The 68311-nt window shown below is 59.1% G+C and overlaps 2 protein-coding genes and 1 long non-coding RNA gene across 6 annotated transcripts in view; 2 read left to right on the forward strand and 1 right to left on the reverse strand.

Moving 5' to 3' along the window:
- The first annotated feature begins 23652 nt into the window (after positions 1–23652).
- FAM20C (FAM20C golgi associated secretory pathway kinase) lies at positions 23653–56617 on the forward strand. The gene is made up of 10 exons (XM_006078689.3): positions 23653–24266; positions 26003–26178; positions 30495–30573; positions 48375–48467; positions 48827–48942; positions 53681–53861; positions 54418–54527; positions 54684–54765; positions 55304–55363; positions 55799–56617. The coding sequence occupies exons 1-10, from the start codon at positions 23653–23655 to the stop codon at positions 56046–56048; spliced, it is 1761 nt and encodes a 586-aa protein (XP_006078751.2). The 3' UTR covers positions 56049–56617.
- A 3400-nt stretch (positions 56618–60017) lies between these two features.
- Positions 60018–67672, forward strand: FOXL3 (forkhead box L3). 4 transcript variants are annotated; one of them, XM_044936273.2, is made up of 5 exons: positions 60911–65118; positions 65206–65359; positions 65907–66104; positions 66462–66630; positions 66893–67672. In XM_044936273.2, exons 3-5 carry the CDS (start codon positions 65998–66000, stop codon positions 67271–67273), a joined length of 657 nt encoding a protein of 218 aa, XP_044792208.1. In that variant the 5' UTR covers positions 60911–65118; positions 65206–65359; positions 65907–65997; the 3' UTR covers positions 67274–67672. The 4 variants fall into 4 exon arrangements, with proteins under 4 accessions (XP_044792209.1, XP_044792208.1, XP_025131353.1 ...); XM_025275568.3 differs by having other exon boundaries at positions 60911–62564; positions 62941–65118; positions 65206–66104; XM_044936274.2 differs by lacking the exon at positions 60911–65118 and adding an exon at positions 60018–60069 and having other exon boundaries at positions 65206–66104.
- The window catches only part of LOC123331634, a 3139-nt gene continuing 2103 nt past the window's right edge, over positions 67276–68311 (reverse strand). The window contains exons 2-3 of the long non-coding RNA XR_006548378.1: positions 67520–67643; positions 67276–67416 (exon numbers count right to left, since the gene is read on the reverse strand). This is a non-coding gene — a long non-coding RNA (uncharacterized LOC123331634). The remainder of the gene's footprint in view (positions 67417–67519; positions 67644–68311) is intronic.

Raw genomic sequence — 68311 nt, forward strand, 5'->3', positions numbered from 1 at the left:
ACCTTAGTGGGACCCTGTGAGGGTCACCACACATTCCCAGGTACTCGTGGAAAACCAAGAGCCACTAGACAGCCTCCTTCTCCTCAGCAGCCTCTAAGAGACTGGTGGCCAGTGACCCATCCCTCCTCGCTCAGCAGCCGAGCTCTCCAGGGTGCTGTGGCGGCCACTGTGGCTGAGCCCTCTGCCCCGGCCTTGGACCTGCTCTGCTCCACACCCAGCCTCGCTCGGGAGCTGAGCAGGCCCTGCAGCTGCCCTCAGGGGTCTGGCGCTTCCACAGACATTTGGGGCTGTCTGGGCTGGGGGACCATGGGCTCGTGGGCACTCCTGAGGGCGCAGAAGGCTGACCCTGGGGACAGGTGATTCGTGTCTGCCCGGACACAGTGTGGGTGGGTGGCTAGTCTTGGCTGGGCTGGCCACCTCCCCGGAGCAGGGCTGGAGAACCTGAAGGATTTTTCCTGGGACTGTTCGCCCAAGCTGCTTCTGAATAGAACCCCCTCACACAGGACACAATGGGTGTGTCTGTGACAATGGGTCTAAGTGACATCCCAGAGACGTCAAACAGGGGTGGCAGTGTGGTGGGAACACCGTGCAGCCACGTGCTGCAGTCCTGTGGCCAGCGTTCTCTCGGCATCGGCCTGCTGCGTGCGTGCAGGCCACATGGAAGAAGAGCGCAGCTTTCAGATCATGTTTGGATCTTCCTTGGAATAAAGAGGCCACCAATGTGGCCTCCCATCAGTTCCCCTCACAAGCCCTCCCTAACTGTCCACCATCCAAACAGAGTGCTGCTCTCCAGACATAATTAAATAAAAATAAACACTGATGGGAACATTACAGGACATACACTTGCTGCCCTCTTTCTGAGGCTGGAACCACGACAGATGACCCATTGTTGGATTATTACAAAAGGTGGATCAGCTTATGAATTTCACTGGAATCTAAAATACCATCAGTGAGCACAGTCAGCTTAATGGTTCATAAAACCACAGCTTCATTGCTGACACGAAAGGTCTAGAAGTAGGGCCTGGCCTTTCCCAGCAACCTTGGCCTGAGAACATGAATTTTCTCAGGAGCCTTTGTTTCTTCCTGTCCCATCCCTGGAGTTCTGGTGCCTCCGGAATCTGCATTCTCTACAGGACCTGTGTGTCTCGGACAGCAATGTGGCTGCATTTTGGGAACAGTTGCAGATGACCACGCTGGCTCAGCTGCTCCTACATGGGACTCAGGCCTCCTGGGCAGGTGACGCACTCCCTCAGCAGTGCAGACGTTCCAGGTGTGGGGGAACTGACACCCGGACACGGGCTGCACATGGTTTACATCACAGCCTGTTCACACAGAGCAGATGTCAAGACAACACGTTGGTTTTGGACGGACCTTTAGCACATCCGCTGTGTGAACTTGGGTGGTCACCTGCCTTCCATCCCCAGAGCTGGGGTGTCACCTTGTACTGCAGAGAGCATACAACATAAGGAGGTGACAAGCCTCCTCGAGCCAGCCCCCGGGCAGGTGGTTACTGCAAGTGTCCCTCCCAGGCCCCTCTGGAGACCTCTGCCTCCCTGGTGTGTTTCTGCTCGTGTCTCAGCCCAGAAGCTGTGACCGAGGGTGTGGTCTGCAGGGCAGAAGACCTGGGTCCAGGAGATCTTACCTGGTGACGAGATCAGAAAGGTGAGACTTTACATTAACTGGTCAGGGGAGGGTCTGTGGTGCGAGGTGGACATTGAGGCAGAACTGGAGATGGTGCAGTGGGCTTCCTGGAACATGCAAAAGCTGCCTCCTGAGGAGGGTCGAAGTGGTCAGCTCTTCTTAGCATCCCGGGGACTGAGCCGTGGCAGCAATGCTGATGGAGGCCCTGCGTGTTCCGGTAGCAGCAGCTGCCTCGGAGTAGTCACAGATGTGGCCAGTGTTGTTTGCTATTCCCGTGATTAGTTTCAGCTGTGTAAACAGAAACCCAAAATAACAGTGGCTAAAATAAGTCAGAAGTGTATTTTATTTCATGTACAGGAAGCATGGAGGTTGGCGTTCCCAGGTCACATGAATTCATACCAGGATCACTAATGACCAAGAATGCCTCTACCTTGCTCTCAAGACTTCCCGTCTCTCTCCCAAAGTGGCTGCTGGAGCTCCAGCCTTCACATCTGACCACGCCCCAACTTCAAGATTTCCAAAAGCTCTCAGACACTACTCCTGCTTACACATCTTCATCTCCAACTTACCTGCTGACCTTCAGCAGAGTCTGGAAAATTCAGCTATGGTTCAGGTGACTGGGACTTCCCCGGCAGTCCAGTGGCTAAGATTCTACTCCCAATGCAGGGAGCCCAGGTTTGATCCCTGGTCAAGGAACTAAATCCCACATGCTGAGACTAAAGATCCTGCATGCCACAACTAAGACCTGGTGTAGCCAAATAAAATAAATATATTTTCAAAAACTTAAAAAAAGAAATAAGTCAGGTGGCCATCTGCCCACCTAAAAGTCAGGCAGTCATATCTAGGTCACACCATTTACTATAATAAACGTAAGGAGTGTTTTCCTTTACTATAATAAAGTCTTTACTATAATAAAGAAGTAAACATAAAGTGTTTGTCACTTTAGCAGATCACTGAACACCTCTATGACAAACCTAGACAGTGTATTAAAAAGTAGAGACATTACTTTGCTGACAAAGTTACATCTAATCAAAGCTATGGCTTTTCCAGTAGTCATGTATGTATGTGAGATTTGGACCATAAAGCTGAGCACCAAAGAATTGATTCTTTTGAACTGTGGTGTTGGAGAAGACTCTTGAGAGTCCCTTGGACTGCAAGATCACATCTGTCAATCCTAAAGGAAATCAACCCTGAATATTCATTGGAAGGACTGATGCTGAAGCTCCAATACTTTCGCTACCTGAGGCAAAGAGCTGACTCACTAGAAAATACCCTGATGCTGGGAAAGATTGAAGGCAGGAGGAACAGGGGACGACAGAGGATGAGATGGTTGGATGGCATCACTGACTTGATGGACATGAGTTTCAGCAAGCTCCAAGAGAAGGTGAAAGACAGGGAAGCCTAGAGTGCTGCAGTCCATGGGGTCGCAAAGAGTCGAACACGACTAAGACTGAACAACAAAGCTGTGGTCTGCGCCAGAATCACCTGGGACTTTATGAAAGTGCAGATTCCTGGGGCCTGCGGAACAAGACTGTGGTAGAGACCCTGCCTTCTGCATGTAACAAGCTTCCTCAGTGAATCCCATGTTCATGGGAGCTTGAGAAGTAAAGGCATTTGTTGGTGACGGGAGCCACGGGAGCTGAGAGAGGCTCCCCCTGTTCCCAGCCAGATGACCCTGGGCACCTCCCTGCCCATCTGTTCAGGGCTTCTGGCTGCCAAACCAAAGATGCCACAGACTGGTCTTTACTGGTCACAGTTCTGGGTCCAAGACCAGGGCACCAGCAGGGTCAGGGCAGGGCCCCCTCCCTGGTTCAGAGACGGCCATCTCCTGGCCTTGTCCTCACTCAGCGGAAGCACACGGGGGACCCAGTCTCTTCTTACAAGGGCACTCGCCCCATTTGTGAGGGCTCCGCCCCCATGACTTGGTCGCCTCCCAAAGGCCAGCGCAGACACCATGCCACAGGTGTTAGGATTTCACCATATGAATCTGGGGGCTTGAACATTCAGCCCACTGTATCATGTGAGTCTCACTTCTCTATTACAGAAGGAAGTAGCATCTCTCTAAGATTCTTCTGGTTTGAAATAAGACAAGTCAAAGCCAAACTAAATCAGACAAAATACAAAGTAAACATGATTTTATTAGCTCACATCATTGAAAATTTCCAGGAGCTGGACTCTGGCAGACAGATTGGCCTGGACACCGCAGAGCCTCTGGGCCCTCCGTCCCTCATCTTCAGGACTGCTCCCTGAGTGCAGCCTCGCCCTCCAGAAGCTCCTCCACAAATGTCAGCAAGACCTGTTCTGGACTTACCTCTCTCGAGCTGGTGATCTTGAGAAACAGACCTTTCCTCTCTGTTCCAAACTTGAGTTCACATCAGCCTGCAAGGCAGTCTCTGAGGCCTTGGGGCTATGCTCAGCCTGGGCCCATCACACACTGGAAGGACCAGGGGCTCAGACTGGCCAGCCTCAGCCAGGTACATACCCACCAGGTCCCACCAGATCCACAAGATCCCACCAGGCCCCACCAGGCCCCTCCAGGCCCCTCCAGGCCCCACCAGGCCCCTCCAGGCCCCTCCAAGCCCCACCAGGCCCCTCCAGGCGCCTCCAGGCCCCACCAGGCCCCACCAGGCTCCTCCAGGCCCCACCAGGCCCCACCAGGCCCCACCAGGCCCCTCCAGGCGCCTCCAGGCCCCACCAGGCCCCTCCAGGCCCCACCAGGCCCCACCAGGCCCCTCCAAGCCCCACCAGGCCCCTCCAGGCGCCTCCAGGCCCCACCAGGCCCCTCCAGGCCCCACCAGGCCCCACCAGGCCCCTCCAGGCCCCACCAGGCCCCTCCAGGCGCCTCCAGGCTCCACCAGGCCCCTCCAGGCCCCACCAGGCCCCTCCAGGCGCCTCCAGGCCCCACCAGGCCCCTCCAGGCCCCTCCAGGCCCCACCAGGCCCCACCAGGCCCCTCCAGGTCCTGCCAGATGCCACCAGATCCAGGAAGAGACCAGGCTGCTCTCCACAGCAGAGCTCATCCGAGGCTTCGGACAAAGCCCACCCCTGGCCTCACACAGGGAGGAGCTGGCGAGCTTGTGCCTGTGAAGGACACAGCCTGCATCTGTCAGGGCGAGGGCTCTCTCAGTCCAGCTCGGTGTGGTCATGTCGTGTGTCACATTCACGGGTCTGTGTGGCCCTGGCTGCTTGTAGGACCCAGAACCTGAGCAGATGGTACCAGAGCAAAAGCAGGACAGTCCTCTTAGCCTCACACCCATGTCTCATACCAGTTCTCCCAGGTCCACAGGTGGACATCCAGGCCCTGCTGGACCAGGGGGTGGGCATCACCCCACACGCACCAGGAGACCATGCTGGGTGTGCTGGGCAGACCTCCCCAAGTAGCCTTCTGTTCTGTAAAGTAGAAACAACAGCTCCTGGTCACTGTTTGCCAGAAGACAAATAAATTGTTACCAAAATCTCGGCTCCCAGCCCACTGATGCTGAACAGAAATAGGGAGACAGAGTTTGGAAGAAACAGAGTGGCCTTATTCCTTTTGCCGGAGGAAGAACACGGCAGGCTAGCACCTCAAGAACTGTGCCCCCTCCCAGGGGATCATAAGGAGCCTTACAGGTGGAACTCACAGTCCAGGCTAAGTGGTTAGGATCAAAGAGGTGAAGTGGGTTTGCACCCTTCTTCTCCTTGCATTGTTTTAAAAGTCACCACTGAGGTCAGGCAGCCGGGTGGCTGGGTCCTTTCGTCTCTGGGTTATCGGCCTGGGACCTTCTTTCTGCAAATGCAAACAGCTCTGAGGGGTGATTTGCTCTAAGATAGTGCAGGTGGAGCAAATACCAGCTGCAGGACGTGGTGTACACAGTGTCAGGGGGTGACGGGCTAGCTTCATGAAGGACAAGCCTAGTTATGGACACTACAGATTAGTAAAGTTAAAATGAAACTAAGGCTGAGGAACTCTTCATAACCACCCAGGAGTGTGGGTGGGTCTCGGGGCTTAGGCGAACATCTGGGGCCACAGCAGCTCCAGAGGACCAGCCAGGGCTCCTCAGATCGCGCACGGAGCAGACGCACATCACAGGGCTTTGTCTTTAGCATTTCTACCCCGGCTGGGTCAGGCCTGCAGGTCCCCCCTCACACCCGGCCGGCACACTGGCCTGCTCTGCCTCAGAAACGTGCGCAGGGAAGTCAGGCAGCCCGCGAACGCGCAGCCGCAGCGACGGCACCGGCGTGCCCAGCGTTCTTAAAAGCAGAGGCGCTCGTGTCCCCCGGAGGGCACGGGCGTGGAGCGGGGTGCACAGCGTCTCCGTGGAGGCGGCCGTCTGGCCCCGCTGCGCTGCTGACGTCGGCGGGCTGATCACTCCTGCCGAGTGGTCAGAGCCAGGGAGGTCAGTTCGCAGGATCCCGTGCGCCTTTCTCCTGGCCTGCAGGGCAGGCAGAGGAGGCTCGGCCTCCGATGGGGGAGCAGAGCCAGCACCAGCAGGAGAAACAGGGCCTGCAGGGCCTCTCCATGGCGGTGGCAGCCGCCCACCCACTCCGTGCGAGGGTCGCTCGTCCACCACCCAGCTGTCTGGCAGTTACGTGGTGTCCGTGGGTCAGTGGTCTCTCAGGCAGCACAGTCCTCTTGGTCACGGAGACCATGCTTCTGTCCAGACCAACCAGCCTCCCAAACTGGAGTCTGCTTGCGGGGAGCCCCCGCTTTGGGGACCCCTGTGTGGTCTGGCTGGCTGCTCCCAGTCTAAAGGGCCCAGGGTCTCCCCAGAGCCCCTCAGACCCTGCAGCGCTGTAGGGATGTCCCTGGGCCCGCCAAAATCAGGGTCGAGAGATTCCAGGCTCCCCATCCCTTGCAGTTCCTTCAGCAGCTCCATTTTGATGTTTTATCCACTTTTATTTACATATATTTTTGGTATCTATTCATCCAATCAATCTGTCAGGGTTGAACTTTAACTTTTTTTAATTTTTACTTTATACTGGAGAGTGGTAAAAGAACCCACCTGCCGATGCAGGAGACGTAAGAGACGCTGGTTCAATCCCTGGGCTGGGAAGAACCCTGGAGGAGGGCATGGCAATCCCCGTGGACAGAGGTCCTGGCGGACTGCAGTCCATAGGGTCACAAAGAGCCGGACACGGCTGAAGCGACTTGGAACAGCACATAATTGATTAACAGCGCTGTATTAGCTTCAGGTATACAGCAAAGTGATTCCCTCTCGCATGTACATGTATCTATTCTTTTTCAAATTCTTCTCCCATTTAGGTTATTAGAAAATATTGAGCAGCATTCCATGTAGAGCCTTGTTCGTCATCTGTGTTGAATATAGCAGTGTGTGCGTGTCAGTCCCAAACTCCCTAACTATCCCCCTGCCTCAGCTTTCCCCACCAGTAACTGTAAATCCATTCCCTAAGTCTGTGAGTCTGCTTCTGTTTTGTAAATAAGTTCATTTGTATCCTTTTTCTTTTTTGATTCTACACATAAATAATATCATATGATATTTGTCTTCCTCTGGTTCCTATTAAATCTTTGAATGTGACATGGGTTGAAAAAGGCTCATGAAGTCAGGGCTGCTCCTGTCCTGATGCCCGGGACGGGGGTGTGTCTGTCCCTCGGAGGCTCCAGCCGCCCCCACCCCTGTGCATGAGGCTGCCCTGCAGTTTCCTTGCTGTGTGGGCTCCAGCCTGGCTCTAGTCGCACCCACAGGATTGCAGGAGGAGGAAATGGGGCCCTGACTCTGTGTGGATAAGGATTCCCTGAATGTTCCCGCTGACCTTGGCTAAGTCCAGCCTCCTTAGCAGTGCATAAGTTCAAGCTTTCCTCAAGGTCAAAGCAGGACTGGGTATCCGCTGTGCCTGCTTAACGAGCCATGAAACGAGCCAGGTGGGCAGTTGCTTCTCACGTCCCAGCCTCAGCTTGAATGAGGGCCTGGACGTTGGGGGAGGGAAGCTTCTTGTCACACCAGCTCCAGGCACTGCCTTGTGTGACCACCTCTGACTGAAGGATGAACATATATGCACACACCCCATTTCCCATTATCTTGAATTTTTCCTGTAATTAGTTCCTCCATTATCATTTTGGGAGAATGTTAGCATCATTGATCTTCGTTTTTTTGTTATGAGGAGCCTGGATGGGAGGCCCCCAGAGTTGGGGCTCCCTCACTCAGACGCTCTCCCGACCTCCCCCCACAGACCCCCCTGCTCCACTCCATAAGCCCCTGCGCCCTCAGCCCCCAGGCCCTTCTGGCTCAGTGAGGACCCCCAGCCCTGAGCTCTTGTCTCCTGTTAGCAAAGCCTGGGTCTCTCTGTTGGAGAGAAATCTGAGGAAACACCACCCGTAATCTTGTGACTTTAACAAATCCTTTTCCACATTTTCAGCACTAATGTGGACATTGCACGTGACCTCTGTCTCAGAGCACATACCATTGTTCTAGAACATACTTGACACTGTTTCTCAAGACCCAAGTCACGCTGGAGCCTGGTGTGACTACATCATATTCAATAGCTTCCTCCGCTGCGATTCACCTCCCGCCCTCCAGCGCTGAAAGGTCCTCTTCCTCCCTGTGTGCGTTTTACACATTTTGTTTGTTTGTTCGTTTGTTTAGTTGTGAAGTTGTGTCTGACTCTTTTTGACCCCGTGGACTATAGCCCACCAGGCTCCTCTGTCCCTGGACTTCTCTAGGCAGGAGTCCTGGAGCGGGAGCCATTGCCTCCTCCAGGGGATCTTCCCAAACCAGCGATCCATCTCCTGTCTCCTGCACTGCAGGCGAGTTTTTTACCGCTGAGCCACTGGGGAAGCCATTTTACACGATGTACCACAAATATCTTTAGGGATGGAGGCCTTTTTGTTGTTGCTATTATGTTTTTGTTTTTCAACTGAGTAGTTTCCTTCTGAGGTCGATGGGATGAATACTTTTAAGAGTCCTGACTTTCGAAAAGGCTGACTGACAGACCGCAGGGCTGTGAGACTTGCCTCTGGGGGGCCCGGGTGGGTCCTCGGGATGGAGCTGAGGCAGGCACTTGGGACAGAGGACAGGCCCGGCCCTGGGGTCCCCCGCGAGAGTCACGTCTCGGCGTCATCATCCCCGACAGGAGGCACCCTCCTTCAGCCCCTCACCGAGTGCGTGGCCAGGACCCTGGTCTAGGTTCTGCGGGACAGTGCAGGGCGGAGGCCTCCTCAGAGCTCAGTGATCCGGTTCTGACACCCCCACCTCCCTCCGTCTCCCTCTTCCTCTCCCTCTCTCTCTCTCGATTCTGCTGTGAGCAGAAGGAGGCAGAGAGGCCTGTGTGGCTTAGACCAGGGGCATCCCTACCCCACCCCATGACAGCCCTCAAGGCTGGAGACTCACCAGGCCACCAGACTCCCTGACCACGGAAAACATGAGAGGCCACACTCTGTCGTATTACGATGCTGAGCCTTGGGTGATGTGGGAAGCAGCGCCCACTTTGGACCAGTTCACAGTTCCATGCCTTTCCCCCTGTCAGGGGTCCACACCATCTGCCCTGGCCAGCCAGCTTTGCAGCTGCCCCCCACAGGGCAAGGCCGTGCTAGCCCAGGGCTGTCTGCGGGACGGGGCCCTGCTGTAGGAAGCGGCCTCCGTCCTGAGAGGCTGTCGTGGAGCCTCTGAGAATGTGATTCTGGGGCCCCTGCCCACCCTGGAGAAGGAGCGAGGCGCCGCTTGCCTGGCCGTGAGCGGAGCCCCAGGCAGCCGTCCGGGGGTCCCGGGCCTCTCAGTCCTGGACGCAGCCACGCTAAGAGCTGAGTGCGCCCGGCTCCCTGTGGGCGCGGTGCCACGTATGCTCAGCCAACAAACAGGTGAGTAGTCCAGAGGCTTAATCAAGATGTGTGAAAGTGCAGGCCCCCTCAACCCCAGGGGGCCCTTTCCAGGGAGCCATGGCCAGCCAGCACGGGTGGAGGTGGGCGGGCTGGGGCCGCCGAGGACCCGCAGGAGGACGAGGCAGACGGCCGTCCTGCTGCCTCTGCTTGTGCCCAGGGCTCCTGAACGGCTCCAGGCTGGAGCAGGTGCCGCCTCCCAGGTGGCGATAAGAGCGGAGAGGGGGCTGTGGCCCTGGGGCATCAGTGGAAAGTGACCCTTCCAGACCAGCAGGGTCCGAGGGACTTGGACCCTCTCGGGTGATTCTAGCACTCGGTACAGCAGGGCCCGTGCCCCGGGGGTCACTCACCTCCAGGCAGCTGCTCTAGGATACAGCCAACACCCGGCCTCCTGGATGGGGAGGAGCAGGGGCTTCCTGACCTCTGGGCCTGGGACAGGGCCCTGCACATGCTTGGTAGCTCAGCTGGTAAAGAATCCGCCTGCCTAAAGACCACTACAACATTGTAAAGTAATTAGCCTCCAATTAAAATAAATTAATCAGTTGGAAAAAAAAAAGAATCCGCCTGCAATGTTCAATCCCCTGGTGAAGGGATAGGCTGCCCGCTCCAGTTTTCTTGCCTGGAGAATCCCATGGACAGAGGTGTCTGGCGGGCTACAGTCCATGGAGTTGCAAAGAGTCAGACGCGACTGACCGACTGAGCACAGCACATGTGTACACTTAGTAACACCCACATGTGTGCACACGTATGTCAATGCACCAGCCCACATGTACATGCGTCAATACACGTGTGCACACACTCCACACAGGAATGCGTGTACACACGTGCACACCCACCCACATCTGTGTGTGCACACGCATGTCCCTTGTCCTGCAGCTCCTCCCAAAGGGGCACGTCGTGATTTCCCTGTGATGGGCCTGAGTGCCCAGCGTCTGAGCCCTCAGGCACTGCTTGGGAAGGCCCTCCCCACTGTCAGAGCCCTGTGGGTGGCAGCCCTGCCCGCACGGCTCCCCTGCCATTAGGACCAAGACCTGGGCCTTCTGGCCACCGGGGCCTGTGTTTCAGAGGGACCAGTACCCACGGCTCCAGGGCCTCCCTCTCAGGCCAACCCTGGTGTGCCCACCTCAGTTTACCCACTTGTGCAGCGAGCTGAGGGCCCACCAACCCTGGCAGGGGATGACACAGTGCCACTTGCCCAGATCCTGGCCGGTTTTTCCTGCATCCCTGCGGTTTCCTGACAAAGGGGAGCATGTTAGCATTTGAAGTGTTCTCACCTCTTGCTATTTTTGCAAGAGGCCTGAGCACAATTGTTAAAAATAGAAATAATGAGGGAAAGCAGAAGCTCTGACCTTGAGTCCTGAGGCCGGGACAGGGTTCCCAGTCCCCTCTCTGGCTTGAGATGATAAATGATCATTGTGCTGTGTTTGCCCTTAGCTAATTTATCCTTGGCTTAAAGAGAAAGGTTCTGCCTTTTTTTCTTTGTGGGGGCAGGAGCTGGAATGGTGCTCAGGCCTCACCGCTGAATCTGGTCTTCTGAGGGATCCTCTGCCTGGACCTGCTGTGGGGCCCCCAGGAGCCTCACGCCCCCTATGCTGGCTGAAAACCTGTATGTCCCTTCCAGACATCTGAGGACACGCAGGAAACCACCCTCCACTCCCGCCGCCAAGCTGCACGTAAACCCTGCTAAGGGATCAAGAAGTTGGGGACCCTCCTGCACCCACATCAGCGGGACCAGGGCGTCATGCCTGCTGTTTGCCTCCTGGGCTTGTTTGGAGCAAGTTGGAGATCTGGTATGTGGGGCGCACTGCCCCTTCCGAGCTCTCCGGGGGCCCCAGCGGGCTCCTGAGGCCCCAGTGGGCTCCTGAGTCAGGAGGACCTGTGGGAGGACCCGGGTAGAGGCCTGGGACTCTTTTCCAGTTCCCACACCTGCGTACGGCTGTGTGCCAGCCCCCAGTCCAGGACCCGAGTCTCTGAAGTGTACGCACAGCTCTGTACAAGCTCCAGAGCAAACAGAGCAAGCTCCCCGCTGCTGCTGACCCAGAGAACTGATGCCTCTGACCCTCACATGGAGCCTGGGCCACCACTCACCTCCCTCAGCTGGTGGCCACCCCTTAGCACGCGGGGTCCTTCGGCAGAAGGAGCTGCAGAGGGTGGGTGGGGTGGCCGGCCCATGTGGTCTGATACGTGTGAGCTGGGGGCTGCGTGGTCTCAGGAGCTGCCCCCACCAAGGTTCTGGGATGGGTGGCCTGAGGCCCAGAAGTCTAGGAGGGAATCTTCAAATTCTGCAGCAAGCGTGGTCCTAGAGTAACACAGCCGTCTTTAAAAAGAATGTGCATAAACAGAAACTTTATACAATATTCCGGTATACAAAGTTATGCAAACCAAAGTGTCTCTTTAAGAAGAGCCATCTGAGGCCAGGGCAGAATACTGCAGTTCTGGAATCCTGTTCTGCTTCCGTCTTCACTTAGCAGCAAACTGAAATGATTTTTGTATATACAGGTGGTAGCGAACAGATGTAAAGAAGACTCTTTCTTGATGTGCAGATCACATGAAACTGAAGTTTAGGTGTCCGTGGTGGAGTTTTGCTGGGCCCCAGCCTCCCACCAGTGACACCGGCGGAGGCTAAATCACCCCAGAGCCCTGACCTCCTGCGTTGGGCTTGATGAAGGGCTGGGGCAGAGCCGAGGAGGCTGGTGGCCCAGGCATCCCGGCGGCCCAGCTCTTCTAGGCAGAGGAGAAATGATGCATCTCAGGAACTGGGAATAACTTGCCCAGAGGCTAAGGGATCGTGGCTGAAGCAGCCACTGCTTTGAGCACCGACGTCTGGAGGCCAGCCAGGCCCGCCTGCCTGCACCCACGTAGACACAGAAATGGCAGGTCTGCAGGTGGTGTGGGGCAGAGGGTGATCAGGCCCCAGGGGAGCAGCGGCTGGGTTGGCAGCTGGGCCAGCAGGGGCCCCAAGGAAGCCCCTCAGGGCCTCTCTGCTGGAAGAGGAGCTCTCTGGCCTCCCCTTCCCCTTCCAGCTCTCTTCCCGGGCCGTGTGCCATCCACCGGGTGGTGGTCTGAGTTCTGAGCACTTCCCACACTGTTCCGCTGTTCATGCTTCCCAGGTGGCTCAAGGGTAAAGAATCTACCTGCCAATGCAGGAGACACCTGGGTCAGGAAGATCCCCTGCAGGAGGGCATGGCAACCCACACCAGTATTCTTGTCTGGGTAGCTCCATGGACAGAGGAGCCTGGTGGTCTCCCGTCCACGGGGTCAAAAGAGTCGCACATGACTGAGCACACGATACTCACTCCCTACTCACTCTGCTGTTGACAAGGTGGGCGGGCGGGATGGTGGCTGGTCCAAGCAGGGGTCCATCTCCTTCTGTCTCACCAATGGGGCTCTGGGGTGAGACGCGACCCAGGCGTCTCTGCACCATTTCTACTGCAGACTGAGCATTTGGGTCCCCGACACATTTGGGTATTGAGACCTAACACCCGACGTGACTGTATCAGGAGGTGGCTTTGGCGGGGGCGGGTGAGGTCCGGGGGTGCAGGCCTCGTGAACGGGATCGGTGCCCTTGTGAGAGGAGACCCCAGGAAGCTCTTCTCCCCTTCAGCCAGGAGGACTCAGTGAGAAGGCAGCCAGCTGGTGACCAGGAAGGGAGACCTCACCAGACACCTAGACCTAGACATCCAGCCTCCAGCGGAGAAATCAGCATTTCTGTTAAAGTCCCCTGACTGCCCTGAGAGACCCACTGGGACCACAGGAGCTGAAGGGTCGTGGACGCGGGCACCCTGCACCCCGCCGCTGCTGAAGGGACGCGGACGCGGGCGCCCTGCACCCCGCTGCTGCAGACACAGGACGGAGGCGGGACTGGAACAGGGGGCGGGGGGCGCGGGGGAGCCAAATATTTTGCTGCTTTCAAGCTCAGTGGTTTCAGAGAATGGCTTTGTTTTTCGACTGGCCTCATAGGTATTTAAAACAACATCAGCCACACCCCAAATACTTTGTTCTTGGTCCAAAGACACTGAATTGGGGTCACAGCTGAGGCTCCAGACCCTGGGGGTCTCCTCAGCCTTGTGGGAGCCTGGCGACTTTGTCCAAGGGGCCCTTCCCAGGTATTCAAGATGGAGCAATGCCCCCCAGTCGCGCCTGGGCCCCTGCTGCCCGTCGCTGCTGGCTGTGTGCCCAGAATCCGAGGGAGCTACTCCAGGTTCCTGTGAATTACGCAGGCCACACCCCTGCGGGCAACGCAGGGCCTTGGGAGCCTCTGAGGGAAACCAAACCCTGGGGTCTTCCCTCGCCCATCCTGCAGCACAAAGGGTATGTGTCCAGCAGGGGACGCCAGCCCGGGGGCAGGAAGCCCCGTGACTATAGGACAGAGTTTCTGGAGAGTTCCCATTCCTCTGTGTCGTGGTGGGCACCAGTGTTTGTCCAGCCTTCCACTCCTGCCTCTTCACTTCTCATTAACCCTAGTTTTACTCCAAAGTGCTGAGGCCTCTGAAAACATCATTCAGATCTTTGCACCTGCCTTCTGAAGTGAGAGGGCAGGCTGAACGTCAGATGTGAAGGGGGGAGAAGAGACCTTTGCCAAGGCTGTGTCCCAGGAAGGGTCCTCTCCCCTGCAGGCCCCCAAGGCCTGGGGCAGGGCACTTTCCAAAGAGAACTTGCTGCCCCCGCAGCCTCTCAGAGGCCTCCCCTGGCTCCTCAGAGAAAATCAAGATGGCTCTGGGCGGCCCCAGTGTGGACCATAGTCAGACCCTGTCTGCGGGGCACACCCCAGGGAGGGCTCTGTTCAGAGGGACAGGTGGGGACGGTGGTCCGGGAGGTTCGGGGAGCCTGCTGTGTTGACTCAGGTCACAGAAGAGCTTGAGAGAAGTGAGTCCGCTTGGCACCTGGCTTTCCTCCCGCCTGGAGCTGGTGACATGGGCTTGGGCCATTGGGACAGCCTCCTGTCTTGGCCGGCCTCAGTCCCTCTGCCCCGACCTGGGATCAGTCCCCACAGAGGGCCCCGCGTGCTGCTCCTGCCCTGGGTGCCACGCCCAGCCTTTCTCCAACCACTCCTCCTGTGGCTCAGCTGGTTCCCAGGAGCCGGCCCAGCTCTGGCGGGCCCACGTTCATCTTTGGAGAGAGTGCAGACGAGGAGCCGAAGCTTTGGGAGGAGGCCGAAGCCGCAGGCTCTTTTGGCCAAACGCAGTGATTTCCCTGGAGCGCACTCAGCCCTGTCCTGATTCTGCTGCAGCACGGGCGAGGCTGGGGCAGGTCGGGCCTCAGTCACAGGAGCCCCGGGCCGGGGGGGGTGTCTGTCGACCTTGCGTCCGACAGAGCAAGCGGAGGAGGGGGGGCCTTTGGCCTTCACCCCTCGATGAGGGCCTGGGCTGGAGAGGCTCAAAGAGGAGGAGCTGCTTTCCTTGTCTTCTCATAAAGAGAACAGGGTTTGGCCAAGGAGGTTCCTGCAGGTGTCTGCAGAACAAAGGGGGAGGAGGGAGGCCAGAGGCCTCCATGGGGACAGAGTGAATGCTGTCCCTGTGAGACTGGTCTGGGCCAGGCTGTGCCCAGAGGCGGGGCGGGAGGGCGTGGGCGCTGTCCTTGCTGCAACTGCTCGACCGGCAGGGAAGCTGGAGCGGGGAGCACACCTGGTCAGGCGTCACCTGGGCCGCCGCTCAAGGCTCCGTCTGCAGGCTCTGCCCACGTGTCCCAGGCAGCGCACCGCCTGTCACCACAGCGATGGCACAGAGGTGTGATGAAAGCCATCTGCCTTCGTAAAGCACGACATCGCTTTTCTGCAAAGCCAAGCCTAGGGCTCAGCCAAGAAACGGCCTATAAAATCCCAAATAATGACCTCACGGCATACTTTCCAATGTAAAGACCATTCTGGGCAGCTGTTTCCAGATTCTTTAGGTTAAGCCACTTTACACCCTGGCTTTTACCCTGTTTGCCATCTGACCCTACCAAACGCTGCCCTGCAAGCCGTCTCAGGACGCAGGCCCCGTCCTTCTGGCTGACATGTGGCAGGGCTGTGCTCCTGAGCCATTTGCCCACAGATGCCCCGACAGGCTAGGCCAGAAACACCCGTGGCCTCCACGGTCTCCAGAGTGCCAGGAAGGAGGTGCCGGGCTCTGTCCTGTATCTGTTTCCATGGTAACAAAGAGAACACAGGTTTTGTCTGGTCTGGACATAAGGCCCTAATTCAGGGGGTTGCCCCTGGAGAGAGCTGTGGGAGGCCCCTCTGGCCAGGTCGCCCCGACTCTAGAGGAGTCATGGGATCTTCACAAGCTGGGTGGGGTCCTCAAACGTGGCTCGTCACTGGAAGCATGGCTGCGGCAGCCGGCAGCGTGTTGGACGGTGCCGTCAGGGTGGACCTGAAGCTGGAGGGGCGTCAGGGGGCCCCACAGTAGGCTGCTCCCCCGGGAGGACTGGCACCCACGTGTCAGCAGGAGGTGTCTGCTCTAGAGCCGGATAGTTGACAGCTCTGATTAAGAAGTTTTGCTGTAATTCATTCTCTCACTTGAATCTTGCATTTGCCTTTAAATGTCAAATCTTATTTGTCTGATATTTGCATTTTCATTCTAATCAGTAAGCCTGTAAATTACATTCATGCATAAAATAATGATGTTTGTTGAACACCTTTTTACAAAATGCCTGCTTCTAAAATTATTCCCCTACGCCCAGGAAAACACAGAACAGTGTCACTGGTAACTTGGAGACAAAATTATTTAGTCAGTCTTCTCAGTTTTGGCTTTTGACATTCAGATTAGCAGTGGACAACCAGTAAAGTCCCTCGGTCATCGCAGGGAAAGGGATGACTGAGTGAATAATGTCTTTAGTCACCGGGTCCTCCTCCTGCCCGGACCTCCCAAACTGGGGGCCACGGCCTGGATGACCCAGGTGGCCCCAAAGCAGTGCCCCAATACTCAAGTGTGCCTTTCTGTTTGGGTTGAAGGCGCCTCCACTGTGGGGCCTGGTTGTTCACAGGACGGAGCACCTTGCTGCTGCCGGTGCCGCAGCCAGCCGACCCGGCAAGCAGCGTCCAGCCCCAGACCCACAAACCAGCCCTGGAGCTCCTGGGGGAGCGTCTCTGCCCTGGCACCCAGACGCTCTGCCAGACCCGAGTCCTCCTCCTCCACCTGCAGGTCTCCACCCCCAGGCCGCGCCCCAGGCCACGGAGATCTCACACAGTTCTGAGCACCCCGCCCTCCCCCACCCCCCGCTATCCCAGAGCCCGGCTTTCTCCTCTCTTCCACCAGATTCCACAATGTTTTCCCTCTCCCACTGGCGTTTTCAGAGAAATACCTCTTGTCTTACAACATCCGCCGTCCCCATGGTTGTTTGCTTTCTACAGCGTTTGGTCTTGGTTTGTTCTGCCGGAATCATCCCTTCTTTATTTGGGCTTGTTTTATTGTTCTTTTCCTAGTTTCTTTAGCTGAAAGTTTAGTTCACGCAGTCATCACCGTTTCCCAGCAAACGCAGTTTTCACTCCAGGTTTCCTCTGAGGCCCCTTTGGCAGCCATGCATAGGTTTTCATAGGGACTATTCTCATTTGTGTTCACTTTCAAATAGTCTAATTTGCCTTTTCGTTTCCTTCATAAACCCCAAATTATTTATAGCAGTGTTTTCTTTCGTGGTATTAATTTCCAGGTAGAAATATTTTTAAAGCTTACCTTTTTTTTAAGATGAAACTGCGTTGTGTTCAGTGAACAGACTGTAGATGATACATGCCAAATGTATCTGTATGCATGTATGTGGGTATATGTAAATGCAGACTCCATGAACCAACCGTAGATTATATACGCTTATGTACGTGTACATGTGCACACACACACACTCAGTGAATAGACTATAAATTTCCTTCCTTTAAAATTTCTTGACAATCTTTTTGATAGTCAGATGGTCAGTTTTTGGTGTCTATACTATATGTGATGGAAAATAATATAAATTATGTATTTGAGTGATATCAAATGTACAAAATAAAGCCAAGCTTTTTTATTTATTTGATTCCCTCTTTTTCTTTTTCTTTTTTTTTGCTTTTGATGTGTTGTGTTTTAGTTAGCACAAAGGGGCTCTGTTTCCCAGGGGCCCTCAGCCTGTGGCTGCAGCAGGAGAGCGAATGGGCCAGAGTTCCCGCAGGAGGTGCCTGATGGGCCGCCAGCCGGGTCAGGGGGCCGGATTCATCCACAGGACGCTTCCCCCGACCCAGACGGCTCTGGTCTTCTTGTCCCCCTCCTGCTAGTGGTCAGAGTAAACCCCCTGCGGACGCCCATCACTCCCACCAGCCCCAGGTCCAGGCAGGCGGGGAGGGCAGGGGTCTCCCCATGCTCTTTCGTCCCCCAGACGAGGGTTAAAGCCCCGAAGTCTGGGACGCCTGGGCAGGCACAAACGGATGCCCTGTGCAGACCAGGACCCCGCCCACCACCCAGAGGCCAGCGTTCCCACCAGGCCAGCTGCCCCCACCCCCAGCTCCCGGAATAGCCTGTGGCCAGGGCAGGCCTGTGGTAAACAGCCCAGGAGCCTCCCTGGTGGGTCTCAGATGAGTCATCCTCTGAAAACACAGGGCTGTGGGTGCCGGTCCAAGGCGGAGGGCAGGGCCCTGCAGGCCTCCTTCCTGCTCGGCAGGCTGGACACAGGCTGGGCCGGGGGCGGGCAGGCTGAGCGAGCCACAGAGAGGGGCAAGCCAACGGGCAGGCTCCGCTGCTCTCCTCTGCACCTTGGGAAGGATGGTCCTGGCCCCCCGGAATGTCCCCCAGGCACTGAGGCAGGACCACGTTCACCCTGCACGCGGCAGCCCTGCCCACCCCACACGCACATGCCCACTTCAGGGCACAGGCTCCTCCCAGCCTGGCCCAGCCGCCTGGGCACCCCTTCCCAGGTGACACTGGATTAGGTTCCAGGGCTGGTCCCACCGCCTCACACGTCATCCACGAGGTGCTCACAACACCTCTTCGGCACAAAGGCCGCTGCTTCCCTGCCCTTCCCTGTCCGGGCACCAGCTTTCTTGCTTGAAAAGACTAACTGTGTCCCCTGCCAGGCCCGCTGGCCTCTCCCTGCACCCCCGGGAGGTTGGCACACCGAAACGCTCACTTCCCTGAGGATGACGGTCTCACCGAGGCAGGACTCAAGGAGCACCTGGCAAGTGGGGAACGAGGGGTCCTAAACGGGTACGAGGTAGGGGCCTCATCCCTGGATCAATCCCCGGGACCTCGCCTCTCTCCGCCTGAAGCACTCCCCCTCGTTGGGACTCCCCTTGTCCTCTGCCCAGCCCCTGCTTCCCGGGGCCCATCCAGCCCTGCAGCCAGCACCTCCTCCAGTCCTCACAGGGCAGCCACGGGCCCAGGGCAGATTGCCTTCAAGAAGCCTAGGGAGAGGTGGTCCAATGGAGAAAGGGGCTCCAGACCAGGATCCTCAACAGACACAGGACCAGGCTGGGCCTGCCCGGGATGCCAGCCCCCCAGGCCTCCAAGCTGCTGTTCTCTCCAGGCCAGGTTTCTACGCAAATGTCATTTTCTCAGGGGCTGTACCTGCTGAACAGCCATCTCCACATCCAGAATGTGCATTATTCCCTCTCTGTGGCACCAGCTTGATCTTTCCACGTACTTCCTGGGGCCGCGTGACTCAGTTAACGCTGATGCACTGGAGCGCCAGTCTTGGGAAGAAAGCAGTCCCCACAACTGCCCCCTGGTCTCGGAGTAAGACATTTGACCTCCCTGTGCCCTTCGTGAAGCAGCTCGCCTGGCCCAGTCTCTGCCCGGGGCAGCACAGCGGAGGCCTGTGGGAGCTTCAGCCCCGAGCGTCTGTGTGCACGGGTGCTTCACCGACTGCGCTACAGCCTTTGACCGTGTGGATCACAACACGCTGCAGAACATTCTTAAAGAGAAGGGAATATCAGACCACCTGACCTGCCTCCTGATAAATCTGTCTGCAGGTAAAGAAGCAACAGTTAGAACTGGACATGGAACAACAGACCGGTTCCAAATTGGGAAAGGAGTACGTCAAGGCTGTATATTGTCACCCTGCTTATTTAACTTCTATGCAGAGGACATCATGGGAAATGCCAGGCTAGATGAAGCACAAGCTGGAATCAAGATTGCTGGGAGAAGTATCAATAACCTCAGATATGCAGATGACACTACCTTAATAGTAGAAAGCAGAGAGGAACTAAAGAGTCTCTTGAGGAAGGTGAAAAGGAAAGTGAAAAAGCTGGCTTAAAACTCAACATTCAAAAAACTAAGACCATTGGCATCTGGTCCCATCACTTCATGGCAAATAGATGGGGAAACAATGGAAACAGTGACAGACTTTATTTAATCACTGTGGATGGTGACTGCAGCCATGAAATTAAAAGATACTTGCTCCTTGGAGAAGGAAATGGCAACCCACTCCAGTCTTCTTGCCTGGAGAATCCCAGGGACGGGGAAGCCTGGTGGGCTGCCGTCTATGGGGTCGCACAGAGTTGGACACGACTGAAGCAACTTAGCAGCAGCAGCAGCAGCGGCAGCTCCTTGGAAGGAAAGCTATGAACAATCTAGACAGCATATTAAAAATCAGAGACATCATTTTACCAATAAAAGTCCATATAGTCAAAGTTATAGCTTTCCAATAGTCATGTGCAGATGTGAGAGTTGGACCATAAAGAAGGCTGAGCACTGAAGAGCTTATGTTTTCGAATTGTGGTGTTGGAGAAGACTCTTGAGAGTCCCTTGGACTGCAAGGAGATCATACCAGTCAATCCTAAAGGAAATCAACCCTAAATATTCATTGGAAGGATTGATGCTGAAGCTGAAGCTCCAATACTTTGGCCACCTGATGAGAAGAGTCAACTCATTGAAAGACCTCGATGCTCAGCAAAGTTGAGGGCAGGAGAAGCGGGTGACAGAGGGTGAGATGGTTCGATGACATCACTAACTCAATGGACATGAGTTTGAACAAATTCAGGGAGACAGTGACGGACACGGAGGCCTGGTGTGCCGCGTCCATGGGGTTGCAAAGAGTCAGACACGACTGAGTGACTGAATAACAGTGCATACCCATCTGTGTGTCTGCATGTGTGTGCGTCTGTGCCTGTGCCTCTCTGTGTGTGGGTGTGTATGTGTGTGTCTGTGCATGTCTGTGTATGTATATGTTTCCTTTTTGTGATTTCCGAGGATGAGACCATTAAACCAAACCAAATTACTTCTCAGAGCAAAATATGAAGGAACCAGGCAGAAAGATTTGGCCAGGAGTTTCCATTCTCTGACCTCCTGTGGTGGTGGTGGTGGTGGTGGTTTAGTCGCTAAGTCATGTCCAACTCTTGCAACCCCATGGACTGTAGCCCACCAGGCTCTTCTGTCCATGGGATTCTCCAGGCAAGAGTACTGGAGTGGGTGGCCAGGGATCGAAACCGGGTCTCCTGCATTGCAGGCCGACTCTTTACAACTGAGCAACAAAGGAAGTCCCCTGACCTCCTGCGGTGAACACTCTGTTTTGAAAGGCTTCTGTCCTCTTTGCCTGTTGACACTGGACCCCAAGTTGGATAGTGGCTCTTGGTTCCTTCCTTGACACATGCCCTGCACCTGACCAGGGCAAGGGTGTGAAGAAGGCGCTGATCTCAGTGGAGCATGTGCGTTTTGAGGGACAGAAACCATAAAAGAGAACAGAAGGTGGTTTGGTATCATGATGGCGTCAGTGGGAAAATAATTTGAGTGGCAGGTCGAGAAGAAGGTGGGTGGGGCTAGTGAGACAAGGCTTTTGCCAGATGATAGTTGAAATAGAGCGAGAGCTGTGTGTGGGAGCCGTCGTACCTCCCAAGAGCATGGCGACTGTGCGGAGAGGTCACCAAAGTCACAGAGAGCCCCAGAGAGGCCCCAGCCCTGACGTCCACGCTTTCTGGGGTCTGCCCACCCCATGGCCACTTAAGGACATTGAGTGTGCGAGGCCTGGGCAGTGGGGCTGGAGCCTACAGAACCCCAGGGCCAAGGGAGACACTCTGATGATCTCAGACCTAAGCACCTTCCTGCCTGGTTCCCCTCCCCAGATGGGGGGCTGCTTCTCAACCTCCGACCCAGTTTGCGTTACCTCCTTGGTCTCTGAGTAACCCTGTGCAGAACCTCATCTGCGCACAAACGGCACTGTCAGTGTGAGAGTGGGGAAGGGATTCCACATCTGGGGGGTGAATGCCCCCAAATCCCCATCTCCGGTCAAGCCCACCTCAGCCTTTTTTCCCCACCCACCCTCAGCCCTGGCCGCAACACATCACCCACACCAGCTCCAGGAGGGCCCAGCCTTCACATGGCCTCAGAAACATCTCTTTTACTGACTTGCTGGGCTGGGACTCCCTTTCTTCACCTCAAGTATCTAATGGGCACCTTCTGACTGTCAGGCACTGAGATTCAGTGCTGAGTCTCAGGGAAAGTGGACCCTGAATTCACACTCGAGGAAACATCGGTCCTGAGAGAGCAATACAGTGAGTTGGTGGGAGAGTAGGGGTCCCACCCAGGGCCCCCACCAGAGACCGGCCTCCCCTCAGTCCTGCCAGAGAGGCGTCATCTATTTGCTCTGGAAACTTGCAGGGCCTAAGGACAGGGGGCAGGGAGACTGGTGGTGGGTGTGTTTGTGACGTCTCCCTTGGCAAAGTTCACCTCCCGTCCCAACTATGATTTCAGGCGGAAATGCACATTAATATTTCCTACTGGGGGTCCAGAAGCTGCGTGGGCCGAGGGGTACCGCCCCTCTAGCTGTAGGTGGCCGATTCTGCTAATGTGGGGAGGTCAATGCACACACACACACACACACACTGTCCACACAAACACACAGTGTTCACACAAACACACACACTGTCCCGCCCAAAGCGAGGGAGGTTCGGCACACCCAGGCCCCTCTCTCCGTGCCAGGCGGATTCTAACCGGGGCGCCGGCGGGGCCAGAGTTAAGGAGCAGGCTGGTCCCCTGGAGGTGGAGTGGCCTCGCGCGCAGTAGCCCCGAAGCTGCACAGGCCTCCCCTCCGGGTTTGGGCCAAACATCCCGCCCCCCTCATCTTCTCCAGGGGCGGCGGCCACAACACCCCCGCCTCCCCGTCCGCGTGGCCAGGGGCGCGGGACCCGCCCGAGGCGGGGGCGTGGGGCACAAGGTCGCCGCCCGGGGGGAGCTCCTTCGGCGGCGCAGACGCCCAGCGGCCTCAGGGAGGGACTTGGCCCGGGTTTCGGCCCTTGGCTCTTCCGGGAGAGCCGGGAGGCTGAAGCGGGCCGAGGTCGGGGCGCGGGGCCCCTCTCGGCGGAGCCTGTTCAGCGCGGTCCCCGAGCCCTCCGCCTGGCTCTCCGCACTCCCTCGGCACACCGCGGGGAGGAGGCGCCCTCTCCGTAGCGGGCCCGGCGCTGCAGAGCATCGCGGGGCGCGGCCGAGGGGAGGAGAAAGGAGACAGCGGAGTAGGCCCGGGCTCCCGGGACGCCAGCTCCGCCAATCTGCGGGCGCTGACGCGGGGGGCGGCTCCGCGGCGCTCGGATATCTGCCCGCCCGCCGGGGCGCCGGGCGCCGAGAGGTTGGGCCGCGAGGGCGCCGCGCTCGGGGACGGCCGCTGCACCTGCCCGGGACCTCGCCGGCCGCTCCGCGCGCCCTGCCCCCGCCGGCCCTGCTCCCGCCCTCTCAGTCCCAGCGGCCCCGCGCCCTGGTTCCCCACCACGTCCCCACCTGCGGACCGCGGCGCGCGCGCGCGAGAGAGCGCCGACCCCTGCCCAGGGAGCCACCCCTTCGCCTGGCCGGCCAGGCACCCAGCGCGGCCCACGAAGCCGTGGAGACTGCTCCGAGCCTCGGATCGGATTGCGCCGCACGGTTGCCGCCGCCACCTCCGGGCCGCCGCGCCTGGGCCGGGATGGGCCTAAGTGTCCGGCCCCTGAGCGCCTGATGAGCGCGGCCGCGGCCCCGGAGACCCAAGCGGGCCGCTACGTGTGCGGGGCCTCACCAGGCTGCGCCCCTAGCTCCGCGGACCAGGACCGCTGGGCCGGGCCGGCCGAGGGCGCCGCCGCTCCGGAGAGGAGAGAGGGAACTGCCCGGACATGGCCGGGCGAGCGGGCGCTTTGGCGTCGGGCGCCCTCCGCATGGGACAGCCCCAGGGCTGGTAGCTGGCCGACGCCAGATGGACCTTGACCCGCTCGGCGGCACCGCGTTCGTGCCGAGTCAAGGCTAGAGGGGCACGGGCGGGCGGCGCTCCGGGGGCGCCCGGAGGTCCAGGCCGCTCTCGTCCGGGACCATGAAAATGATTCTGGTGCGCAGATTCCGCGTGCTCATCCTGATGGCCTTCCTGGCGGCTTGCGCGCTGCACCTCGTGCTGGATCTGCTGCCTAAGCTGGAGCGGAGCGCGGCGCGGCCCTCGGGGGAGCCCGGCTGCTCGTGCGCGCAGCCCGCGGCGGAGGCGGCGGCCCCCGGCTGGGCCCAGGCGCGCGGACACCCCGGAGGGGAGCTGGCGGCCGCAGCCTCTGCCGCCGGCGAAGCGGGCTGGCCCAACAAGCACACGCTGCGCATCCTGCAGGACTTCAGCTCCGACCCTTCCTCCAATCTCACGTCCCACTCGCTTGAGAAACTGCCCCCCGCAGCCGAAGCGGCCGAGGGCGCCCCGCCGGGGCAGGATCCTGGAGTCCGGCGCCTCCCAAATCCGGCTCACCGGCCGCTTCCCCGCGACCCCGGCCCGCGTGGACCTGTGCTGCCCCCTGGCCTGAGCGGGGACGGCTCCCTCCTAACCAGGCTGTTCCAGCACCCACTGTACCAGGTCCCCATTCCACCTCTAACGGAGGGCGATGTCCTCTTCAACGTGAACAGTGACATCAGGTTCAACCCCAAGGCAGCGGCGGCGGAGAACCCAGACTGGTGAGTGGGGCGGTGGTCATTGAGGTGGGTGCTGGAAGGCTGGACTCCTGAGGCAGCCAGGAGCCATTTGAGAATAAAGACCCACCCAGGGCTGCTTCCTGGGAGGTGCCCTTGCACATCCAAGGTGCTGTGTAAAGGGCGTCAGGGTCAGGGACTCCCCGGGGCGTGGACCCTGCAGTAGGAGCCCCAGGAAGGGGAGTTTGGGGGCACGCAGTAGGCAGGCTGCAGGCACTGCCTTTGTCTCCAGAATGACCGCCTCCCTGAGGAGGACTGCTGGGCGGCTGGGAGCTCTTCCCTGTGGCCACTGGCCTGGAAGGCAGGCGGGGCAGGCGGGAGCCGGGAAGAGTGGGTTCTGCACTTCCCGGAAAGCAGTGCTGGCCTGCAGGGCCTGATCTCTGGCTCACAAAGGGACTCGGGCAGGGAGCGAAAGCGCTTCCTTGGGAAGCGACTGGCTGCCGGCTTCCAGGGACTTGGCAACGCTGCTCTGGTGGACATGTCAGGAAAGTCTGGAGCAGCCTAAGGAGCTTTGTAAACCAGTCCCTGAAAACAAAATTAGTGAGGGGCATGCTGACCCCCCTGAGGCATTACTGAGGGATTCTCCAAGCCAGGGTGCCAACCGTGCCAGCTGCAGACAGCAGCAGCTCCCTAAAAGGCAAGTGGCGTCCCCCAGGGGCATCCCTTTAACCGCTTTAAACCCCTGCCCCCAAGGCCCTCAGCCACACAGACCAAAGTAAGCAGATGCTGCAGCCCAGGTGATGAAATATTAACCAGCAGCAAGGCCAACATAAATAACTACCTGCGAAAGGTTACCCAAGCAGCTGAGGGGAAAGGCCAGTTTTCCAAAACATCTCATAAAAGCCTTTCTCCTTTGCATTTGGATCAGGCCCAGGGTTTTCAGTCTAAACACACCAAGGTGTTTGGTAGCCTCTGAGCTTTGTCTGCTGGCCAGGTTCACCGAAATGCTCAGCAATTTGAGAGGCGGAGCCGTGAGCCAGGGCCTGAGCCTCTTTGTAGGAGAGAGAGCGAGCCTGGAGCCAGCAGTCAGTGATGGACATCTTGGGGCAGCATTTGGCTGAAAAGGCCTCACTTGCAGGTGAATTACAACTTAGACAAGTTCCGCTGTTCCCTCCGGCAGCAAATAGGCTCTGTCCTCCCTCCGACTGGCCCTTTGACTCCAGAGACAAGGACGGGCCACGTGGGCAGCAGGTCCTCGATTTGCGCCTGGGCTGGAGTGAGCACCACTTTCCTCTCTCTCCACCCAAGGCTGCTTCCTGAAAATCAAATTTAGCCTCTTGCATCATTGCTGCCCTGAAGCAGAATACCCAGCGAAGGCTTCCGCCAGACTGGGCTCGTCTGCTCCCAGGAAGGCAGCAGCCCCTCATACCCCAGGCTGACAACGTGCTTGTCAGGCTGTTTCAGAGACCCCAGGACAGACCCGGCGGGGCCAGGCCCTGACAGTCTGGGTTTGGTCTCCTTTAGTTATAGCTGTCTGTGGCGTCTCTCGAGGGTAAGTGAGAATTACGGGCCCTCAGATATGTTATTAGTCAGTTGAACAACAGCCACAGAAAAAGTGCGGACGTCGCAGGGTCCTGTTTGAGCAGAGGCTCCTCTAAAGAAAGCCACGTTCGTTTGGATCCACGGTGAAAACTCTGGCATCGGGGCCAACTCCCCTGTCCGTCCTGAGACCTTGCTGTCTGTCCTTCCCCTGCTGACCTGGCTCACCTTCATCTGTGCAGGCCACACGAAGGCCCTGAGGGTGAATTCCTGCCCACCGGGGAGGCGGCCGTGGACTCCTATCCCAACTGGCTCAAGTTCCACATCGGCATCAACCGATATGAGCTGTACTCGAGACATAACCCGGCAGTGGGGGCCCTGCTCCAAGACCTGGGCACCCAGAAGATCACCAGTGTGGGTAGGTGCCCTTGTGCCTGGCCGGCTTCTTGCTGAAGCATCACCTCCTGGGCGAGTTATACCAGCAGCCTTCCTGGAGGAGGCACCCACAGGCCTTCAATGCTGTCTGTAATTGAGGGGGTGTGGTGGAGAGGGAAGGGCTGCTTTCTGCTCCAAAACAAGCAAGGCAGGACAAGATGCCGCCCAGCCCACCCTGTTGTCCTGCCGGGCAGGGGGGTGGGGGCCAACCCTGCAGGTGAGGAAGGGTCAGCCCTGGCAGCCGCAAGGAGACACCGCAGAGAGGCCAGAGGCTCCTGGAGCTCACATCTGCTCCTGGATTCGGGGTGGACGGGGAGTGACCGGGGCTCCACTCTGCCCGGGGCAGAGCGCCATGCACCGAGTGCTTTGGAGGTGACATCTCCGAGGACTTTTGGGATCTGCTGAAGCAGAGGATTCAGGGCATCCAGTTACTGATTTCAAGAAAATGTGTCGTCAGTGGTCTCTAAGTGCGGAGATTCGGTGCCATTGTTCTGAGGCCTGTAGGCGATTGTTTGTGAAGGTCCCCGGTTAGTCACCAGTGGCTCCCAAAGCAGAGGGGGCAGGCAGAGGCCCTGGCTGGGAGGAGAAGTCCTGGAAGGCCTAGAGGGTGGAGGAGGACTCCGGAGCATGGTGCTGGGAGCAGGGGGCTCCAGGCAGCGTCTTCCTGATGTCGGGACTGTCCTGTGGCTTAGAGGTTCTGCTGACCTGGGTTCTGTCTGTCGCCGGTGCCAGGGAGCTGGGTGTTGCCTGTGAGGCTGGCGGCTGGGGGTTCCCAGAGCTCCTCAGAGGCTGCGCTGGGTGTCTCAGCCTGGTGCTGAGCTATTTCTGGCACCCGCCCTCTTCCTAGCTGTTCACCCTGAGAACATGATGAACACCCTCCTGGCCGGGGCAAGGTGGTGGTCTCCCCTCCTCGACGCCACCCAGGAGGAATCTAAGCGCCTCCAGCCTACCCCTGTGCTGGAAGGCGGTCTGTGCGGCCGGCGGGGACTGCTGGGGAGAGGCCGCAGCTGCCGCATCCCCTGCCCTCCTGAGCAGACGAGGCTGTTCGAGCAACACCCAGTGCGGTGACCACTCGTCGTCTGTTCAACAGGCTCTCTTGAGCACCTTCCGCGTCTCAGGGCCCTGTCTGGGCAGGCAGCTGGGGTAAGCCCAACCCCGGCAGACTTCTGCAACATCCTGACTTGCTTGTTCCTGGGGGCCCGGAAGTGCACACAGGATGGGCAGAGAAACTCCAGGGCGATAAGTGAGGAGGGGACCGCCAGCCCGCAGGACTGGGTCCTGGATGGGACAAAGGCTTTCACAGTGGAAGCCGGCAGAGAACACAGGTTTTTGGGGGGAAACTACACCAGCGTTTGAAAACTAGGGTTTAGGGGACTAAAGCATTCACGCTTGCAGGCCACTGCCCACCGTGGTCTCCCACCCATCCAGTATGCTCGGGCACATTGCGTCTTAGTCCGGGAAGCTGGCCTATGTGCCAGGCGTGTGCTGCACTTACTCGGGCTCTGAGCAGGGCCTTGGGCAGAGGCAGGGCTGGGAGGACCCCACAGGCTGGCCAGGCTCCCCTCAGTCCTCAGGGCACGGCCGGCCGCCTCGCTCTCACCCGACGTTGCTCTGCGCCCAGGGGCCTGGGAGCCCTGGAGGAAGAGGACAGGCCTCGTCCGTGCCCTGGGGACTGACCTTGGGCCACCCCCGTCGGGTCTGACCGTCCCAGGCTTGGTGCCCAGGCTGCCTGACATCCCAGTGGCGCACCCCCAAGCCCTAGCCTGCTCTGTGCCCAGCAGTGGGGCCTGGACTGAGGGCCTGCCCAGCTGTGTCCTGCGGGCTGTTGGAGCTGCTCTCGCCGCTGGACGACCCTGGCCAGCTGGCCCTAATCCGTGGGCCAGTCAGAACCCAGGCTGGCACTCACAGGCGCCCAATGAGCATGGGAAGACTGGTGACGGTCCTGGGCGGCGTCCCCCACAGTGAACAGCGGGCTCAGTGTGTCCTGGCTCCCCCAGTCATGGGCCGGAGTGGCTCTGGGCAGACAAATCCAGCTCTGTGGGCCTCCTGGAGTCTCTGCGGATCACAGAGGTGGTCATAACCTCGACCCTGTAATCTCCAGCTTGCAAATCCAAAATCATAACCCATTTGACGGCAAAACCCGACCCAACATGAACGGACATGGAGGCAAAACCTAAAATGAGAGGCTGTTTCTGAATCTTCGTTTTTCTTGCTTGGAGTGAATGTTCTCATGTTCCTCTGCGGACACGGCAGTGTGCTTAAGTCCCGGGGTCTGCCCCTGCCCCGCCCCGCCCTGGCTGCAGGCCCTCTGGGCTGGATGCCCTGGAGGGTGTGTGTCTGAGGCTGCCTCGGGGGCTGCTGAGAGGTGGGAACAGAGGCTGGGGCACCTCTGCACAGGGCGGCGGCGCTGGGCAACCTGGAGCCTGGTGAAGGCCTCAGCTGGACGCTCAGCCCCACTCTGCACAGCCTTGGGCCTGGAGGCACTCCCGGGGAGTCCCACACTCGGGACGAGACCCTCTTCCTGAAGAAGCAGAGCGTCTCACTGGGAGTGCGGCTGGTCTGGCCAGGCACAGGGCTCCCCTGGAGAATGGATGCTTTCCCTGGGGCGGGGGCGGTGGGGTTGGCCCTCCCATCTGGCTGGACGTTTTGATTAAAAACCCCAGTGCTGAGACAGTGGCTTCTGACTGGGCCCTTGGCCTCACAAAACCACAGGGTGGATTTAGAGACAGGGGTCCCTGGACAAGAGCTGTCTGCTGCTGGGGGCCCTGCCCCTGGCACTACTGTGACCTGTGGGTGGGTGCAGCCCTCAGAGGCCCCTGGGAGCCTGGGGTGCAGCACTTTTGGGAGCCTGAAACCGACCTTGGGGTCAGGCTTCAGCACCGCCATCCTTTTGAGCTTAAAATGGAAGAAGAGCTAGAAATCCAGCCTGTCTCCCAAGTCCCATCCTGCAAATAAGCGAACAGGCCTCCGAGAGGGCGGGCTTGCCCGTGGTCAGCTCATTCCTGCCCCCAGCTCCTGGCTCGGTCCCGCCCTGAGCGGTCTCTTCAGTCTTGGAACCTGAGAGAAGGTGTGGCAAAGAGAGTGGCTCCTTCCAGACCCCCAGAGACATTTCTTTACCGCTGGGCTCCTGGCTGCGTGGTAATGGCCCTTGGCCGCCTTTAAAGAGTTCAGATATTATCTGCCTCTGTGCAGCTTGAAGCCAGGCCTGTGGAGGCCTGGCCTTGCCGGTGACGGTGGTGACGATTAAATGGATATCGTGGACAATTCCGTGTACAGAGTAAAGGACACAATCGACTACTCTGTGCTCTGAGTCATTTAAAAAGAAGTCACGTTGCAGGAGAGGATTCGGGCAGCCTCTGACCTGAAGCGCAGGCCGTGCAGTTGTTTGTCCAGGTCAGGACGGAGCTGTGGGTGGAGGTGAGCAGAGGAGATGGCGCCACTGGACGGACTCCCCGGACACTCCCTGGCCTGCTCGGGCAGCTGCCCCGGGGGTCTGGGGGCCGTGAGGCCACCCCGCCTAGTGAGCAGGCCCCTCAGGAGGGCAGCTCCGGTCCCAGGAAGGCCACAGTCCCAGGCCCACCCAGGGACACCACCACTTCGGGCCCTAGTGCCCGGAGCTCTTCCGACTCAGTGGCGGGGAACCAAAAGTGCCCTGTAAGCCGGATGCCCAGCCTGGGGCCAGAAGGCCTCTGTCATCCTGGAACAAGGACCCAGGCGCCTCAGGGCTCCAGGGGGACACGGCGAACAGCTGCGTCCCTTCCCTGTTCTCTCCGCTGTCGGGCGAAGCGGAAGGACAGAGCCCCCATGGTGCTGACCCAGTGCCCGCTCCGTCCACGCTGAGCTGACGGTGGCCGCGGCCCTGGACTCCAGTGGACGGCGCTCTGAGTGGGTTCCCGAGCCCTGGGCGGGAGCTGCTTTCCACCAGGGGTGCTGTGGTTTCCCTTTCTTGGGAGTGGGTCTCAGCCCTGCCCCAGCCCCGTGGGGGTGCTGGGCGAGGGTGCGGAGCCCCCTTCGAGACAGGCGGCTGTGGGAGAGCGGGGAGCCAAGCGCCCCGCTCCCATCTGCGGCCCTCCCATCCCTCTGATCCATCGCTGTCGCCCGTTTCCCAGGCCTGGCCACCCTCCTGCTATGGCTCCTCCAGCCCGGGCAGCCCTTCCTGACCCTGAACACGCCGCCTGTCTCAGGCCTCCGTTCCTGACCCGCCACGCCCGGGTCTCGGGCTCCCCTCTCCACCAGTGCGTCCGCGCTCACAGGCCTCTGTGGGCAGCAGGTGACGGGGCTCTTTCCCTCCCACTGCAGCCATGAAGTCCGGCGGCACACAGCTCAAGCTCATCATGACCTTCCAGAACTACGGGCAGGCGCTGTTCAAACCCATGAAGTAAGTGCCGGGGCGAGGGGCGAGGGTCGTGAGGTTGCGTCTCAGCCGCTCAGCCCTGGTCTCCTCACCAGAAGGCAGTCAGGCTCTATGTGCATGGGCTCAGCTGTGCCCGTGAAGCTTTATTTCTGAAGCTAGCACGTCAGCTGATTTGACCCCTGATCCCTATTCCAGATAAAATAGAAACTGTGCTCCCAAAATCAAAAGGAAGCACTCAGTGGCATCTGAAAATTGTGGGGACGGTGGAGAAGGGACGTTTGGAAGGCAGACAGCCCCGGAGACTCAGCACGTGCGTCTGTGGCCTGTGCTGTCCACCCTGGCGGTCCCAGGGCTTGGGTGTCTCCCGTGGGCTGTTCAGTTAGTTTCACATGGGCCATTTCTGTCCTGACGAGAGGGTTCATCGTGTTTAAAGCACAGGTTGCACCCCCAGGGGCCCATGAGGCCACTCTGTCTATGTGGAAGGGAGTCCACGTCCTGTGGAGTCGGGGAGACCGCTGGCTGACCGCTGCTCCGTGACTGTGACGGCCACCCGGGCTCACGTGCCCCGTGCTCAGGAAGGGTGACGTGGGCTGCACGTGGGCTCCTCGGGCCCTGGAGGAGACAGAACCCCCTGGCACCGCGGGCACCTGCGTGCCCTCTCAGGCTGGAGCTTGAGTAGAGGGGCCCCTTCAGGCCCTTGATACCTCGGCGATGTGCTGCGGAGGAGGATGCTCTGGGCAGGGGACGCTCCTACACTCACTGCTGGCCCAGTGACCGGTGGGCCTGGCCCTCCCTGGCAGTCACAGGAATCCAGGACAAGAACCAAAACCCACCACGTCCTTGTCACCACCTCAGCCGCACTTTGGGGCACAGGTCTCTCGTCTCCAGGATGCATCGAACACAGTCCAGCAGACCAACCCCGCGAGTGCGCAGAGCCGTTGGGCGGGGAGTGGGTGGCACGCCTGGCCCTGGGGGCAGGAGTCCGGAGGTGCGGGCAGGGCAGCCTCTGCAGGGCCCCGGGGCTCAGGGCTTTGTGTTGCTGGGACTCTGGCAGCCCGCCAGGGCGGTGGCTCTAGGCTCCGCACCCTGGCTCGGGGTGGGGGTGGGGGCTCTCGGGGGACTCTCCCGGGTCAGTGCTCACCTTGGGCATCCCCGTGCTGTGTGTGCAGGTGCCCCGGGGCACGCCCGTGTTGAGGGCTTGCACACTGTGTGGTTTAGTGCTCAAGCACCTCTGTGGGTTAGAGGAAAGGTCACTGTTGTTATTATTCTGCCATGTAAAGATGTGGGAATCAGGGCTTGGCAAGGCGGTGCAGACCACCCAAGGCTGACCCAGACTCTGGAGCCTCCCAAGGACAGGGCGCCCAGCCTGTCCTGGAGAGGCCCCTCTCGGCCTCTCCAGCCTCCCCCTACCGTGGGGTGACCGTCACCTCCGTGGTCACAGGAGGCGTGAGTGGCAGCCTCTGTGCCCTGGCAGCCGGGGCAGCCAGGCTCCGGAGGCCGCTTGGAAAGGCCACAGAGTTCACACCTGCCCTGAACTCTCTGCCCTCAGCCTGTGTGTCCTGGGAAGGACATCAAAGTTCCTGTCGGAAGGCCGCGCATGGAGGGACAGCCTAGGGTGTGGCCATGTCCCATGGGCTGAGGCTGAGGCCGGGCTGAAGCGTGGAAATGGTGGGGAGCCCCCTGGGGGCCGGGGAGGCTGAGACCGGAGGATGGGTGTGTGCACAGCCAGCCTCCCTGCATGCTGCGCTCCCGGGCGGCAGGCCCTGGCCGCAGGGCAGGCTCTGCTAGGCTCACGCTGCTGACCTCATGCCCTGGCCAGCCCTCCTGCTGCTCTGGCTGGCCTGGCCCAAGCCGACCCTGGCTCTGGGCTCTGACCCACCCCAAGTCCGGCATCCGCTGAGGTCTGGTCGCTGGCAGCCGCCACCCTCCCGATGACCCTGGGGCACACCATTCCTGCCCCTGCGCCGTGTTCTGAGCAGGAAAGCAGCTGTGGTTTCTGACCGTAGCGTTAAGAAAATAAAAATATGATTAATAATTCCCTTAAAAAAAAAAACAACTTTCTTCGGTGAGCTCGTAATAGCTCTGTAAGCGGAACGTTCTGAATTAATCAGGTGGTAGTTTTTCTCTGAGACCCTGAAGGACGGGTCCTGAGAGGACCCAGGCAGGAGCGGTCCTGGGGCGGGAGGGGAGCCTGGCAGGGCTATAGGCTGCGGTCCCCGTGCTGTGAGGGGCCACTCAGGGTCTAATGGGTATATTTTAATAGACGTTGAAAAATGGATAACTAGCACGTTGGTCTGTCAGTTGCTGGATAGTCTTGATTTTAGTGTTAGAGTAAGATGTTTTAATACCTTTATCCAGATACAATTCGTATAGATCGCAATTCAGCCCTTTGGAGTCTGTCACCCAGTAGCTCTCAGCATATTCACAGAACCGTGCGGCCGTCCCCACAGTGTTGAACTGCTCCGTTACTCCGGAAAGAAACCTTGTGAAGAGCTGCCCTTCCTCCAGGCCTGGACACCACTAGTCTGCTTCCCGTCTCCGTGGACTTGCCCATCCTGGGATTTCACGTGAACAGCGTCAGTCACTGTTGGCCTCTGCATCTGCTTCTCTCGCAGAGCGCTGGGTGTTCAGGGTACCCACGTCGTGGCGAGTATCTGAGCCTCCTTCCTTTCTGTGGCTGAACACTGAACAATGCTCCCTGGTGTGAGTGGGCCACGTTTTACTCGACTTAGTTGCTTTACTTTACTCTCACCTGTCAACGGGTATCTGCCTCAGCCCCACTTCTCGAGTGCATGGACGGCGTTGTGTGACCATCTGTGTACAGGTTTCCACCTCTTTGGGTGTAAGCTTGGGAGTGGCACTGCCAGGTCCAGAATAACTCGGCGCGGCTGCTGAGAAGCTGTAGCCGCCTCTCCCAGCGGCCGCCCTCCCCAGCGATCTCTGCAGGCTCCGCAGCCCTTGTCTTTATCGTCCCTGTTGATCCTCACCAACCTGGTGGGGGTGGACCGTGTCTCTCTGCAGTTCTGACTCACAGTTCTCTCCTGACTGATGACTGCGAGCATCTTCTCACGTCCTTGTTGGCCATTTGGATCTTCTTTGGAGAAGCGTCTGTTCAGGTCTTTGGCGCTTGATGTTCAGTTCCATTTGGATCTTCTTTGGAGAAGCGTCTGTTCAGGTCTTTGCCGCTTGATATTCAGTTGGTCATCTTTCCGTTAGTAAGTTGCGAGAATTCTTATTTGGGTTCAAGGCCCTCATCACACACGTGGAGTCTTCTGAGGCACAAGGTTCTCGTTTGGAGGACGTTGGATCCGACTCTCGTGTTGCTGTTGCTCGTGCTCTGGTGCAGTATTTAAATTTTAACGTCAGAAGAAGTCCATGCTAGCTCGCAGTGGTGCCGGTGATGTGTGTGCCTAGATGGAAGCCCTGGTGTGTCTGCAGAGACAGGAGGCCTGGCAAAGCCGTGCATGTGTGACCTCCAGTAAGTTCCTTCCCTCCCAGGGACTCAGTTTACCCATCTGTCAACGAGGGCGGTGTAGGCAAAGGACTGAGGTCTAAGCTCTACTGGACTGGCCTTAGGAGACAGGGCACCGCGTTTATGGAAGGAAGCCGGCAGGGGTTGGTGGTTTGGCGAGGCGGGGCGAGATGGCACAGATAAGCCAGAGTGTACATCAGATTTCACCATGCTTCTTAGAAAGGAAGCTTCCGGGCCTGCTCACGATGCTGGCTGTGACCACCTCCTGGCATAAATGTACATCAGCCACCACACTCACAGCAAGCCCAGCCTGGCCTCCTGCCAGGCGCAGCGGCAGGCTTGACTCAGGCCTGGTGCTCCTGCCTCTGAGGGCCTTGACCATGGGGTGCGGGGCCTGGTGCTCAGGCCTGATCTTCAGGACAGACGGGGGAAGGAGGGCTGAGCACGCGTGTGAACGTCAAGTGGGCATCACCCCAGGCCAGGAGTCCAGCCTGGAGAGGGTGACGCATTCTAGGACTGGGTGGCCTCTGCAGGCTGGAGGACCAGGGCCACTGTGTGGAGGACTACCATGTGGCTTTCTAAACTGAGATTAACTTAAACAAGATGAGGTTGCAGCCTAGTCTTTCGCCACACCTGGGCCATCAGGGGTTGCACGTGGCTGGTGGTGCCATGTTGGACATGCCCAGAGTCACAGAAAGTTCCCTGGGACAGAGCTTGTGGGGAGATGAGGCCAGGCAGCTGGAGAGAGGCAGGGGCCAGGCCCTGGCGGACATCTGGACTGGATATGATCTCTTCCCCCGCTGTGCAGGCACAGAGTTGGGAGGGCGGGAGGGCTCCCCAGGAACAAGAGATGAGGTGTGGGGTGAGGACGGGGACAAGCCTGGGTCCTAGAGACTCGTCGGTGCAGGGGGGAGGCAGATGCCCTGGGCCCGGGGACAGACTTGCTGGGGCCGAGAGAGTGAAGGCTTCCGGCCTGGGGGACAGTGGCCAGGGGGCCCTGTGGGGGGTGTCCAGGTGGGCCAGGAGCACAGGGCAGGGCTGCATCATGGAGGGCATCCTTTCTGTAAGACCTTGCAGCCCCCATGCCATCTCTGGGCTGCAGTCGCCTTCTGCTGCTTGAGGCTGGACAACAGGAAGCGTTGGGTCCCAGCCCTCTGGGACTTCTCTGTCTTCAGCCAGTGAGGCCGTGGGTTTGTACTGGTGGGGGACTGGGAGCCACTGCAGCCCCCTCCCCATCCTTCCTGACTGTCTGGGTGTCCTGAGGTTTTCAGTTTTGAGTTGTAGGCATTAGAAGGATGACAACGATTGAGTGAGCTGTTTAGGGTGCACAGCTGGACGCAGGCTGCAGACCCAGCCGCAGCTGTGCTTCTGCTCAGGTCGCTGGCCAGCAGAGACTCATCACTCCCCGCAGCCTGGCGAGGCTGCTTTGAAATCCCCATCTCCACCAAAACAGCCGGGTGACCACCTGAGAGTTTGAAACCCAGAGCTACAACGCCCTCTGTGCCGCGTGTGGTTTGGGATCCAAAGCATGTTCAGATGCAGGGAGGGAAGGGAAGCACACGTCCCCCAGGTCGCTTTGAGGCAAGAATAACTCCAACAGCAAGGCGACACCCCCGGACAGACGGGCCTGCTGCTGGAACTCTGCAGACCCAGCCTTGCTCGCAAACCAGAAGAGAAAGAGAAAAGCCCCGTGGGCCAGGCTCAGGGAATCTGAAATGTGTCATTTCAAGTCTGGCTTAACGAGCACCTGTCGTCCAAGGCTCGGGAGCTGGGGGGACAGTGGGAGGTGCCCCCAAGTAAGGCCCCAACCCGGCCTGGAAGCAGGTGGGGCTGAGGTCGTAGGTCCAGGAAAGGGCACCACACCAGGCCTCATGGGCCAGACAGAGAGGCCACTGTTGCCTGTAGCCATGGTTGTAGACAGGGAGGCTGAAGCTCAGAGTGGCCGGGGACGTGCCCGAGGCACCAGCCAGCAGGAGGTGGAGCTGGAGAGACCACTGAGAGTGAGCGTCACCCAGTCGTGTCCAACTCTTTGGGGCCCCATGGACTATACAGTCCATGGGATTCTCCAGGCCAGAATACTAGAGTGGGCAGCCATTCCCTTCTCCAGAGGATCTTCCCAACCCAGGGATCGAACCCAGGTCTCCTGCATTGCAGGTGGATTCTTTACTAGCTGAGCCACCAGGAAAGCCAGTGTGATGGAGTGGGCACTGCATGGTCCCTATTCAGATCTCATAGCAGCGGCCACTGTGATCTTTGACGTCACTAACATGTAGGTTCCTTCCTGGCTGCTTAAGTGCAGTACAGTTCGATTGTAACCCGGCCTGTTCACACCATGTGGGTGTCGGGGCTGCAGTGGGGAGCCGTTACCGCCCGGGCCGCTTAAGGGATCAGGAAGCTCTTCTGGCTCCAGAGTCAGAGACCACGGTGCCACCTCCCCGAAAGCTCCGGAGGGGCCCTCCTGCCTTTTCCCTCCTGGGTGTGGCGTCGAGTCTCGGCTCTGTGCCGTGGCCACGTCACCCCCATTTCCACCTCCATTCACGCGGCCTGTCCCATGCATCTCAGTCCAGACCACCCTCTTCTTACGAGGACGTCGGGCACTGGACTCAGGACCAGCCCGATCCACGGGATCCTTTCCTAGAGAATCCCGTCTGCCACGTCCCTATTTCTGAGCAAGGCCACAGTTACAGGCTGGGTTGGGACTTGAGAAGACGGCGCAGCCCTCTCCCACATACAGGTGAGCCGAGCTCTGTGCTCACACCGCTTCCCAGTACCTGGTGACGACGGCAGGAAAGCGCTTCCGTCTTCGCTGTGGACGGGTTCACCGCTGCCCGCATTGGTTTCCTCTGTATGATGGACAGGGCGGGCTGATTAGATCAAGGGCAGATGTCATCAATGCTCGTAAAACGCACCACAGCTTTAGCTTTACCAACGCTTCGAGTTCCGCACTGTCCCAACTTCTTAAAATATAGATTTGCATTGACTGGAGCGTTCATACAGAAATGCAGATGGTAAGCAGATCTTTGCAGCACAGGCAAGCAACCAGGGGCCCAGGTGCCCAGATCAGGAACAACAGGCAGCCCCCGGGCTCCGGTGACTCCTGCAGTTTCCGCCTCCCAGGGTGACCCCTGCCCTCCCGTTCCTGACACGGGAATCCTCACTGCCTTGCCCCCCTCCCTTGCTGCCGGTGTGTCTGTGAAATGCCTCCCCCAGTGCCCAGGCTGGATGCCAGTGCCCGTGATGGCGGTACACGCAGAGCCTGGACTGCTCACAGGTGGTGAACGACTTGCCCACCTGGACCAGGCCAGGCCTAACCCGTGTCTGGCCCGTGGAGCTCACTCCCTGCATTTGCGGGCAGCAGCTCCCTGCTGTCCTGCCCTGGGTGCCTTGGTCTGGAGGAAGCCCTGTGGAGCCTGGGGGGGAGGCATGTTGCTGCAGGCCCTGCAGGGACACATGCCCGCCGCTGCCCGCCGCGCGCTCCTTGTTCGTGCCGCAGCCTGGTCTCTGTGAGGCTGCTGCGCTGGGCCAGGGTTTCCCGCTCCAGGGCCCACGGCCTCCCAGTCTCGAGCTCGTCAGGGTTCTACAGCCTCCGCTCCGGCCAGCAGAGGCAGGGACCCTGTCACTGATACGTCAGGTGGTTTTATTTTTATCACCAGCTCTCATTCAAGGAGGAGGAAATTGAGGCTCCGAGGTCTAAATGTGAATCGGGAGCAGGCGGCCGGCCAGGCCTTGCTGGGGCCCGAGGGTCTGGGACGTCAGGTCCCTGGCTGTGGGGCACAGCCTGGCGGGGAGCCTGGACCCGGGGTCTCTGCTGGGGGTGGGGGGCGCCCATACCGCCCGCTCCTCAGGCGCCACGCATGAGGAGACTCTAGGTGCGCAGGCTCCTGTTATGAAGGAGAGGGTGTGTGTGCGCGTGTGAGCATGCGCGTGCGAGCCCCTCCCAGAGAATCTGGCCCTGAGCAGCTGTCAGGAGGCCCGAGGGGCACGCACAGGCAGCCGCAGGAGCAGTGCAGGCGGGAGGCCGCCTCTCGCTGGAGCTCAGCCTCCCCGCCCCCAGGCCGCGCTGTGCTCTGCCGGCCTGGCTGCCCTGCCTCAGCAGGCCGCTGGCACCCGGGTCCCCTTCCTGCATTTACCCCGGGGAGGCCCAGCCCCTGCCCTGGATGCCAGGCTGCCCGGAGCCCTGCGGTTTATTCGCAGCCTCAGTTGACCCCCATTGAGCCCTGGGTGCGGTGCTGTGGGGCTGCTATGTGACCTGTCCAGTGTCCCCGGGGAAGCTGAGGCCAAGCGGACGGCCCGCCCCGGGCCGCCCCACGGGTCCTAGTGGCTGGTCCAGCCCTTGTGCTGGGAGCTGCCATCCACGGGCTCGAGGGGCCGGGGCGCCATCACTCCAGCTCCACCAACGCCTGCTGGCTCGCTGTGGGCCCCGACTGCGTAACTCAGGTGACAACAGGGGTCCACGGTCTTCTCCTGCTCCCACTGGGAATTTGGAGTCATTATTAAATCTGTAACCGTTGCAGGGAGGTTGGCAGGGAGGTAGCTACACAGTAAAAGCTTACCACAGCCTGCCGAGAGTGTGGTTCTGGCCCAGCCGCGTGTCGCCCCCGTCGAGCAGGTGGGGGCCGTGCTGTCTCCCAGGCCCCCAGCTCCTTTAGGACGCCCGCCCTCGTGGGCCATGACACGTTTCCTTGGGAGCTTCTGGAAAAGATTATCCCCTTTGTTCAAATCAAAGCGTCAAGTCATTCTTTCCGAAAACACCCTCCTGCACAGCAAGAGAGAGTCTCTTTGTGCTTCTGTCTGGGCTTCGGGCCTCTGGGCTCTGCTCCCTGGGGGTCGTCGCTCTGCTGTCGTGAAAGGGGCAGAAAATGAAAAGGAGGGAAGAACTCTGGTCATAGCTCCCTCGTGCTGGGAAAGAGGCCACATTGGGGGTCTCAAGAGTAGTTTGATCAGCTAGTTGTTTTTTATGCCCCAAAAGGAAATATTGCAGACCCGAGCTCTTAAAAAGCCTTAAGAATGAGCCAGAATCTATTCCCTATGCTGGGGAGGAAAAACAACATCATAGCAGTCACCTTGGTGCTAAATATTTACTCTACAGTGTAGTAGATTAGGGGCATCTTTTCTTACCTTGAATAAAAAGATGAGGAACAGGGGCTTAAATACAGAAGGATAAGAACTGGGGGCCTGTGTGCACGGTTGCCGGGGATAGCACTCATTTCCACTCTAATTCTATTCCTTAGTCACATCCTCAAACCCCAGACGAGCTGGCAGAACAGTATTTAGAGCAGAGTAGAGCTTCCACTTTCAAGCACATCTACCCCCTCCCTTCCCCACCCCTTTGCTTCGGAAAGTGAGCGTCACTACATTTCCTTCTAATGGAAGCGATGTCAGACTTGCTTTACAGTTACAGACCTTTGAACTGTTTTCAGATTGGTTTGCATGAAATCCACCTTAAGACACTTGAGTGTCTTATGAGTTAATTATTTTACCCAACCATAAGTGAGCATCTTGTCCCGTGTCCCACTTTGAAGAGCTATCTCTTGGAGACCCTGGGAGGGGAGGGAGGATCGGCGGGGGTGAAAGCCCCTTGGGACCCCTGAGAGCGGCCAGTCAGCGCTGGTCCCTGACACTTGGGCCACGTGGCCTGCGGGGGGCCGGCTGCTCTGCGCCTGACTCCCGTCCTCGGGTTGGTCATCCTGAGGCCCGCGGCCTCCAGGAAAATCCTCCCGACAGGGAGATAGGACGGTAGGAGTGGAGCGCAGATGCCCAAGGTTCTGAGTAAGACAAGTGCCTTCTCCCAAACAGACCCCCACCCCCACAGGGGCCAGAATTAGCAGGAGCTACTGAGGGAGCGGCCTGCCTGCCCGCCCTGAGCATCTACCACTGAAAACCTGATATTAAACAGCTTAATATATCTCCTTAATGACAAGGTGGCTGCCTTCTGCTGTGTGAGTGGCAGGGAGGCTCGGGACAGGAAGGCTGGTTTCTGCTCCCTCGCCCACCTGGTGCGTCTGGCAAGAAGCAAGGTCTCCCCATGGGCTTTGCCCCCGTCGGGAGGCGGAGCCTCGTCCCCGAGGTGGCCTCTGCCCCAGGGTACCGCCTGGTCAGCAGCAGGGTCTTCACGGAAGTGGCGGGGTCAGGGCCCGAGGTCGAGGCGGCCACCTGGGCTCCTGAGCAGACTTGCCGTGCAGTTGTGTGTGTCCTTTGGAGACGAGAAACCAGAGGAGGGATGTGGTGATGGAGGCAGACCCGGGACCCAAGAAAGCCGGACGGCCCAGAGCGGTTCGCACCCCGGAGAAACCTAGATGGGGCCAGGCGGGGCCAGAGCGGTCCACGCCCCCGAGAGAGCCAGACGGGGCCAGGGCGGTCCGCGCCCCCGAGAAACCTAGATGGGGCCGGGGTGGTCCGTGCCCCCTGAGAAACCTAGATGGGGCCAGGGCGGTCTGCACCCCCAAGAAACCTAGATGGGGCCAGGGCGGTCCCCACCCCCGAGAAAGCCAGAAGTCTTGGACGGGGCAGAGCGGTCCACGCTCCCAAGAAAGTGGAACGGGGCTGGAGTGATCCGCACCGCAGTCCCTCGGGGGCTGTGACCTACCCAGGCCCTGGTTTTGGGTCCTGGTCCCCAGAACTGCAGGACACAGACACCCCCTCCCCGTGGCCCCAGCGCCTGAAAGGAAGAGGGGGCCTCCCCAGAGGCGGCGGGGACACAGGAGCTGCTGGGCTCTGCGGTCTGCGGCCTCCCCGCACCCTGCCACCTCACCCGGGAGGGGATCCAGTCAGACTGCCTGCCGCAAGCCCTGACCGTGCGAGCCTGTGGGCACAGCCCTGGCAGCAGCGCCGGGCACTGGAGAGTTCTGCACAGCCGGAGCTGTCGTTTGCTCATCGACCACAGAAGGGGCTCGGGGGCCGGGGGAGGCCCGCGGGAGCCCCACGCTGTCTGTGCCCCAGGCGAGTGGGCCCTGCAGGGGCGGCTCCCCACCCCGGGATGCCCGCGTCCCCGCCCGACGCGCGGCAGGCCCCTCTGTCTGGGCCTCGGCTTCCGGCCTGAGTTCAGGCACTCGGGGCCCTCAGCGCAGACGGGACTCAGGAAGGCCGTGTGCGAGCTGTGTGTGCCCTGAGCGGTCGCACGGTGCTCTTTTTCCAGAGTTTGACCTGACAATTAGCTGCCCTCTCTCCCGCTCACCGCGTGGGAGTGCGTGGCCCCGTCCCACTCTGCATGGGCTGGCGGGGTGGGGCCGGGGTCTGTGGGGCTTTGCTCCCCCTGCAGGCATCCCCCCGAGCCATAGCACCTGCCACACTTCAGAGGGCATCGGGGGCGCACCCGCTCCATCAGCCTGGCGAGGGCGGCAGCCAGGGTGGGCCTGGGTGGGCAGAGCTTCCCCGCCAGTGTTCCTCCCAGACGTCCAGTGCAGAGGGGCCCGCTCTGCCCAGTGCAGCCCCAGCCTCCGTCTCAGTCCGGGGCCCCCGTGGGCTGAAGCAGGGCCTCGGAGCCCAGCACTGGGCCCTGCACTGGGGCCCCTCTGTTCGCGAGTGGACCCCCTCGCTGGCTGTGTCCTTGTCTACAGGGTGGGGGACGCTTCACGTCACAACCCAGGGACTGTGCTCACAGAAAGTGCTCAGCGGGGCAGTCTGCTCGGAGGAAGAGCCGGTTAAATGTTGGCTTTTGTTCCTTCACAGATTTTGGTCATAAGCTGCCAATTTACTCTATTTTTAACCAAAGCAAAAGTTCTCTGTTTTCCCACAAGTTGAGGAAGGCTGAGATGCTGACGGTAACAGTGGGAATAGTCGGGGGCTGCTCCTCTGCAGAGGGGACGGTGGTCCGGCAGCAGCTCTGGGGCACCGCGGTGAAGCCCTGGGGGGCTGGGGCAGCGCCTCGCAGAGACTAGATGCACTCCCGGGGGCACGTCCTCCCCTGGGAGCCAGGACCTTTCTTGGGGACACGGGGACGGTTTTCGCTGCCGACCCTCTGGGGCTGTGGCCCCTTCTCTTCTGTGAGCAGACACTGACCAGCTGGCTGGGGGCCAGCACCCTCAAGCCTCACTGTGCCGGAAGGTGGTTCTGATCCTGGTAGATTCTGATTTTCAGGCCCCACAACTGGAGCCGTGTCTGACTTTGGGAGCCCAAAAGAAAGCGCCTCTGACTGGGTCAGACACCCAGTTCCTGACCAGGGCCTGCCATTTCCAGCTGTGTGTTTCTGCAGATGACCTGTGTCATTAAAACAAGGACAGGGGATGTCCCTGGCAGTTGAGTGGTTAGGACTCCATGTGCCCAGAGAAGGGGGTTCGATCCCTGCTTGGGGAACTAAGATCCCGTCTGCCTCTCAGCCCCAAATCAAAAACGACCAGAAAACAGGGACAAGGATCAGAGCCTTGCGAGGCTGCCCCAGGATGAATCGTGCAGCCCAAGGAGGGCCCGCGAGGCTTCTGTGGAAACAGAGGCGCCTTCTCTCAGAACCTTCTGCGTCATTTCTTAAAAGTGTGGTGGTTTCAGCATAACCAGTTCTGGAGGAGACAGACTGAATTTCACAACCTTTCCAAGGTTGCTAAACCCTGTGCCCTTTGTGCTGCTGTGGTGTTGCCAAAGAGCCTGCACTCCTTCCTGGTGCTGTAACACTGATACAGGGCAGATTCAGACTGAAATGGAAGAAAGCAGGGAAAACCACTAGACCATTCAGGTATGACCTAAATCAAATCCCTTATGATTATACAGTGGAAGTGAGAAATAGATTTAAGGGCCTAGATCTGATACATAGAGTGTCTGATGAACTATGGAATGAGGTTCGTGACACTGTACAGGAGACAGGGATCAAGACCATCCCCATGGAAAAGAGATGCAAAAAAGCAAAATGGCTGTCTGGGGACGCCTTACAAATAGCTGTGAAAAGAAGAGAAGCAAAAAGCAAAGGAGAAAAGGAAAGATATAAACATCTGAATGCAGAGTTCCAAAGAATAGCAAGAAGAGATAAGAAAACCTTCTTTACCGATCAATGCAAAGAAATAGAGGAAAACAACAGAATGGGAAAGACTAGGGATCTCTTCAAGAAAATCAGAGATACCAAAGGAATATTTCATGCAAAGATGGGCTCGATAAAGGACAGAAATGGTATGGACCTAACAGAAGCAGAAGATATTAAGAGGTGGCAAGAATGCACAGAAGAACTACACAAAAAAGATCTTCAGGACCCAGATAATCACAATGGTGTGATCACTGACCTAGAGCCACACATCCTGGAATGTGAAGTCAAGTGGGCCTTAGAAAGCATCACTACGAACAAAGCTAGTGGAGGTGATGGAATTCCAGTGGAGCTCTTCCAAATCCTGAAAGATGATGCTGTGAAAGTGCTGCACTCAATATGCCAGCAAATTTGGAAAACTCAGCAGTGGCCACAGGACCGGAAAAGGTCAGTTTTCATTCCAATCCCAAAGAAGGGCAATGCCAAAGAATGCTCAAACGACCGCACAATTGCACTCAGCTCACATGCTAGTAAAGTAATGCTCAAAATTCTCCAAGCCAGGCTTCAGCAATATGTGAACTGTGAACTTCCTGATGTTCAAGCTGGTTTTAGAAAAGGCAGAGGAACCAGAGATCAAATGGCCAACATCTGCTGGATCATGGAAAAAGCAAGAGAGTTCCAGAAAAACATCTATTTCTGCTTTATTGACTATGCCAAAGCCTTTGACTGTGTGGATCACAATAAACTGTGGAAAATTCTGAAAGAGATGGGAATACCAGACTACCTGATCTGCCTCTTGAGAAATCTGTATGCAGGTCAGGAAGCAACAGTTAGAACTGGACATGGAACCACAGACTGGTTCCAAATAGGAAAAGGAGTTCGTCAAGGCTGTATATTGTCACCCTGTTTATTTAACTTATATCCAGAGTACATCATGAGAAACGCTGGGCTGGAAGAAGCACAAGCTGGAATCAAGATTGCCGGGAGAAATATCAATCACCTCAGATATGCAGAAGACACCACCCTTATGGCAGAAAGTGAAGAGGAACTAAAAAACCTCCTGATGAAAGTGAAAGTGGAGAGTGAAAAAGTTGGCTTAAAGCTCAACATTCAGAAAACGAAAATCATGGCATCCGGTCCCACCACTTCATGGGAAATAGATGGGGAAACTGTGGAAATAGTGTCAGACTTTATTTTTCTGGGCTCCAAAATCACTGCAGATGGTGACTGCAGCCATGAAATTAAAAGACACTTACTCCTTGGAAGAAAAGTTATGACCAACCTAGATAGCATATTCAAAAACAGAGACATGACTTTGCCAACAAAGGTTCGTCTAGTCAAGGCTATGGTTTTTCCAGTGGTCATGTATGGATGTGAGAGTTGGACTGTGAAGAAAGCTGAGCGCTGAAGAATTGATGCTTTTGAACTGTGGTGTTGGAGAAGACTCTTGAGAGTCCCTTGGACTGCAAGGAGATCCAACCAGTCCATTCTGAAGGAGATCAGCCCTGGGATTTCTTTGGAAGGAATGATGCTAAAGCTGAAACTCCAATACTTTGGCCACCTCATGCAAAGAGTTGACCCATTGGAAAAGACTCTGATGCTGGGAAGGATTGGGGGCAAGAGGAGAAGGGGATGACAGAGGATGAGATGGCTGGATGGCATCACTGACTCGATGGACATGAGTCTGGGTGAACTCCGGGAGTTGGTGATGGACAGGGAGGCCTGGCGTGCTGTGATTCATGGGGTCGCAAAGAGTCGGACACGCCTGAGTGACTGATCTGATCTGAACGCCACACAGCCCTAGTCTCTTATGGTTCTGGAGGTCTGAATCTAAAATGGATCTGTGGGTTGTGGGCTTCCAGAGACTCTGGAGGGAGTTGGCTTTCTGCTGAGGGACGCTGGAGAAGGCAACAGATCCCCTCCCAGAGCCTCTGTCTTCAAAGCAGTCAGTGTTGCCTCTCCTGCCTCCAAGTCTCCCTGCGCCTCCCTCTTTTAAGGACACTTTTGATGATGTTGGGTCCATGGAGATAATCCAGGATAATCTCTGCATCTCAAGATCCTTAACTAGATCACATATGCAGAGTTCCTCTTTCCATTTAAGGTGGTATATTCATAGGTTCTAGGGATTTCGATCACAGATTTCCTGGGGGAGGTCAGCATAGTAGTCAGTCTCACTTTAGTCTGAACAACCACAATTGGGTATTATTGTGCTTTCTTCTGAGCTCAGGGAAGTCCCTCTAAAGGAAGGGGCTTGGCTGTGGTCCTCTGGAGAGGCAGGAGAGAGGGGCACACATGCAGCCCCCAGAACACTGGCCAGGTTTCACAGGCCTGGGGTTTGAAGGTATCGGGGTGCCCTGCAGAGCCTGCTCTCTGGTGGCCTTGGGGCTTCTGAGCTAGGAGGCGTGTGACATTCTAAGGCCTCCTCGAGAGCACCTCCTGTTCACATCCGCATGCCCCCCTTCTGAGGAAAAGGCCTGTGATGGGCCTCGCCCCAGGACTCCCGTCCCACACCTGAAGGAAGGAGAGGCTGCCAGGCGACCTGGTTCAGCCGAGTCCACTCTCCCGCCCAGTGCATTGGGCTCAGTACTTTTCCAAAGCACCTGCTGTTCCCCAGCCCAACCCAGGAAGTGGCAGAAGAGTGGGCAGACAGGTGAGGAAAGAAGTTCTATTCTCCCCAGAGGGGCCGGTGCCCTGGGCCCGGCTTCCCACGGACACGGGTTGTGCCCGGCTCAGCAGCGGGGCCCTGGACACCCGCCCTCCACACCTACGCACAGCCCTGAACCCTGCAGTCTCCTCTCAGGCTTGGGCTGCTGGAAAGGGCATCCGGCAGTGGGTGAGCAGAGCTGCCTTCCTGTGGATGGCCCAGGGACGGAGGTCACTGGAAAAGCCCGAGGTGGGAGATGGGAAGGAACAAGGAACTGTTCTGGAACCTGGTCACAGAGCCTCCAGGAAGTGTCTGGTCTTCTCCCAGAGCCGCAGGCTCCGAGCCACCTGCATTGCAGGTGACCTCACTGGGCTGAGCCAAGGTCAAGGAGAGGGAACAAAGGCTAAAGCCATGGTGGTGGTGGCGACTGAGGTCGGAGGTCCTGCTGAACCGCGCCGGGCTGGGGAGGGCAGTGCAGGCCGCTCCCAGCAGAGTCGGTGACCGGAGCCCTGGAGCGGGGTCGGGGGCCCCGGGGCGGGGTCTGAGGGCCCACTGCAGCCCATGTTTTTAAAGGGCTCTGTTTGGAGGGCTCTGCGCCACAGGCTGGCAGTGAGTTCTGACGTACTTTCCAACAAAAATAATTCTTAATTCCACAACAGACTGAAAAAATAAAAGGCCAGGGACATGTGGGGTGGGGTTTGCAGGCGACTGAAAGACGCCGCCTCTCGGAGGGGGCCGTCCTGGGGTCTGCATGCTCCAGGCGCACAGAGGGTCTGCAGAAAAGAAACCTGCTATAATCTGCACCACCCCTTTTCCAGTTAAACTCTGGAGAACCAGTGCTGTGTAGACAATGCTCGGCTCAACCAGGGACTTGAGTCAGCTGCCGCTTTCAGCCTCAGAAATGCCCAGCCCGCCAGCAGCTGCAGACACAGGGCCGTGGGCGGCTTCCAGTAAGGAAGCCGCACTTATTTGGTTTGAACCACAGCGTCTTCTGAAAAAAAACTGGCTTGCCAGCATTTAAAATCAGGATATTCCACCAAGAAACGCGGACTCGGTCTCCATGAAGTCTCAGGATCTTCGCTAGTGTGGCCCTCCCTTCCGCTGGGCACCCTGCAGCCTGCGCCCCGCGTGCCAGCCCCCTCCAGGGTCTGTGACGGAGAAACCCGCGCCTGGGGACGAGGAGGCCTGCACCTGGGCCACCAGCAGCCGTCCCTGGGGTACCCTGTGCAGCTCACAAAGGGCCCGGGGCAAGGCCAGGCCGCCCCAGCCAGAGTCCTGTCCTGGCCAGTGTTACCCCTGCTGGAACTGTGGGCAGTGGTCTGTTGCCAGTCACAAGCTGGTTCCTGGAAAGGCTGACTCAGGTGACATTCAGGGAAGCGTGGAGGAAGGGGTGTGTCCTGCCAGGCGCTCTGAGAGCACAGGGAGTGAGAGGCCCACCAGTGGACTTGCGCCCTGCGGGCCTGAGCCTCACATCCCGAGGGTGGCCGTGTGGTCCCAGCACCTGCGCGTGTGGCCGGCGGTGCTATCGGCGGCAGGGGCGGCAGGACGCTCCAGGGGCTCTGGCCGAGCCCTGCTGCGTACTGGGGAGGAAGGCTCGGACAGGGGAGCAGGCTGGGAAGCGTCACCTGGAAAATGCGCTGGGCTGGCGCATTCCAGCCCGACCTCCGCCTCCGCCCTGAGGGGAGGTGTGCTGTGCCCCAGGCCACAGGAGGCCCGAGTTCTCGCTGGATCTGTGTTCCCAGTTCGGGGAAAGGTCGCGACCTTTGCAGATGCTTGTAGTTTGAGGGCTGCGCTTCCTCCTGGGTGGTGCCTCCTGGAGAGAGGGTCCTGGTGGTGGAGGCGGGCCTGGAGCAGACCTGGATCTCATCCAGGGAGGGTGCTCGCTCCCGCTCGGCCTCGGACAGGGAGCAGGTGTCCCCACATGTGAGGTCAAACACCGGCCATCGCTGTGTTTGCAGGGTGACTGACGTTTGCAGGGTGACGTCTGCCCTTCAACGCTGTCCTGCCTGTGGCCTCCTGCACGTGGCTGGGTGGGGGGCTGTCTGCTGCTCATGGGGGTGCCCAGGACATCAGAGCCATGGGCTCCTGGAGCTCCTCAGTCCTCCCGTCTCGGGGGGATGTGGGGCCCAGGCAGGGCCGGGCTCTGCTCCCCTCACCACACGCGCCCATGGAGACTGGGCGGCCGGCCCAGCAAGGCTTCCCGGGGGCCCGGGATGTGAGGGATGGAGGTTGCCATGCTCGCTGTGGGTCAGGGGAGGCTTGGGAAAGGAGCTACCTCCGAGGAAGAGGCAACAGATTGCAGTGAGAGCTTAGCTGGCAGGTCTCACATGTGTACAACACGGTGTCCGCTGTGACCCCCATGGGCCGGGCTGCAGGCCTTGTCAGCTCTCAGGGTGCTCACGTGCCCCATGGGCCGGGCTGCAGGCCTTGTCAGAGCTCTCAGGGTGCTCACGTGCGCTCTGTAGGACTTTTACCCAAACTCTGAATTCCTTTGGCTGAGGACTGAATTTCTGAGGACTCCTTTTATGCTGGGAGCTGCAGGCTGGTGGGGACGGGAGGCTGACTGAGCTTGGGAAGACTCCAGGAAGGCGGGACAGCGGAGCGGACACCTCGGAGCAGGGCCCTCCCCATGACTACGTTTAACACTCACTCCCAAGGTTCCTGAGAGCCTGACAATCAGCTCCTTGGAGCTGGCACGAGCCATGCAGCCTTCCACTGGGAGGATTTCTCCCTGAAAACTGCTTCTGTCTTGTCCTGTTCTCCAGGCAAACAAGGGAGCAGGAGACGCCTCCCGACTTCTTTTACTTCTCCGACTACGAGAGGCATAATGCGGAGATCGCCGCCTTCCACCTGGACAGGTGAGTCCCCTGTGGGCGCCCCGCATCATCATCGTCCCCCCGCGGGCGCCCCGCGTCATCGCCACCGCAGGTGTGGGCTGCTGTGAGCTGGCTGTCAGGAATAGGGGCCAGGAGACTTGGGGCGTCAGCTTCTCTGATGAGACCCAAGGTCGCGAGTCCCGCAAAACGGCCCTTCCCTTGGTGGCCCTGGATCTGGTGCAGCTCTGCAGAAGAGGATATACTCCTTTTGGGCTCTGCAGGGCCCCTGGCTTCTGGGGAGGAGCGGAGGTTGGGGCCTGACAGGGGAGAGCAAGTCCATTCAGATCCGGTGGAGCGCCCAGAGGCACGAGTGAGGACGCCACTCCCTGTCCTTCCACCAGGATCCTGGATTTCCGCCGGGTTCCTCCCGTGGCCGGCAGGCTAGTCAACATGACCAAGGAGATCCGGGACGTCACGAGGGACAAGAAGCTGTGGAGAACCTTCTTTATCTCCCCAGGTGACCTCCCTCCCCAATGAGCTCCCTCCCCGGGTGACCTCTCCCCAGGTGACCCCGCTCCCAGGTGACCCCTCTCCAGATGACCCCCTTCCCGGGTGACCCCCTCCCCGGGTGACCCCCTCCCCGGGTGCCCGGGACTGCCCCTGCACCGTGAGCAGCCTGGCTTCAGCGCTGTGTCTGCGTTGCCCTAAGCCTCAGAGCTGCCAGGTGGTCTTCATCGTTCCTGACTCTGCCCCTGGGCTGCGGGAGATGTTGCTGCTACCAAAGGCTGAGGCAAACTCCCACCCTCCCGGGAAGTCTTCTCCAGGTGGTGCAGCTAGAGCAGACCTCCGTTCTCTGGACGCCCCCAGATTAAAAACACCCCGGAAAGACCCTCACGTGGCTTAGGGCCCTGCAGCTGCCCTCTCCTCTGTGGAGCGCTGGACACAGAGTGGGGCGTCCCTTGGTCCCTGGAGGGTTGGCACTGCCCCGCCCTCAGCCCCTGCCCACTCCAGGTGCATTAGGTCCTGACTTCGTGGTGTCACCGTTCAGCGCACACACTAAGGAGAGTCAGGCTCAGTGGGGTCGTCTGCCCGCTTGCATCAGATCTGATCCTTGGGCTCCCTTCCTGACCACCCCCTTTGGCCCAGGCGACCCCTCCTGAGACTGGACCCCGAGGAACCCCTCCTACATTCTGGGGCTTTTGTCACTTGCATTTCGTCTTGAAACATTTGCGTCATCCCAGTGATGCTGGCACAGCGGAGTGCAGCGACCCAGCTGGGCCACCAAGACCCGCAGAGCATGGCCGGGCCCTGCAGGCTGCCTCAGCTGTGCCTGGCACCTGCCCAGCCAGTTCACACACACAGAATCCACTCGCCAAGTCCAAAGGTCCACTGGCCCAGAAGCTCCTTCCTTGTAGGTCAGCACGCTTCTCGGCCACGTGATGAACTGGTCAGAACTGAGGCCCATAGCCCTCGTCTCATTAGGCGCCGTCTCTGTCACCCAGTGCTCACGGCTCCTCCTCTCCGAGCCCACAGAGAGGAGAGCAGGACGGGACCCCTGAGGCGAGAGGGCTCCATCCCCTTTGAACGAGTGTCTGGCCCACGTGACGAAACCAAAGGCGCGAGCAAGAGCCTTGTTGGGAGGGTCTCTTGAGGTCCTCCCGGCCACCCTGCCTGAGCCCTGTCGGCCTGTGGGGGCGCGTGCCCACCTCAGTCACGTCCAGGGGACGCAGGCTCACCCAGCCCCCGGTGGCCCCCTGTCCCCACAACCCGGCTTTAAATGGTTTAGTTGCCGCTTGGAGTCTGAGCAGTTTCGCTACACCTGGAAGCATCCTCACAGCGAAGGTGACCAGTCCATCCCCAGGGTCCCCTCCCAGCCCTGCACCCGCCTTCTGTCTGGACGGGGCTGCTTCCACCAGTCCCTCGCTGGGGGGAGGCACTGGGCAGCTGTCTCTCCCGCCGCGGCGTTACCCTGAGTCTCTGGTTCTGCGGCCCGTCCCGTGTTGTCCCTTTCATTTCTGAACCGGTTGATGAGCCCGAGCAGAAGGGACAAAGTAGCTTGTTGCAAGGAAGCGGAGGCACTGAAGTCCGAAATCTCAGGAAACGGACACAAGTCAAGCAGTCTCTCCGCTGGATCTCCCTCCCACTGGGGCCCAGGGGCCTCCTAGCTGTGCCGCTGCTGTGTTCCTCGAGCTCGGTGGTCTTACGGAGGTTTGTAAAGGAGCAAGGGCTCCTTTCCTCGGTCAGCAGACAGTCAATTGTTAGTCTAGGCGGGTGATCTGAGATGCAGGCGTCCCACCCCACCCTCGTACCCGTCCGCACCCGGACCGGGTCTCCCTCGTCGTCATCGGCGGGTGCTGACACCCCCCCTCGCGGCCCCAAGCCGCACCGTCGCTCAGCCTGGTCAGTCCCAGAGGCGGGACCTGTGGGGGTCCTGGCTCCTGGCCGCTCTCCCGGTCCTGTGGGTCCCCAGCTTGGCGTCTGGCCCCGCCTGGATGCGCTCCTGCTCCCTGTCCTGGAGCCGCAGGCTCTGGGCTCAGCTCCGCCTGCTGCCGCTGACACCCGCCCTCTCTGCCCAGACTGTTTCTGTTCCCACCGCCTCTGCTCCATCAGCCAGATTTCTCCCCCAAAGCCTTGGGAAGCGTTTGGTTTTCTCTTAAGCAGCAGGCTAGCAGGAGCCAGCTTTGATCACACTGTAGAAAATGAGGTCTGTTCAGATTCCTTTGGAGCGTTTCTGCTTTGCTGGCATTTCTGCGCCCGTCGCGGGGTGTAGAAGCACACCGGGAAGGCTGCAGAGGCCAAACTTTGCTGGAGGCGCCGATGCATGCTGCTGCCTCCAGCCTCAGGGCCCTGAGTAGCCCTGCTCCGGGGTCAGTCAAAATGGGGGAGATGTGTGCAGCGTGCAGAGGCTGGGGAGCCCGGTGGGCTAAGAGGTGGGGTGGCCAGCCAGCTGGGGGCAGCGTCAGGTGGGGGGCAGATGAGTCCCCATCACCATAGGACTGAGTGGGGGCCAGCGGCCAAGCCCGCGTCTGCCATGTGACACCTTTCTCCTGCTTTCCTGGTGACTGTCACCGCGTCTCTTATCCCGAGATCAGCCCGCGTCCTGTGCAGGTCTAGGCTGCAAGGGGCGGGGTGCGCGGCGGGGCGCGGCAGATGGGGAGAGGGCGCGTCGTGCACCCCCCCAGCCTCTCCTGCCCCTCCCTGCCACTCAGCCACCTTTACATCAGCTCTTCCCCACACTAGCTGGGGGTGGCCGGGTGGTCCCTGGGCCTCTGTTACTCTGTGGTCAGTGTCCAGACTCCTGCCGGGGGCCAGACAGGTTCCCAGAGCAGACAGACCCCTCCCCAGCAGCCCTGCCCCTTGTGACACCCCCCACACACCCTCGGGGCATCTGAGATGGGCAAGGACTCACCCCTCCTGCCAGCAAAGCCCCAAAACATTCAGAGGAACCAGCCTGGATTCTCTGGGACCCTCAGGCTGGCAGGCTGGGACCCCTTGATCCTCACGGAGACCAGGGCCCTCCCCAGGGAGCCCATCCCGTTGGAGTCCTCAGGTCCTCCCCGCCATCTGGCCCGCTGCCCTGGCATCACTGTCAAGGGGAACAGCACTGCGTCCCCAAGCCCAGCCTCTCCACACCTGTCCTCTCTGTTCCCTGGGTCAGGAACTGCACAGCCCCCTGTTCAGGGACCGAGGCTTGGAGGAATGAAGGCCCCAGCCTCGCATGGGGCTGCAGAGTGGAGAAGTGAGAGGCCACAGGCTGGAGGAGCCCCACCCTGACGCCCCCGTACAGGCCGGGTTTGGGTTCCTGACGAGGAAAAGGCTGCGGGCCCAGGAAATGCCTCTCTCTTCACATGACACCATCTAAAGCCAGCTTAGGCTTAGAGGTTACAGACACGAATTCCAGGGCTCGGAGAGGATTTTCCTCCTGATAACGGCCGAGATTGAATCATGTCGACACAAGAGACCTCAGGCTGAGCCCGGTCGCAGCAGTGACTGCAGGATCCTGAGGTGCAGGGCGGCCGGGCGGGCTTTGCTGTTGGCAGGGTGGGGGCCAGGGCAGAGGGGCCACGGGCTTGGGGCTTGTTTCCCCCACAAACAAAGGCAGTGATGGAGCGCAAGAACGTGTTTCCATAGGTAAACGCACGCACAGACACGCCCGCCGCCCAGCCCAGAGGCGCTTCTCCACTCTCCTCCTGCGGGGATATGACCACATGTCTTAAGTCTAGTGTTTGAAGTGTACAGTTAAGTGGTTTTTAGTGCATTCTCCGTGTTGTGCAACAGTCCCCACTGATTCCAGGATATTTGCTCACCCTGAAAGAAGCCATCACTGTTCAAAGTCACCCCACTCTCCCCTCCTCTCTGCTCTGAGAGCTGCCAGCTTCCATTCAGGTTTGTCTGTTCCCAGGGTTTCATGCATAGTGTCTGGCTTTGTCCATAATGTTCATGGTTCATCCGCGCGGTGCTCCACTTCATTCCTTTCGTGGCTAAATGCTGTTCCATGTTATGGACAAACCACGCTGACTCTGGGGATGGTCTGCTGGGAATATGTTTGTCAAGGGTCTGCGTGGACGTGTGTCTTCCTTTCTCTCGGGTGTGTGCCTGGGAGTGGGGTAGCCAGATCACCGGTTCTGTGTCCAACGCAGCAGCTGCACCATTTGACATTCCCACCACAGCTGCATCAGGGTGCAGCCAATTTCTCCACACCTTCAACCACACTGTTTATTATCTGTTCTTTTGATCAAAACTGTCTTAGTGGGTGAGAAATTGTGGATTTGATTTTCATTTCCCCAGTGACTCACGGTGCCCAGCATCTTTCCCTGTGCTTGTTTGCCATTTCTATATTTTCTTTGGAGAAGGATGCTTGAACTCCTTTGCCCATTTATAGATTGGGTTATTTATCTTTTTATTACTGAGATAGAAGGCTTCTTGTGCGAGTACTAGGTGCTTATTCGGTCATGATTGCAAGCATCTCCCCCACGCTGCCTCACTTTGGAATGAGGGCCTTTTGCAAACCACTGAACAGAACCTCCACAGACCCCAGACTTAGTTTGAACGGTAATGGGGAAGAACCCAGACTCCGATCCGAGTTCTGCATCCCGAGCTGTGTGGTCCCGTGGTCTGCGACGCAGGGCTCAGGCAGGTGGCTGAAGTCCAGGGTGAGACCGTGGGCGGGCCCCGCCCGGGGAGGGACGAGTCAGACGCGGTGCAACACGCAGACCCCGCCCGCGGGCCCCTGCTGACCGCCCCTCCGCCCGCAGCCAACAACATCTGCTTCTACGGGGAGTGCTCGTACTACTGCTCAACGGAGCATGCCCTGTGCGGGAAGCCGGACCAGATCGAGGGCTCGCTGGCCGCCTTCCTGCCCGACCTGTCCCTGGCCAAAAGGAAGACCTGGCGGAACCCCTGGCGACGCTCGTACCACAAGCGCAAGAAGGCAGAGTGCGTTGGGGGCGCGCTGGGCCGGGGACTCTGGAATCCTGCCTCCCTGGGGTCTCGGGAGGGCTGGCTCCTGCCTGACCTGCTGCAGAGAACGAGCCCCGGGGTCTCGTCCACAGCAGACGGTGTGAGGAGCAGCAGGGCTGCGCCTGAGGCCGCAGATAATCAGAAAGGGCCCCTCACGCAGGCACTGGGTGCCGACTGCCCCCCGGGTCTCTCCACGACTGGACGAGGCTTCAGGTCCCTTCCCCCATTGAGAGAGACGCTGACCCTCCAGCCATGGAGATGTCCTTGCGAGAGTGCCGTCCCGGGCTGTCCACACATGTGGCCTCCGGGAGGCGTGGTCCAGTCACCTCCTGGCCCCGAGCTCCTGTTAATGCAGCCTCAGCCCACGCAGGCCGCTGTCACCTGCAGCCCCTTGGCTCTGCGGTGACACGTGTTCTCACTCGGTCCCCCGGCGGCCCCGTGGATGCGCTGTCCTGAGCCGGGCAGCCCCAGGGGGTGGTTTGGGCCTCCTTGTCGTAGACCAGCCACCATTCTGATGCCGGGTCCCCTGCAGGTGGGAAGTGGACCCTGACTACTGCGAGGAGGTGAAACAGACGCCCCCCTACGACAGCAGCCAGCGCATCCTGGATGTCATGGACATGAGCATCTTCGACTTCCTCATGGGTATGTCCAGGGCCCCCGGCCTGCCAGCGAGTGCCCGGCTCAGGTCCAGCCGCCGCGGCCGTGCTCATACTCAATGCTCCCCGCGCGGAGGCCAGACGGGCAGGGAGGGCTCGCCTCCGAGACGCACGCAGGCTCCCAGCAGGCTTGTCCCCACAGGAAACATGGACCGGCATCACTATGAGACCTTCGAGAAGTTTGGGAACGAGACGTTTATCATCCACTTGGACAATGGGAGAGGGTGAGTCCTTCCAGCCACCGCGAGGGGTCAGCTGTCCCCCGGCCCAGACACACCCGGGGGGCAGGCGCTTTGTGGGAGGGATGGCCCGGCCCCCAAAGGCCCCTTGGGGTGACGCAGGGCCCTAGCCTGGGCTCCTGTGAGCTGGGGGGCGGGGCCCCAGCGCGGGCGTGTATGCAGGGCTCAGGCCCGTCCGGCTGTCAGGGCTGCAAGTGCCTGGACACCTCGGGGGATCAGCTCTGGGCACCTGGGCAGTGTGTGGGGCCCTCACTCTCAGCTGGAAAAGACACCCCTGCAGCTGGATCCGAGGCCCCTTGCCCTCGGGCCTTGTCCACCCAGCCCGGCCAGGGCCTCTCACTGGCAAGCTTCCGCTCAGTCCAGCGGCTGAGGGTCCGACAGGTTGTGTTCACCTGCCTCATCCCAGGCCCTGCGTCTGGGCTGGGGACGGCAGGAAGCAGGCCCCCGCCCAGCCCCAGGGGCGGCCTGGCGGCTCTGCCCATGTGCCCCCGCCCACCCCCCAGCTCTGCCCTTCTTCCCTCAGGTTTGGAAAGCACTCTCACGACGAGCTGTCCATCCTGGTGCCTCTACAGCAGTGCTGCAGGTAGGGCCCTGCCCCTGCAGACGCCCCGGCCCAGCCCTCCCGCAGCCACAGGCCAGACTGAGCCTTCCCACCCCACCGGGGGCAGTGCCTCCCAGGACCCGGCTCCCTGTCCCCACAACAGCCCGCCCACCATGCAAAGGAAGACGCCAAGGCCCCCAGCCCCCACGCTCCCCACATGTGACTCCCGAACCCAGCCCCTCCCTTTAACAACCGGGGAGACAGGCCGTAGGGCCAAGCCTCCGGCTCCGCATGCCCCTGGCCCAGAGACGGAGCCAGCCATGGCTGCCTCCCGCCCCACTCCCGCCAGAAAGGACGGGGCCTGCTGGAACCCCCTGCAGGTGGGACCCTCCCCAGCACACCCGAAGCTGGCCAGAACAGGGATGAGGCTCAGGCAGGCTCCTCCCTGGGCGCCAGCCTGACCTCCATCTCCGGCAGGATCCGGCGGTCCACATACCTGCGGCTGCAGCTCCTGGCCCAGGAGGAGCACCGGCTGAGCCTGCTGATGGCCGAGTCCCTGCGCGCGGACCGTGTGGCCCCCGTGCTGTTCCAGCCACACCTGGAGGCGCTGGACCGGCGGCTGCGCATCGTGCTGCAGGCGGTCAGGGACTGCGTGGAGAAGGACGGGCTGCACAGTGTCGTGGAGGACGACCTGGGCCCCGAGCACAGAGCCGCGGCTGGGAGGTAGTAAACGCGGGCCGCGGCCAGGCCAGCTGCCCGGGACCTGAGCCCACACAGGGCAGACAGGCTGCCGGGGCAGGTGCCACGCTTCAGACCCGGGCAGCCGGGGGCGCACGCTGTGCCCACGGACAGAGGCGGCCTGGTGGCGGGCCAGCACCCTTTTGTACGGAAAGGAAGCCTTTACTTACAATTTTGTATTTATACATGATGTAAATGTACGTATACAGAGACGTTATCTGTACAGACCCCGACCACCCGCAGGCCACACTGGGGGCCACCCGTCGGTCCAGACGGTCCTGAGAAGGGCTCCCACTCTGGACCGAGCTCTCAGTAGAAACTCTCCTCCCTTCCCGGGGCCACAGGAGGCTCCCGAGGCCCTCACGGACTCGCGTCGAGGGATGAACACCACGTGGGTTTCAGGCGAAGTCAAGGGCCAGCCGTCCCCCAGGCACCGCGCAGTCCTCACACCATCTGGAGCCTGTGCACATGCTACCAATCTTGCAGCTGGCTATCCTCGAGGCATTTTCATGGAATAGTTTGCAATGTGGTAAAAGTGCAATAAAGATGAAGCAAGTATGTGCTCGGGCCTCACTGGCATCTGGGTCCCTCACTTCCTGCTGCCCAGCAGCCTGTCCACCCTTGGGCATGGCCAGTGTCCGGCCTGGAAGGAGGGCGTGCCTGTCCCATGCCTGGTGTGGTTGCTTCCAGGGAACTGAGTGTAGCTCCCCAAGTCTCTCCAGGGCTGGCATCACATGGGCACCGTGTTCACCTGCAGGAACTGGCACGCACTGGGGCTGAGCCAAGGGTGGCCGGAGAGACCCAGCCCCCCAGGGCCCCACTGACGGACGCAGTGGGTCAGAGCGCCTCCTGCAGGCAGGCCGGGCCCTGGAGGAGCCTGCCGGCCGAGGGCTCACCTGAACCTCCTGTTCTTCGAGCAGAGAAATCACAGCCCCTGTGCCTTTACTAGGCTTCCCTCACCTGTCCCTGCAAGTGTCCCGGGCACACAGATGGGGGCACGTGGGGACTCGGGGAGGAGACGGCCATCCGCAAGGTGGGAGAGAGGACCCGCCAGAAACTTGGCCTGGGCTTCCAGCTCCCAGAACACAGAGAAGAGCCTGCATCTCAGCCGCCCCATCTGTGGTGTTCCAGTACAGCGGCCTTTGAGCCCCGACCCAGAGCTTCCCCATCCATCAGAACTCCCTGAGCTGAAGACGGAAGGAGAAGGGAGCAGGGGAAGTCTGCTCTGGCCATGACCAGGGGGAGCAGGGCCAAGGCTGTGGTGGTTACATGTGTTTTAAGTTCATGCTCTCCCCAGTAAGAGTCTCTCCAGATCCAGAGGCACCCCCGCTTTGGGCGGAGAGGAACACTTGCAGAGAAAGATTCCCTCAGCCATGGAACATCCCTCCCCCAAGGGCAACGTCCCCTCCATTCTTCAAAGTGATGGCCACGCCAAAGGGGCACACCTGGGGGACATCTCCTACCCCCCAGAGGGCACGCAGCCTCACCAAGGAGGCCCTGAGCTCCGCGGAGCTGCCCAGGGGCCCAGAGCTGGGCAGCAGGTAAGCCCTGGAGACAGCTTTGCTCGGCCTCAGTGCAGCGGGGACTAAGGGCCTCAGTCCAGGACGAGCTGGGAGCCCAGCGCGGCCGGAGGTGGGGCCGGCCGGCCAAGGGGCGGGTGGAGTACCCGGTGACGGTGGGCTGGGGGTCTCCAGTCCACCTGAGTTAACAGGATTCTTGTGAAGACTGGGTGATGCACAGTCAAACCGCAGAGGAGCCTCACTGCAAGAGGCTCCCGAAGAGTCTGACGGACACCCATCCAGTAGCACAGTCTCATCCCCTCACCACACGAGGCAGCGCTCAGAGGCTCAGAGCTGGGGCAGTCCCCTGAGGCCTCCTGGAAGCCGGGAGGTGAGGCTGGACAGATGGACATGCAGCAACCTGACTGCACACACACCGAGGGCCCGCAGACACTGCTTGGTGGGCTGGGGACGGGGAGGAAGTCAGGACAAAGGGCAACGGCAGGCGGCCAGGCCCCAGTGTGACGGCGAAAGGCACAGAGCGGGCTCAGACCCAGAAAGACCAGGACGGAGGAGCCCTCGTCACGGTGAGGACAGCCCGAGGGACAGATGACGTCTGGGTGACAGTCCGCTCAGCCGTGCTGAGCTTCCCAGCCACGGCCACGGCAGCACTCAGCGCTGTTTCCCTCAGAAGGAGAATGTGATGCAGCTGAACTGAAAGGCAATGGGGAGACCCAAGGCCTCTCTCAGGAAGATGGGAGGTTAAAAAAAGAAAAAAAAAGGGGGGGGTTATAAAACTTACAAAATAAAACGTTTGCCATTTAGAAACATGGAGATAACATGCAAACAAGGCAGGACAGCCCAGCCTAACCCTAACCCTAACCCAGGAAGGTGGACACAAAGCGACCTCTCTGGGCCTTTGTTTCAGGAACAGGCGTGAGGTGGGCAGGGGTCCACTCTTCTCCCTGATCTGATCGGTAATGTTATTTGACTTTTGAAACTGGGTCCGTCTATTCAGTCAGTCAGTTCGGTCCTTCAGTCATGTCCGACTCTTTGTGACCCCATGGACTGCAGCACGCCAGGCCTCCCTGTCCATCACCAACTCCTGGAGCTTACTCAAACTCATGTCCATTGACTTGGTGATGCCATCCAACCATCTTATCCTCTGTCATCCCCTACTCCTCCCACCTTCAATCTTTCCCAGCATCAGGGTCTTTGTTCACATCAGGTGGCCAAAGTATTGGAGTTTCAGCTTCAGCATCAGTCTTCCAATGAATATTCCAATGATTTCCTTTAGGATGGACTGGTTGGATCTCCTTGCAGTCCAAGGGACTCTCAAGAGTCTTCTCCAACACCACAGTTCAAAAGCATCAATTCTTCGGCGCTCAGCTTTCTTCACGGTCCAACTCTCACATCCATACATGACCACTGGGAAAACCATAGCCTTGACTAGATGGACGTTTGTTGGCAAAGTAACATCTCTGCTTTTGAATATGCTGTCTAGGTTGGTCATAGCTTTCCTTCCAAGGAGCAAGTGTCTTTTAATTTCAGCTACAGTCACCATCTGCAGTGATTTTGGAGCTCAAAAAAAAAAAGTCTCACTGTTTCCGTTCTTTCCCCATCTATTTGCCATGAAGTGATGATGCCATGATCTTAGTTTTTGAATGTTGAGTTTTAAGCCAGCTCTCTCACTCTCCTTTTTCACTTTCATCAAGAGGCTCTTTAGTTTCTCTTCACTTTCTGCCATAAGGGTGATGTCATCTCCATATCTGAGGTTATTGATATTCCTGCCAGCAATCTTGATTCCAGCTTGTGCTTCATCCAGCCTGGCATTTCACAGGATGTACTGTGCATATAAGTTAAATAAGCAGGGTGACAATATATAGCCTTGACCAATATACTCCTTTCCCAATTTGGAACCAGTCCATTGTTCCATGTCTGGTTCTAACTGTTGCTTCTTGACTTGCATACAGATTTCTCAAGAGGCAGGTAAGGTGGTCTGGTATGCCCATCTCTTTAAAAACTTTCCACAGATTGTGATCCACACAGTCAAAGATTTTAGCATAGTAAATGAAGCAGTAGTAGATGTTTTTCTGAAATTCTCTTGCTTTTTCTATGATTCAGGGGATGTTGATAATTTGATCTCTGGTTCCTCTGCCTTTTCTAAAACCACCTTGAACATCTGGAAGTTCACAGTTCATGTACTGTTGAAGCCTGGCTTGGAGAATTTTGAGCATTACTTTGCTAGTGTGTGAGGTGAGTGCAATTGTGCAGTAGTTTGAACATTCCTTGGCATTGCCTTTCTTTGGAATTGGAATAAAAACTGATCTTTTCCAGTCCTGTGGCCACTGCTGAGTTTTCCAAATTTGTTGGCATATTGAGTGCAGCACTTTCACAGCATCATCTTTCAGGATTTGAAACAGCTCATCTGGAATTCCATCACCTCCACTAGCTTTGTTCGTAGTGATGCCTAAGGCCCATCTGACTGCATTCCAGGATGTCTGGCTCTAGGTGAGTGATCATACCATCATGGTTATCCAGGTCATTAAGATTTTTTTGTACAATTCTTATGAGTATTCTTGCTACCACTTCTTAATATCATCTGCTTCTGTTGGGTCCATACCATTTCTGTCCTTTATTGGGCCCATCTTTGTTTTCCTCTGTTTCTTTGCAGTGATCACTGAGGAAGGCTTTCTTATCGCTCCTTGCTATTCTTTGGAACTCTGCATTCAAATGGATATATTTTTAGTTTTCTCCTTTGCCTTTCGCTTCTCTTCTTTTCTCAGCTATTTGTAAGGCCTCCTCAGACAATCATTTTGCCTTTTTGCATTTCTTTTTCTTGGGGATGGTCTTGATCACCACTTCCTGTACAATGTTATGAACCTCTGTCCATAGTTCATCAGGCACTCTGTCTATCAGATCTAATCCCTCAAATCTATTTGTCACTTCCACTGTATAATCGTAAGGGATTAGATTTAGGTCATACCTGAATGGTCTAGTGATTTTCCCTACTTTCTTCAATTTAAGTCTGAATTTGGCAATAAGGAGTTCACGATCTGAGCCACAGTCCATCTATTACTTTGATACAGGTTCAAACAGCAGATAAAGCTGCTGGACGGGAGGAGGGAGGGGGGCAGGGCTGAGCCGTGAGCTGGGCGAGGGCCCCCGGCCCGGTCCTGTGTGCGTCTCAGCGCAGCTGTGCAGGAAATCTGAATTCCGATGTGCCAGTTCACCATCTGAACCAATGCCCAGCCGGGTGAAGGGACTTTCCCAAATTATCGTGGGAGTGCCTGGTGCCTGGGACTCAGACTGCTGCAGTGGGGGGTTGGGGGGGGTTGCCGAGGGGGCCAGGGAGGCAGAGGACGTTGTGAACAGGCCAGGAGAGGCTTTCAGTTAAATCCCTCTCTGGGAGCCAGCTTCCCCATGAGATTTGGGCGGCGTGCTTGGTCCACAAGTGTTATAGGACAGCACCTGCCACAGGGCCATGGAGAAAGTGGCAAGAATTCAAGCGTGATTGAAAAAACAAATGGGGGAAATCCAAACAAAAGCCCTCCTCAGTCAGCCTGAGAGCTGGTTATGTAGAATCAGGGGGCAGGAGGCGGCGGCCGTCTGAGGGCAGAGAGCACTTCTTGAATTAAGCGCGTTGAGTGGACAAGTCAGCCAGTATCTGGGTGGGGAGGCATGTGCGGCCCCTGCCCCCTGGGTCTGAGGGATGCAGTGTGTCCGGGAGGCTGCAGAGATGCAGGTGGGGGGCTCAGCATCTCTCCCGGCCCCACCCACAAGCCTGAGACAGAGGACAGGGAGGCCGCTGGACAGGGAGGCCCCGGCCCTGCCTCCCCACGGGGGAGCAAGTCAAGTGTGCAATTCTTGGGACCAGCCCCCCAAAGGCCACGCCCAGAGGTGCAGGTTCCTGGATTCAGGGGCCCCAGGCTACCCTCCCAGGGTCCTGCCCAGTCCCCCCAGAAACTCTCCCTCAACCCACTGCCCCAGCCCTCACCCAGATGGAACAGAAGCAGAGGCACCCAGAAGCCTGGGGGCAGGAGGGGCTTGGACGAGGACCCGCCTTGGTCAGGAGAGTCCGTGTCGGGGGTCCCCACGTGCACAGAGGGGTCTTTCTTACCTTTTTCTAAATTGGGTATAGTTGCTTTGTAGCGTGTTAGTTTCTGCCGTACAACAGAATCAGCTATGCGAGTGTGCTCACAGATGTCCGACTCTGACTCCATGGACTAGAGCCCGCTCCTCTGTCGGTGGAATTTTCCAGGCAAGGATCGCCTCCTGCACCTCCCCCCACCCACACTGCACGGAGCGCCTCGGAGCACCGAGCTGGGCCCCCCGCGTGTACGGCAGCTTCCCCCAGCTTTCTGCTTCACAGGCGGTCGTCCTGTGTGTCGATCCGTCTCCTGACTCTTCCCACGCCCCCTTCCCCTCCTGTCTCTCCCTTCCCCCTCCCTCTCCAGCCCGGCGTCCACATGTTGTTCTGGACACCTGGGTCTTTCTTACTCTGCTTGAAGCTGGCGTTCAGGAGCAGGGGTTTGCGGGCCGGGTGGGGGCTGGGAACCGTGTTCACCCTCCGGGGGGTGGCTCCCAGCCTGCAGCTTAAATGGGATCAGAGGGGGCCTACGGCAGCAGGGGGCCTGTGGGGCCACAGTGGGCCGCCCAGGTCCAGAGCAGCCCCGCTGGGCTGCGGGGGCTCGGATTGGCCGCTCCCCCCACCCCCCCCGAGGCCTGAGCTCTGTCCCGTCCCTGCTCCAGGTTGCAACCCCTCAGCTACACTCAGTCAGACGTGCCCTGTGGTCACTGTCGTCCTGGGGGAGCCTGGGAGGCCGTGGTGGACACGCTGTGCCTGGCTCCCTTGCACCATCTAGAGGAGACCCTGAGAAAAGCAAGAGCAGCCTCCTACGGCAGAGGCGACCAGTCCCGCCTGGGAAGCACCTGCATTCACGATCAGAGTCCAAGGCCTCAGAACCAGCAACCTGCAATTCCGGCCCAATGGGCCCGTCGGCCTGGTGAGCCGTCAGCAAGGCCTGCCCGCCACGGGGCCCGGAGCGGGCCGGCTGCCCGTTCGGTGACCAGGGCCCGGGGCCCCGCCAGCCCCCAGGGCAGGCCGGGAGCCAGGGGAGGTGGCCTTGCCACCCTTGTGTCCAGGAGCCAGGCAGCGCCCGGCCCAAAAACACCCGTGGGGTCAACGGTCACTCTTCAGCGAGTGCTGAACAGGAGTTCTGTGCACTGGTAACTATTTCAGCACCGAAGAAGGAGAGGACAGAATTTACATGGAGGGTTGAAGGGCCCTGGCCTTCCTGGAGCTTCTAGAAGTACCGTCTTGGGCAGCCCTGGGCTGTAGCCCCGCCTTCCACCCCACCCTTATTTCATTCTGACCTTCAGGTGCTGCCCAAATGCCTCATCCTGGAAGGTCTCCTGGCCTCCAGCCTGGGTGACTTCAGCGTGCTCTCCCACACCCCCTCCCACTGCAGATCTGAGGTCGGGTCCACTTCCCACCAGACGGGGCCGTGTGAGGACTAGGGGTGCGGCCCAGCACCCCAGCAGCTCCGCCCGCTCAGCCCCTTCTCAGCGGCCCAGCCACCCCCCACCCTGAACTCCCACTTCCGCAGGAGCGCCTGCCTCCCAGCCCCGAGCCCAGGCCTTTCCGACCCAAGCCCGAGCCCACGCAGACCCCATGGCCGGGCTCAAGAGTTCCCACTCCCCTGTGCATGGCCCCCCGTGGTCTCGCTTCCTGGGATTCAGGCCTGGCGAGCCCCCTCCCGAGAGGAGTCCAGATTGGTGAGGCTGAGAGGACCCTGGAGGGGAAGACGGTCACCGCCACAGCGGAGCGACAGGGCACGGCGGGTCCTCTCTCCACCTTTGCAGAGGGGGACGGCTTCTGTCTCTGAGATTTTCAATTTTCAACCTTTTTGTCCTTTATGAACCTTCTGTAACACAACTTTTAATTACAAAATACAAAAGTGTGTAAGGGCAGAGGTCACACGAAGTCCCGTCTTCCTCCTGTTCTCTGGGGTCGTCTGTGCCACGTCTGTGTCGGACGTGCTGGGTGAGGGCTGCTGGGGCTCAGGGCTGCCCTCCTGCCCAGCTGGTGCCCCGTCTTCACACAGGCCCCCTGTGCTCAGGCATGTGAGCGCCCGCAGGCCGCCCCTGACCCTGGAACTGCAGCCGCATCCTCCCCTGAAGGGCCTAGGTCCCACACGGGTGACCTGACTCAGGTGAGCTGGTCACCCTCCCGGCCTGTGGAGGGGACTGCACGGTCGGCCTGGCTCATGGGGTTGCTGTTCTCAGCGGTGTCTTGAGGACGTTTCCGGCTGACAGACCGGAGAAGCCGTTCTTCCCACTGCCAGGCCCCAAATAATGACCCAAATAATAAGTCATTTTCAGAAGGAAGCCAAGCAAGGTTCAGACACCTAAGGAACCAAAACACGTTGGGAAGGTTTTCTAACCAATCAGCCTTCATGTTTGATTCAATTAAACAAGTGACCAGATTGAAGTGCCTCTCCCACCATCCACTCTCTTATGCAACAGAAGCTCGTCCCGAGACCTGTCTCTGAACTGGCCACACCCTGGGGACGAGGCCCTGGCTGGCTGGCCCTCCCCGGGCCGACACTGATGGGTTCCGGCGGGCACTGGGCCAGTCTGCACCCCTAGACCGGCCCCTGCATCCTCTCCTCCCCTCCCAGGTGCAGCGAGGCCCACAGGAGAGCCGGCTGCACTCCTGCGGCTTCAGCAACTCTCCACCCCGGCCCACCTACGGCAGGCACAGGCTTTCAGGACTGCTCTCCTCTGATGGGCCTGGTCCCCTGGGTTTCAGTTGTTGCCCTGAAACCTTAGCTCTCTGACAAATTCAAGAAAAGTCATGACTGTGCAGATCGCTGGTTTTCTCACTGTGAGGGGGAGGGTTCTGCTCATTTCACTCTGTCGGGGGGCTTCCGGACCAGCCACAGGACCTCGGCACCGTGGTGGTGCCTGGCGTGTGGCTGGACCACAGCTTGCCCGATGCCTCCCTGCTGATGGACATCCAGGCTGATTCCAATTTGGGGAAAAGAGGAATGAAATCATTCTGAACACGTCACAAGTGCTTGCATAAAGTTCTGTCTTCACTTGGGATAAACACCCATGAGTGCAACTGCTGGGTCACATGGTAGCTGCACGTTTAGTTTTTAAAGAAACAACCAAAATGTTTTCCTGAGGGGCTGTACCGTCTGATGTTCCCATATCCCAGCATTTCTCAGTTTGACACCTGGTAGAGAGGATGCTGCGGAGCCCCTGACTGTGTCTGAGCCCGAGTGCACCTCAGATCCCACTGCAGGAGTCGGAGCCAGGAGGGAGCTGGCACGGCGCCCCTGGGTCCTGGGCGCCCACATCAGCAGGCCGGCCACCACCCCCCGCTGGGGCAACAGGCTGGACGGAGCACAGATCATTTCAGAGCTGTAGGTGCAGCTCTGAAGGTAGAATCTTCTGGAAGAAGACTATTCAGGTGTCCTGGCCTTGGGCAGACGCACTTACAGGGCTCATGGCCAGAATTTTGCAGACTGTTCGTGGACATGCCTTTTGCTGGTACGGCCACCTTGAAACAAAGGGCCCTCCTTAGGATCCCACCTGACTTCTTGCTAAAACGTCCTCCCCCTGTCTTTTCTCCCCCAGGCGCCCACCGGTGACCCCCAGAAGGACCAGTGAAGCAGAGGCTTGGCTGATGAGGAAGTTACAGAGCAGGGGGCCACTGGGCTCAGAGCTCCACAAAGGGCCCCCCCAAGGAGGATACGAGGGAGACAGCACAGCGGGGACAGAGCGTGCCAGGGTGGGTTGGACCCTGTGTCCAGCTCTGATCCAGGGTCCCGGCGGCACACACCTTGGCCACCATTGCACTGGGGCTGAAGGTAGCTGGGCAGAGCCTGGTGGGGAAGGGGCTACGCCCCCGCCCTCTCTGTGGTCGGGCTCCTGGCAGCTCCGGAGTGCGCTCTGGGGAGCCAGAAGCCAGGGAAGAACCTCTGAGTCTTGGGGTGCTCGCAGGCTTGGGGGACCCAGGGAGCTCCGCCCTTAAGTCTGGGGCAGCGCAAAGAGCACGAGGCATAGTCGGCGGGAGCGGGAGGGGGTGGCCCCCCCACCCCACCCCCTCCGCCCGTCGGACCACCCAGCGCGTGGCTCCCTCCTCCCCCCGCCGATCAGGGGGTCACCGCGAGCCTGCTCTCCGCTCCCCTCGGCCGCTTTACCGGCAACAGGGGCCTCCCCCGCTCCGGGATTGGATGCGAGAGGACGGGTGGGGGCGGGCGGGGGGACCCGGGGAGCCCAGGTTCCCCGCTCGGGCGGAGAGCAGCCGGCAGCGCAGACGCCGCTGGTCCGCACAGGGGAGAACCTCCGCGCAGTCCTGGAGCGCGCCGGCGGGCGGCGCGGAGGAGGCGGCAGCATTGGCGACCCGCAGGCGGCAGGCGCACCGCGATGTTTGACAGCTCGCAGTATCCCTACAATTGTTTCAATTACGACGCCGACGACTACCCGACGGGCAGCTCGGACGAGGAGAAGCGGCTCACGCGGCCAGCGTACAGGTGACCGCAGGGCTGGGCCGGGGCCGCAGGGGTCGCGGGGGCCCTCCTCCGAGAGGAGGCCAAGACCGGCTTGGGTGCGGGAGGGCTCACTTATCCGCACGTTGGGAGGTAGCCGAGAAGGTTCTCCATCCTCCCCGGGGAAGCCCCAAGTGTGAAGGTGAGCTTTCCCGGTCTGCGCAGAGTTGCGCTGGGAGCTCCAGGGGGCCCCGACTCCAACAACCACCCCTGCCCCCAGCTCCCCGGTGCCCCGGGGAAGGCAGAGCGGAGTGGTCCCCGCGCGGCCGGGAGACTCCAGACGCAGAAGCGCTCCGGGGTCCCTCCCCTGCCCCGGCCTGGCCTGAGCGCCCCTGTTTGCAGCTACATCGCACTGATCGCCATGGCCATTCAGCAGAGCCCGACGGGCAGGGTGACCCTGTCCGGCATCTACGACTTCATCATGCGCCGGTTCCCGTACTACCGCGCCAACCAGCGCGCCTGGCAGAACTCCATCCGCCACAACCTGTCCCTCAACAGCTGCTTCGTCAAGGTGAGCCCCCCACCCCCGTGCGGCCCCTGAGTGTCCCAGGCCTGGGGACCCGTGGACCAAGGCACCCCTGATTGGGCTGTGAGGGTGCATTTTGCAGCGGCGTGCGCTGGAAAGTTCACGCGTAGCCTTCGCCAGCTCCCCAGCGACGCGCCCACCCCCAGGGCGGGGCATCCTTCCGGGGCCGCCAGGGGCTCCCCGAGGGAGCGCGGTGGGCGGGGCGCCCCTGGGAGCCCGCCGCGCGCTGAGCCCCTCGTCCGCACAGGTGCCGCGGACCGACGGCCACGAGAAGGGCAAGGGCAACTATTGGACCTTCGCCGGCGGCTGCGAGTCGCTGCTGGACCTTTTTGAGAACGGCAACTTCCGCCGGCGGCGGCGCCGGCGCGGCCCCAAGGGCGAGGAGGCGAGAGGGGCACGCGGGAGAGATGCGGGGGCGCCCCCGGGGCCCCCTGAGCCCCCAGGCCCCCGCCGCGAGCCCCCGACCCCGGCCAGCCCTGAAGTCCTGAGGAGGGACGCGCACAGGGACATCAAGTTCAGCATTGACTACATCCTCTCCGCCCCTGACCCCTTTCCCCGGGGCAGGTCACCCCACATGCACCCCCCGCTGGAGGGCCGCCAGGTGAACCTCCAGCTTTGGACCATGTGAGAGGGGCTGAGGTGCTCCGCGTCCAGGGCTGGCACCGGTCAGTCTGGAGTGTTCGCGGTGATTTCAGTCCACCTGAAGCAAAGAAGTGCGGTTCTGCCATGCTCCACAAAGTTCACAGACTCAGGCTCAACGCTGAAACCAGCCTGGGTTGGAGGGAAAGACGTGATGGGCTGAAAGGCGCTCATTTCCCTGTTGCCCCATTACCCCTTCAGAGCCTGAGGACTTAAGGGTTTGCTCTTGACTCACCCGCGGATCCTGCCTGAGGGCTAAGCGCTCAAGGTCAGGGTCACGTTCACTTAGGGTCAAGGTCACTTCCTAGACTGCTGCGGGGAGCTGAGTGTGGGGTGGAGTTGGTGAGCGTTTTCTCTCACTGAAAACAATAAAAGCAAAGTGCAGAAGGCCGAGTCAGCTATTGATTGATCCCGTGGACGTGTCCCTGTCACGGATGATGTGACTGAAGTGACAAGCGCATCTCGTGTTGTGGGCTGAATATTTGACGGTGTTTAAAAATTTCTGTGCGCTCTTTTTATACAGGAAAGAAGGAAGGGAGGGAGGAAGGGGAGAGGGGGAAAGAGGGGAGGCCCAGATTTGGGACAGCGTGGGGGCGAAATGCACTTTTCCTGATTCTCCTGAGCAGCGAGGAAGCCCTACTCTGGCACATTCCATCCAGCTGCTTTCCCGGGAAAGCACATTCCGGAGCAGAGGGCTGACAAATTTCTGCTACACTGTGAGGTATACGGTTAGGAAGTACACAATTATAAGCATTGGAGGTGGGTGCATCCATTTGAAATGTAAATGATATAATTACTGGGTAGAGACGGGCATTTAAAAAACACAATTATGCACAGTGAAACTATTTGACCAACCTTATCATTTTTCACCAGCCCATTTTTCGCAGAGTTAATTGCTTTCCGTGACTTAATTTGAACATTAGTATGGATTACACCTAATCTGATTCACTAGGTGACGATGATTGGCTAATTTTGTAAATGGCAAAAACACACCCAAGGAGGCTCGCTGTCTGGACTCAGAATTACC

The sequence above is a fragment of the Bubalus bubalis genome, chromosome 24, assembly GCF_019923935.1.
Source record: "Bubalus bubalis isolate 160015118507 breed Murrah chromosome 24, NDDB_SH_1, whole genome shotgun sequence".
Taxonomy (NCBI): Eukaryota; Metazoa; Chordata; class Mammalia; order Artiodactyla; family Bovidae; genus Bubalus; species Bubalus bubalis.

Excerpts from the sequence above, each read along its gene's own strand:
- FAM20C (XM_006078689.3), top strand. The coding sequence starts at position 23,653 with ATGAAAATGATTCTGGTGCGCAGATTCCGCGTGCTCATCCTGATGGCC. Across the intron at positions 48,468-48,826 it reads GCCGCCTTCCACCTGGACAG|GATCCTGGATTTCCGCCGGG; the intron begins GTGAGTCCCCTG and ends TCCTTCCACCAG. Across the intron at positions 48,943-53,680 it reads AACCTTCTTTATCTCCCCAG|CCAACAACATCTGCTTCTAC; the intron begins GTGACCTCCCTC and ends CTCCGCCCGCAG.
- FOXL3 (XM_044936274.2), top strand. The coding sequence starts at position 65,998 with ATGTTTGACAGCTCGCAGTATCCCTACAATTGTTTCAATTACGACGCC. Across the intron at positions 66,105-66,461 it reads CTCACGCGGCCAGCGTACAG|CTACATCGCACTGATCGCCA; the intron begins GTGACCGCAGGG and ends CCCTGTTTGCAG. Across the intron at positions 66,631-66,892 it reads TCAACAGCTGCTTCGTCAAG|GTGCCGCGGACCGACGGCCA; the intron begins GTGAGCCCCCCA and ends TCGTCCGCACAG.